Source organism: Neoarius graeffei, chromosome 2, assembly GCF_027579695.1.
Source record: "Neoarius graeffei isolate fNeoGra1 chromosome 2, fNeoGra1.pri, whole genome shotgun sequence".
Lineage (NCBI taxonomy): Eukaryota > Metazoa > Chordata > Actinopteri > Siluriformes > Ariidae > Neoarius > Neoarius graeffei.
The window spans coordinates 33,968,247-34,037,496 of NC_083570.1; the positions used below are offsets into that span (position 1 = coordinate 33,968,247).

Sequence of the window (69,250 nt, forward strand, 5' to 3'; positions counted from 1 at the left end):
CATACAGGCGTGCTTCTGTATTGGAAATCACAAAATGGGCTCAGGAATATTTCCAGAGAACATTATCTGTGAACACAATTCACCGTGCCATCCGCCGTTGCCAGCTAAAACTCTATAGTTCAAAGAAGAAGCCGTATCTAAACATGATCCAGAAGCGCAGACGTTTTCTCTGGGCCAAGGCTCATTTAAAATGGACTGTGGCAAAGTGGAAAACTGTTCTGTGGTCAGACGAATCAAAATTTGAAGTTCTTTATGGAAATCAGGGACGCCGTGTCATTCGGACTAAAGAGGAGAAGGACGACCCAAGTTGTTATCAGTACTCAGTTCAGAAGCCTGCATCTCTGATGGTATGGGGTTGCATTAGTGCGTGTGGCATGGGCAGCTTACACATCTGGAAAGACACCTTCAATGCTGAAAGGTATATCCAGGTTCTAGAGCAACGTATGCTCCCATCCAGACGACGTCTCTTTCAGGGAAGACCTTGCATTTTCCAACATGACAATGCCAAACCACATACTGCATCAATTACAGCATCATGGCTGCGTAGAAGAAGGGTCTGGGTACTGAACTGGCCAGCCTGCAGTCCAGATCTTTCACCCATAGAAAACATTTGGCGCATCATAAAACGGAAGATACGACAAAAAAGACCTAAGACAGTTGAGCAACTAGAATCCTACATTAGACAAGAATGGGTTAACATTCCTATCCCTAAACTTGAGCAACTTGTCTCCTCAGTCCACAGATGTTTACAGACTGTTGTAAAGAGAAAAGGGGATGTCTCACAGTGGTAAACATGGCCTTGTCCCAACTTTTTTGAGATGTGTTGTCATGAAATTCGTAAACATTGTATTAGTTTCCACTGTTATGCTGATGACACACAGTTGTATGTCTCTGCAAAACCTGATGAGAGACACCAGCTTAATAGAATTGAGGAATGTGTTAAGGACATTAGACACTGGATGCTTATTAATTTCCTTCTGCTTAACTCTGACAAGACTGAAGTACTTGTACTAGGACCACATACAGCTAGAAGTAAGTTTTCTGATTACACAGTAACTCTGGATGGCCTTTCTGTTTCTTCACGTGCAGCAGTAAAAGACCTTGGAGTGATTATTGACCCCAGTCTTTCATTCGAAACTCACACTGATAACATCACCCAGATAGCTTTCTTTCATCTCAGAAATATTGCAAAGATAAGAAATTTAATGTCATTGCATGATGCAGAAAAATTAGTCCATGCTTTCATTACCTCCAGGTTGGATTATTGTAATGCCTTACTGTCTGGATGTTCCAATAAGTGCATAAACAAGCTCCAGTTAGTTCAAAATGCAGCAGCAAGAGTCCTTACTAGAACTAGAAAATATGACCACATCACGCCTGTCTTATCCACACTGCATTGGCTCCCAATCAAATTTCGTATTGATTATAAAATACTACTATTGACCTTTAAAGCACTAAATGGTCTTGCACCACAGTACCTGAGTGAACTTCCTCCTCTATGACCCGCCACGCCTACTTAGATCAAAAGGTGCAGGCTATCTGCTGGTACCTCGTATAGTGAAGGCTACATCAGGGGGCAGAGCCTTTTCTTACAAAGACCCACTGTTATGGAACAGCCTTCCAAGTAATGTTCGGGAATCAGACACAGTCTCAGCATTTAAGTCTAGGCTGAAAACATATCTGCTTAGTCAAGCCTTTTGTTAATGGTGTTTATGAGGTAAAGGAGTAGATCTGGAGGGTCCTCAGACATAGAGTGTTTTAGTAAACTGGGATGTATGGATGCTGTCAGTCCCCACTCGCTTGCTCACTCGAGTTTGTTGATGGTGTAGTGGCTGGCTGCTTTATGTCGCGGGGCTCCCTCATGCCTGTGTTACCTTCTGGCTCTCTCCTTTTAGTTATGCTGTCATAGTTAGTTGCCGGAGTCCCTGCTTGTACTCGGTGCAATATGTATACTGTTCCTACTTATTCAGGTGACATTGGGCATACCTAACCACCTGTGTTTTCTTTTCCTCCCCCCCACCCCAAATCTGTCCCTCTGAGTTACATGGAGTCAACAGGAAATCTTTTGGTGGAGAGGGTGGAGACCTCGACTGGCTATCGTAGCCTGCAGGGAATCGGCCGTCAGACATTCTGTCGCATGTCCCAGACCTGGTGAAATGTAACTGAATTGCCTTGGCCAGCCCTAAGGGTCCCATCTGCATCTCATCATTGCTGAGGAGTGTGCTCCCATCACCCAATCAAGCATCCAGCCAGAACAGGTCATGATATTTTTTACCATATTAACATGCCATTGTTGTGTGTTATGCCTGATGTAAAGACTCTCGTCTCTGCGAGCCTACCACACAGATTTAATACTTGTCATTTTTAGGGCATACCTAACAACGTGTTTTCTTTCTCTCTCTCCCCCCCCCCAATCTGTCCCTCTGAGTTACATGTTGATCCTGGGATTGAGATGCTGGCCTCTTCTGCCCCTCGGACCTGCTTGATCCATCCTGGTGCCCTGTGTCTGGTCGGAGTTTTATCGCACCGCTCCTGTGAAGGACGGCCCCATGAGGACAGTTGAGGGTTATACCTGTTAAAACTGTTAATATTATAGTCAGGCTGTCTGTTGTTGCCCAAATGAGGATGGGTTCCCTTTTGAGTCTGGTTCCTCTCAAGGTTTCTTCCTCATGTCGTCTGAGGGAGTTTTTCCTTGCCACCGTCGCCACAGGCTTGCTCATTGGGGATAGATTAGGGATAAAATTAGCTCATGTTTTAAGTTGTTCAAATTCTGTAAAGCTGCTTTGCGACAATGTTTATTGTTAAAAGTGCTATACAAATAAACTTGATTTGATTTGATGAAATTTAAAATCACCTAATTTTTCTCTTTAAATGATACATTTTCTCAGTTTAAACATTTGATATGTCATCTATGTTCTATTCTGAACAAAATATGGAATTTTGAAACTTCCACATCATTGCATTCTGTTTTTATTTACAATTTGTACTTTGTCCCAACTTTTTTGGAATCGGGGTTGTATGTGCAATTAATTTTATTTTATTCCTTATTTAAGTACAGTGTTTTATTTTCCTATCTTTAAACACAGTGTTACTGTTCAAAGTACTGTGTGTAATGTTACAATGGCCAACAATATTAAATATACTTGTTAAATAAAACCTCCGCCTTGTTTTTAATGAATACTTAGGCCTACTACGCTACTGTATTTTAATGTTGATCATTATGGTGGTACTTGGAGAGCCAAGTATTTTCTGAGGTGGTACTTGGTGAAAAAAGTTTGAGAACCACTGATTTAGGATAACTTAATGTTTTTTGTGCCAACTTGCTTTTCCTAGTTAATTGGAATGATTATTTCAATTTATTTCATCATCACAATTTGAATGCACTGAACTTGCTAAATAAAGTAAGGTCAACATAAAATACTCATCTGTGTCGACTTAAAAGAGCAAGTCAGCACAACTATTTGGCCCGGAGTTGAGTTTACTCAAAATCCTTTGGCAGCAGGTTGCGTTACATTTTTAAGTTGGCTTGACTAATATTTTTTTACAGTGTACTAGTAAGAATGAAATTCGATACATTTTCGACCTGCGTGCAAAGCTCCACTCCTTCATGCACTTAACCCAGGAGAATTTAAGGCAGGCACAAGATAATCAAGTCCAGCTGTATGACAGGGGCATGCACCTTAGGGAGTTCACTCCGGGAGACAAAGGACTCGTGTTATTGCCCACATTGAGCTCCAAATTAGTTGCCAAGTTGCAAGGGCCCTTCGAAGTCACACGGCGAATCGGGGACGTCGACCATGAGGTGAGGTGACCAGATGGGGCGGGGCTCGGCAAATATACCGCCTCAACGTATTAAAATGGTGGAACGAGGGGGTCCCTGTGGCATTGGCGTCAGTAGTTCTGGAGGGCAGAGCTGGGGCCGGAAGTAAAAATGACAAAAACAACTCAAACCACTCCGGTCCCTTGTGGAGAGAACATCTCACCAACCCAACTAACAGAGGTTGCCAAGTTGCAAGAGGAATTTTCTGACATGTTCTCACGCCTTCCTAGCTGCACCCACCTCATAGAACACCACACTGAAACACCCCCAGGGGTGGTGGTGCTTAGCCACCCTTACCGCTTACCCAAACACGAAAAAAAAAGGGTGGTTCGGGATGAACTCAAGGCCATGCTTGACATGGGTATAATCGAGGAGTCACACAGTGACTGGAGCAGCCCGGTGGTCTTGATACCCAAGACCAGTGGGTCGGTCCGGTTTTGTGTGGACTGCAGGAAAGTCAACGTGGTGTCTAAATTCGACGCATACCCAATGCCTCACATTGATGAGTTGCTCAATTGGTTAGGTGCTGCTCACTTTTATTCGACACTGAACTTAACGAAGGGATATTGGCAGATCCCCTTGACTCCTCCATCTTGAGAGAAAATGGCCTTTTCCACACCGTTTGGATTACATCAGTTTGCCACGCTTCCTTTTGGGTTATTTGGGGCTCCTGCTACATTCCAGCAGCTCCTGGAAAAGATCCTCCATCCCCACGCTGCCTATGCGGCAGTATACCTTAATGACATTATCATGTATAGCAATGATTGGCCACGGCACCTTGAACACCTTAGGCCAATCCTGGAGTTGCTGAGGTGTACGGGTCTCACAGCTAACCCAAAAAAGTGGTCAACTGGGCAGGTGGAAGTATGGTATCTGGGTTTCCACTAGGGTCATGGGCAGGTACATCCCCAAACTGACTAGACTGCAGCGATTGTGGCCTACCCAAGGCCCAAGACCAAAAAGCGGGTGAGACATTTTCTGGGGCTGGCTGGCTACTATCATAGGTTCATGCCTAATTATTCGGACATCACCAGCCCATTGACTGATCTCACTAAAAAGGGAGCACCAGATCTGGTTCAATGGACGGAGCAGTGCCAACAGGCTTGCACCAAGGTAAATGCTGCACTGTGTGGGGGGCCACTTTTACACTCCCGACTTCTCTCTCCCCTTTATTTTGCAGACGGATGCACCAGACAGAGGGCTGGGGGCCGTTTTGTCCCAGGAGGTGGAGGGCGAGGAAAGTCCCATACTGTACATTGGCCACAAGCTCTCAATACGTGAGAGTAAGTACAGCACCATCGAAAAGGATTGCCTGGCCATCAAGTGGGCCGTCCTCACCCTCTGATACTACCTGCTGGGGCACCCTTTCACCCTCTGTTTGGACCACGTGCCCCTCCAGTGGCTCCACCGCATGAAGAAGAAACCTTTATTTGTCACATGCACACTTCAAGCACAGTGAGATTCATCCTTTGCATTTAACCCATCTGAAGCAGTGAACACACACACACACACACACACACACAGTGCAGTGGGCAGCCACACTACAGCACCTGGGGAGCAGTTAGGGTTTAAGTACCTTGCTCAAGGGCACTTCAGCCCAAGGCTGCCCCACATTACCCTAACTGCATGTCTTTGAACTGTGAGGGAAACCGGAGCACCCAGAGGAAACCCACACTGACACGGGGAAAACATGCAAACTTCACATAGAAAGGCCCCTGCCGGCCGGTGGGCTCGAACCCAGAAACTTCTTGCTGTGAGACGACAGTGCTAACCACTACACTACTGTACCGCCTAGAAGGATGCCAATGCGTGGATCACCCGTTGGTATCTCGCCCTCCAGCCATTTAAATTCAAGGTGGTCCACAGGCCAGGGGTGCAGATGGTAGTGGTGGACTTCCTGTCCCGTCAGGGGGGATCAGGGAAGGCGAGTGGCAAAGTCAGTGCACCTGTTGTCAATTAATGTTGTGTTTGTGTGTTTTGCAGTGAAGACCGAAGGTAGAAAAGGTGGGAGAGAGCGATGAGAGGGGGCTCTCATGAAGAGAGCACGTGTGTGTGTGTGTGTGTGTGTGTGTGTGTGTGTGTGTGTGTGTGTGTGTGAAAACACACCAAGTGAAGCTGAAAAGCAAAAAAATTAATAAAATAATGTTGTGTGAATATCATCTCCTGCCTGGCGTGCTTCAGTACTCCACCCACATCAGGGACTTATTACACGGGGTTGTACCATATTACACAACAGTCAACAACTGGATTGTCACCTCCCAGACTATTTCAAGGGAGGAAATTACAGTCAACATTAGATCTAGTTCACCTGGACCTGTGACAAAAAGGTGGGAAAAAAAGTAGCACAAAAAAAAAAACATCATGGCAAACATGAAACAAACAGCATTGTTTAATGAGAGCAGTAAACTGATTGACACAAAGATTGCAGGACCACCTTTGTTGCCTTCTGAATCATCAGAGGCTATCACTGTCAGTGAGGCTTAGTCCATAGAAAGATACTAAGAGAAAGAGACTCAAGGCACACCCAAAGGGTTACCAGATAGGGTGAAACTTGAAAGACGATCATAAAGAACTTTTTATGGACCCAAGATATTTTAAGGACTTTGTACAATAAGAAAAAAAAAAAACGAGTCTGAGGCATGCATGTTTTGTTCATTGTTGTTATTATAAGAAAAACTAATGAAACTCTGGTACACACTGCCATATAGCCATATTAACCTTTTTAAGTCAGGATGCTGAAATCCTAAGGGTTCGGGCAAGAATGTAATATACTGATGGTTATCAGTATTTCTGTGTACTAGCAAGGCCACTAGATAGCGCTGTTGTGTATTCCCGTTTGAGTACATAGAAGGAAATTTCTCTGCGAGTTGGTCAACCAGACTGCAGAGGAGTTGTGTGTTCGGTAATGCCTGTATGACCGTAAAGATTCAAGTATTCAAGTAAATTCACATTTAGATGATTGTGTTCACACCCAGGTACTTGTAAACTTGTGCACAAAATTTTACATATTGACGTTGTAATCACAAAGTCACATAGGTTCTAGTCAATATGTACAGTGGTGCTTGAAAGTTTGTGAACCCTTTAGAATTTTCTATATTTCTGCACAAATATGATCTAAAACATCATCAGATTTTCACACAAGTCCTAAAAGTAGATAAAGAGAACCCAGTTAAACAAATGAGACAAAAATATTATACTTGGTCAATTATTTATTGAGGAAAAGGATCCAATATTACATATCTGTGAGTGGCAAAAGTATGTGAACCTCTAGGATTAGCAGTTAATTTGAAGGTGAAATTAGAGTCAAGTGTTTTCAATCAATGGGATGACAATCAGGTGTGAGTGGGCACCCTGTTTTATTTAAAGAACAGGGATCTATCAAAGTCTGATCTTCACAACACATGTTTGTGGAAGTGTATCATGGCACGAACAAAGGAGATTTCTGAGGACCTCAGAAAAAGCGTTGTTGATGCGCATCAGGCTGGAAAAGGTTACAAAACCGTCTCTAAAGAGTTTGGACTCCACCAATCCACAGTCAGACAGATTGTGTACAAATGGAGGAAATTCAAGACCATTGTTACCCTCCCCAGGAGTGGTCGACCAACAAAGGTCACTCCAAGAGCAATGCATGTAATAGTCAGTGAGGCCACAAAGGACCCCAGGGTAACTTCTAAGCAACTGAAGGCCTCTCTCACATTGGCTAATGTTAATGTTCATGAGTCCACCATCAGGAGAACACTGAACAACAATGGTGTGCATAGCAGGGTTGCAAGTAGAAAGCCACTGCTCTCCAAAAAGAACATTGCTGCTCATCTGCAGTTTGCTAAAGATCACGTGGACAAGCCAGAAGGCTATTGGAAAATGTTTTGTGGACGGATGAGACCAAAATAGAACTTTTTGGTTTAAATGTGAAGCGTTATGTTTGGAGAAAGGAAAACACTGCATTCCAGCATTAGAACCTTATCCCATCTGTCAAACATGGTGGTGGTAGTATCATGGTTTGGGCCTGTTTTGCTGCATCTGGGCCAGGATGGCTTGCCATCACTGATGGAACAATGAATTCTGAATTATACCAGCGAATTCTAAAGGAAAATGTCAGGACATCTGTCCATGAACTGAATCTCAAGAGAAGGTGGGTCATGTAGCAAGACAACGACCCTAAGCACACAAGTCATTCTATCAAAGAATGGTTAAAGAAGAATAAAGTTAATGTTTTGGAATGGCCAAGTCAAAGTCCTGACCTTAATCCAATGGAAATGTTGTAGAAGGACCTAAAGCGAGCAGTTCATGTGAGGAAACCCACCAACATCCCAGAGTTGAAGCTGTTCTGTATGGAGGAATGGGCTAAAATTCCTCCAAGCCGGTGTGCAGGACTGATCAACAGTTACCGCAAACGTTTAGTTGCAGTTACTGCTGCACAAGGGGGTCACACCAGATACTGAAACAAAGGTTCACATACTTTTGCCACTCACAGATATGTAATATTGGATCATTTTCCTCAATAAATAAATGACCAAGTATAATATTTTTGTCTCATTTGTTTAACTGGGTTCTCTTTATCTACTTTTAGGACTTGTGTGAAAATCTGATTATGTCTTAGGTCATATTTATGCAGAAATATAGAAAATTCTAAAGGGTTCACAAACTTTCAAGCACCACTGTAAATGAACTATTTCAATTGCCTCAGATTAATGTAATCTAATCAACCAAACCAAAGACAAAATTTATACAAGACATTTAAAGCATATCAGTGTGACTTCCAGCCATTACTCCTATTAAATATAACACCAACCTAAATCATATCAACAATGAGAATGCTGGTGTGATAAACAGTCACCAGCACAGCCTATGGTGAACTGTACCAAGGAACTCTGTATGTAGTCTAATTTAGTTAAAAGCAATGAAAAAGTGGTCAGATTTTTTTTTTTTACTAGCATAATGGTATCCTTAGTAGAATATAAGGATACTCAACATATTCATAAAACATACATATGCACAGACTTATGATAGTAGTAGAGTACAGCTGTGCAAAGATCTGCAATACAAAACAGTTGAAGGTTGTTGGCTGACTTGAAGAACAGGAAATAGCTGTGTTAGCTGTTTCCTTTTCTGATGTCAGATACAAGAGAATGAATTCTCTCTGACACAGCCACCTGTGAAAGACAAAAACACAGATTTATAACCCCAATTCCAAAAAGTTGGGACACTGTGTAAAATGTAAATAAAAACAATGCAATTATTTGCAAATCCTTTTCAACTTATATTCAATTGAATACAATACAAAGACAAGCTACTGTACATGTATATGCATATATAAAAAATGTATTCTTTACAAAACTTATTTTTCTATAGCAGCATCCTATGTTTGCCATGCAAGGTATTAAAAATGCAAGTTTTTGCCTGCTCTGAATAATTGTAAGCATAATTCTATACAGCGTAGTAGCACCACCGAGTTAATTATAAGTCATTATAAAATTACAATACCAGTGAGAAGAATATGGGCAATCGTGTAATAATTAACTGCATGTAATAACAAGTAAACAAAAAGTGTTCAAAGAATAGAACAATGATTATCATGCAACAAGCACAGTTCAGGCATAGCACATAACAGCACATTTTAGTCTTTGGTTTTACTGAAAAAGTCTAACTTTTGTTTGCTGAAATCTCGTGTGGGCCTGTAGTCAGATAAAATTAAGTATCTTTCATAGATGCGTAATGTTTGCCACAGAAGTTTTGTTGCATTCAAACCATCTTAACACATTTTCAAGTTCCACATCTTCTGAGTCTGACACTGTTGAGCTCTTGAATGCAGCTGCATAAAGTTACATTTAAATTCTGGGAGCCATGAGCTGACTGTGTTAGAATGGTTTTCATGTAATATCGAGCCGTATTATAATGGTGCTGCACTGTATTTACAAAATACTATAAAGTTTGTCATTTTGAACATTAAATATCTTGTTTTTGTATTGTATTAATTTGAACATAGGTTGAAAAGGATTTGCAAATCATTGTATTCTTTTTTTTTAATTTACGTTTTACACAGTGCCCTAACTTTTCTGGAATCAGGGTAGTAATAAAGAATACTTTTGGTATTAATTTTTGGGGTATATTAAACATTCACCAGGTAAGACTCTGGCTTCTCCAGTTTTTTGTGATGGGCATACAAGGACTGAATGGAGGTCTGTGCATGTACTCGACTCTCATATGCATTGCTCAGGGGAAGCATAATCTGGAAATACAGCATAAAAGAACATTCAGGTCAGAATTTTTTGTCAGATATTTTTCCTTTAGACACATTATGATACATTGGTGTAATTTTGGAAAGTGTTCAAATTCAGTGGAAAAGTCTGGCTTTGCAAAATCCACATTTCTGGATGCTTTAGAATCTGATAAATGAATGGAAAAAGGATCAACAAAGGCAAGATTTAAGTATCTACAAATTCAATATCTATGCTATGAGTCTTCATTAGCCACTTATGCTGCCATAAGTTGAGCCTCTTAATATATATAGACAAACATCAAAACTTGCCGTTTTATTTCAGCAACTCATAATAATAATATCTCACAGCTAATAACCAAACATATCAGGCACCCAAAACAGTAAAAACTACATATGTCCCAGAGGCAGAGTTGGTCCTGACTGCTTGTAACTGTGCTTGCAATCTAGTGGGCAAAGCAGAAGAAAGCTGAACACCAAAGAGGAAGATAGAGTCAATAGATGCACAGTGACATTATCAGACTGTGCCTTAACCTTCCTATAAGGAAGTCTGCCCTCTAGCTTCACATTGAGACACTGGCCTCTCTACGCATGCCTTCATGTTCTCTGCCTTCACCAGCTGCAAATATCATTCCCCCCTTTCACCCTATCAACTTATTATTAAGGTATTTAATTAGTGATAAAGATAGGACAGACCATAAAACAGAGCCTACACACAAAAACATGAGATAAATTTATGAAAGTGAACAATTTTATAAAAGGTCTTCAGAATAGAAACATTCACGTGAACCAAGACTGGAAGGGGTGGAGATTACCTCTCCATGGGAGAAGACATCTAAACGTAGGCTTATCACATGGGCAGGTATGACTGCCTGGACAGTGTTATCCAGGCCTAAAGGGTGACAGTTCAAGGGCTCTCCCACCTTTGGGGCAGGCTCCTCTGATAGGCATATGAGATCCATTTGAGGATGACCTGTGAGTGGTGAAATCAAGATGTGGAGAAAGTTGAGGAAAGGTGAGGGAGTAACTAGAGGACATCAACAATACTATTCTGGTGAGGCAACATCTCAGTTGACAGCAGAAGTCTAGATCTTAGACCCCATTCTATTTTACACATTTTTAAGAACTTGCTTAATAATAATAAATGGTAAAAACATTTAGGTATCTCCTTTTCTCTGAATCAAAAATCAGCTGTCTTTTTAAATGCTAAATATTGGATGATAAATGGATGAAACAAATCGGAGTGCAAATTCCCACAAATTGGGTTCATTTGGGTTAAAAGGGAAATAATGTAGCAAAAAGAGGTTGAAGATAAGATAAGATAAGATAAGATAAGATAAGATAAGATAAGATAAGATAAGAAGACCTTTATTGTCCCACATTGGGGAAATTTCCTGACCTTCAGTGTCCAGCAGTCTGTAGATTGCCTTTCTGCCTGGCAGCGTGCTTTTCTCTGGGTCCTCACTCAGCTTCATCGTAGGCCGACCTCTAACCTCTACCAACTAATAAGCGAAAATTGCATCAATTCCTCAGACTGTATCTAAATGCATTTACAAGTATGCTCTAGAAATCTTCATCTTAAATCTTCTACCTTGTATACACAACCAAGTGAGGGTTGACGTGTGCATGTAACAAGGTGAGTTCCAACTCCGACTACATCAATCTCATTATCCTGAAAAAGTGGGAGGAAAAAAATTACTAAAAGGTAGCATATGATGTAATTCTTGGCTATAGTGAAATGTTTCTATTATTATGGAATGTCTTACTCTCTTGTTGAGTTCAGAAAGACTTTTTTCAGACACACTGTTTGTACCAACAATGATGAGTGACTCAAATGCAGGAACTGAGAAGCTAGTGGGAGACAGATAAAGTTGTTTAGAGCACCATTTAGAGTACCAGAGGTCTTTAAACAACTATAATATCTGTAAAAGGCAAAACACCTACTGCTTGCTACACTGTTTGAAAACATTACAGACTTCCAAAGATTGCATACAGAGATCTCCACTATCCAGCCTAACACCCAGAGGTTGATATTGTAGCTCACAGAGCGCCAAGGCAACAGCACAGAAACAGGGCAAGCCACTGCTGCAATAAAAAAGACGTGGACATTTCACATTCTTTTTTCCAACACAGTGCATGACACACAAAAAATGGATAAACTTGGTTTTTTTTGTTTGTTTGTTTTGAGAAACAGGACATTGTGTTACCTGTTGACGCTGTAGCTGTCAATCACAGGGAGGAAGTTGCAAGGATAAGCAATGGCATAGGACAAGAAAGCAGCAAGCTCTCCCTCACGTACCTGCTGTGGCTTAGCTCCGAGTAACTCACATACACGTCCTAACCAGTCCTTTACCAGAGGGACAAGCTCAATGGGATCACCACCTCTCAAGGGCACCAGAGTCTGCAGTGAGATTGTTGTTTTAATTGGTTTGATACTTCCAGTTACATACACAATACAGTAATTAATGTGTATTCATGATCTTAGCCTTTGTTCTTTCTATCAGCCTAAGTGAAGGGTTGTAAAGTTTGGTTTTAAATGATACAATCCACTAAAACTTCTTTGAAAGGTGCGTCAAATAAAGCCAAACTACTCTATTGATTTTAAATTTTAAAACTGTCCTTTTGAGATACGGTGCTCAGCGTAAACGAGTACACCCCTTTTGAAAAGTAACATTTTAAACAATATCTCAATGAACACAAACAATTTCCAAAATGTTGACAAGACAAAGTTTAATATATAACGTGAAAGTAAGGTTAATAATATAACTTAGATGACACATTTTTCAGTTTTACTCAAATTAGGGTGGTGCAAAAATGAGTACACCCCACAACAAAAACTACTACATCTAGTACTTTGTATGGCCTCCATGATTTTTAATGACAGCACCAAGTCTTCTAGTAGAGCCTCCTATTTTCCGTTTCAAAAAACATTAAATTCCGTTTCAGAGAATGGCTAATTCTGTTTCAATTCCGTTTCAGACAATTTATTTCAGTTATATGCTCAAATGACAACTAAATTGGCATTTTTAGATTTTCAACATATATAATTCAGAATCAGAATTCTTAAGTACATGTAATAAATGCATGAAATGTTATGTTTCAGGTAACTGGTGTTGGGAGGCATCTGCATGTTTGTTGTCCTTGTGCATCTATCCCTGTAATCCTGCTTTACTGGCCTGCTGTAGTACAACTTCATATAAAGCTTTAAACTTTCTGTACACAGTCTACACTAAATTTCACTTCACTGAAAATGTGTTTCTTTCATTTATTTAAGACTGTAGTTAATTAGTGCTGTTAACTTGATTGTTGACTGGCTCCTGCTATTTTCTTTAAAACTTTATATTGTATATTAATACTTTTATGGTTATTCTTACTCTTTATACATGTACATTTAAATAAAAACAATCTCAGTTATCATTTTATCCATGTTTTTCAAACTTTTATTCGTTGTTATGCTTACAATGTTTTCAGTGCAACGACAGGTCTAACATAAAGTGTGTGACAGTGTCCATTTAATATATACTTTAAATGATTCAAGTTATTTAACAGTTAACTCTATTATTAGTTTAATTTACATTTTGCCTGTAAATTATTAATTTAATAATGCACAAGTCTTCAAACTCTTTATATAGAAAATCATTCTTTGGAACATAACTTCTTATTTAAGAACATAAACCATTAAATCATGAAAATAATCAGTTGCTATTATATAATGTTAAACTGAAAAGCCTTGGTGCAAACTACTAATGGAAATCTGACTGTTCAAAATCTGCCTTCAAGATCACCATTATGATATAGCATTAGGAGTCCCTTTGTGCTTGAAAATATTCCGTGGCCACGCATTAATAACGCATGGGAACAAGATCCTATTCCGTGGCCACGACTTGTTTAATGTGTGGGAACGAGATGATGATTATTAGGTGGCCACGAATTAATAACGCGTGGCCACGAGAAGTGTTAGTCATTTCATCACTGAGACTGTTGACTTTCTGGCATCAGTAGCTTCAGCCGCAAATATGGTCAAGTTTGATCTGATTTCGTTTTATTTTAATCTAGGAATGAATTATAATGATATCTTTAAATCATTTGCAGTTAGACATGGAGTAATTCTGAGCAAGAGACACTTAATTCGGCTGCTCAAAAAGCACGGGCTCAAACGTAGACAATATGCTGACCTTGGGGATGTTATAGATTTCATCATACAGGATAAATCCTGTATTTATTGCACAATTGACGGCCGCTCAAAAACTGGACATCATCCCATCAGGCTGGAACTTGAATCATCTCGTGGCCACACGTTATTAATTCATGGCCACCCAATAATCATCTCGTTCCCACGCATTAAGCAAGTCGTGGCCACGGAATAGGATTTCGTTCCCACGCGTTATTAACTCGTGGCCATGGAATATTTTTTTTCACCCATGTCACCAGAGGGGCTCCATAGATTCCGTTTCTGAGCACTAATTCCGTTTCTGACCCCAATTTCCGTGATTTCCGTCCGTTTTCCGCGATCGCGGAAAATCGGAGGCCCTATTCTAGGCATGGAATGAACAAGTTGGTGACATTTTGCAACATCAATCTTTTTCCACTCTTCAACAATGACCTCTTTTAGTGACTGGATGCTGGATGGAGAGTGATGCTCAACTTGTCTCTTCAGAATTCCCCATAGGTGTTCAATTAGGTTCAGATTAGGAGACATACTTGGCCACTGAATCACTTTCACCCTGTTCTTCTTCAGAAATCCAACAGTGGCCTTAGATGTGTGTTTAGTCATGTTGGAAAAGTGCACAATGACCAAGGGCACGGAGTGATGGTAGCATCTTCTCTTTCAGTATAGAGCAATACATCCATGAATTCATGATGCCATCAATGAAAAGCAGCTCCCCGACACCAGCAGCACTCGTGCAGCCCCACATAAAGACACTGCCAGCACCATGTTTCACTGTAGGCACCATACATTTTTCTTTGTATTCCTCACCTTTGTGATGCCATACAGTTTTAAAGCCATCAGTTCCGAAAACATTTATCTTGGTCTCATCACTCCAGAGTATAGAGTCCCAGTAGTCTTCATCTTTGTCAGCATGGGCCCTGGCAAAATCTAGGAAGGCTTTTTTGTTCCTGGGCTTTAGGAGAGGCTTCTTTCGTGGACAGCATCCATGCATGCCATTCCTCTGCAGTGTACGCCATATTGTGTCACGGGAAATAGTCACCCCAGTTTGGCTTTCTACTTCTTTAGATAACTGCAGTGAACTTGCATGCCAATTTTCTTCAACCCTTCTCATCAGAAGACACTCCTGTCAAGGTGTTAACTTCCGCGGACTACCTGGATGTCTGTGAAATGGTTGCAGTTCCATCTTTCTTAAATTTTTGTACCACTTTTGCTACAGTATTCTGACTGATAAGTAAAGCTTTGCTTTTCTTCTTGTAGCCTTCACCTTTGTGGTGTAAATAAATTATTTTCTTTGGGGAATTCTGAAGAGACAAGTTGAGCATCACTCTCCATCCAGCATCCAGTCACTAAAAGAGGTCATTGTTGACGAATGGAAAAAAGATTGATGTTGCAAAATGTCGCCAACTTGTTCGTTCCATGCCTAGAAGACTTGGTGCTGTCATTAAAAATCATGGAGGCCATACTAAGTACTAGATGTAGTAGTTTTTGTTGTGGGGTGTACTCATTTTTGCACCACCCTAATTTGAGTAAAACTGAAAAAATGTGTAATCTAAGTTATATTATTAACCTTACTTTCACATTATAAGTTAAACAGATGTTATATTAAACTCTAAATTACAGTTCCGAAAACATTTATCTTGGTCTCATCACTCCAGAGTATAGAGTCCCAGTAGTCTTCATCTTTGTCAGCATGGGCACACCTTGGGCAAGTGTCAGCACATCCTAGCCTCCCTTGGCCGGGGATACGGCCCTCGTGCATCCATCGGATCTGTTCTGTCAATTCGGCAGCTTTTCTGGTAACAGGCAGTTCTGTCTGTCAACTCGGCGGCAGTTATGGCACCTAGCAGTTCTGTTTGTCAACTCGACTACAGTTTCTGGTAAAAATGCAACGAGTACTCCCTACGACCGTGTCAGCATTGCTGTCCCGTCGACTCACGGGGACTACCCGCCAAGGGACACTATCTTGTGCCGTTTAGTGTCGTCATTTTTAGGCACAGCCTTACAATTAATGAGATGAGTCTTCATAGAGCTTTAGATAATGCTACTGCGTTCGAGGTAACCGACGCCCCACAATCTATGGCGGTGGTGGAAAATATGCGAAGTCCATACAGTAATGATGATAATGATAATGTTATGTCTTTAGAAGGAAACAGACTCGTCTAAAAAAGGCAAGCAACTCAACTTAGCGGCATGGAACGTCCGGACTACTAATGACAGCGATAAAGCCATCAGACCAGAACGTGCTACAGCGATCATTAGTAAAGAACTGGAGAAAGCAGGCATAGATATATGTGCATTGAGCGACGTCAGGCGTCCAGGCTTTGGCAGCATAAGAGAGAGAAGCCATACCATCTTTTGGAGCGGGGGAGAGGACAGGACATCTGGTGTTGGTTTTGCCATCTCCAACAAATTAGGTCATATAAATCCAGTTTCTGTAAATGACAGGCTGATGACCGCTCGGGTCCCACTTGAGAATGACGATCACCTTACTTTAATCAGTGTCTATGGGCCCACCATGCAAAGATCACCATTTGAAAAGGAATGTTTTTACGAAAAGCTCGGGGAATGTATAACGAAAGCTAAAGGTGATAGTATAATAGTTCTCGGCGACTTTAACGCTCGTGTCGGAAAAGATTGGCAGTCTTGGCCCTTTGTCATCAGAAAGCATGGCGTAGGGAAAATGAACTCTAACGGATTGATGCTGCTCGAATTTTGTACCCGTTTCCAGCTCAAAGTCATGGGTACTATGTTCCAACTAAAGAACCACCTTAAGAACACTTGGCAACATATGCGATCTAAACACTGGCACCAGATAGACCATGTGCTAGCAGATAAGAAAGCCTCACAGTTAGTCAGTGTCACAAAGGTTAATCCCAAAGCCGATTGTTTCACAGACCACAAACTCCTCACATGCAAATGTCGAATACTAGCCAGGAAAAGGGGGAAGACCACAAAACCATCTCCGAAAGTAGACAGCACAATGAATGACGACAGAAAGTGTAGGCTGGAGAGTTTTCTAGAAGAGCAACTTCCGTCGATTCAGGCAGGTTGCTGGGAAGATCTGAAAAAGGTGCTTCAGAACGCTACTAAGCATACCTTTAACAAGGAAACTCGAAGGAGTCAGGACTGGTTTGATGATAATGATGAAAAGATTCAAAGTCTGCTCAGGGACAAGAAGTTAAGTGGTGATAAGATGGCTCTTAGGGAGGAGATCAGAAGGATTAAAAACAACTGGTTTCGACAGAAGGCTGACGAAGCAGAAATGTATGCACGGGAGAACAATGTCAGAGAGTTCTATGGAACGATCAACGCTGTGTACGGCCCCAAACCAAAACACCTCCACTCAGTGAGAGCAAAGAATGGCGTTCTTCTCTCATCTCCAGAAGACATCAAGGAGAGGTGGGTCGAGCATTTCGAAGAGCTCTTAAACCAACCCACACATGTTGATTGGAGTATACTTGATGAGTTGGAACAGCGTCCAATTATGGAAGATCTAGATGACCCAATTAAAATGGAAGAAGTAAAGACAGCTATCACAAACACCAAACTCAAGAAGAGTCCCGGTCCAGATGGTATACTACCGGAAGTCATAGTCTATGGTGGAAGTATTCTAGCATCTTTTTTACTTACCATCTTTAACCTGTTCTGGTTATCAGCAAAGTTACCATCAGACCTAATTGACGCCATCATCTGTATCCTCTTCAAGAAGAGTGACCGTAGTGACTGTGGCAACTACCGCAGAATATCTTTGCTTAGTGTTGTAGGCAAAATATTTGCCAATATCGTACTTCAACGTCTCAAACGCCTAGCAGAGTTAGTGTATCCCGAATCTCAATCAGGCTATAGAGATGGCAGAAGCACGATTGATGGCATCTTCACCCTACGCCAGATGATGGAAAAGTTCAGAGAACAGCAGCAAAACCTGCACATTGCCTTCACTGACTTCACCAAAGCTTTCGATTGTGTAAACCGAGAGCTGCTCTTCAAAATCCTGCGAAAGCTCGGATGTACATCCAATTTCGTCCAAGTTATCAGGACGCTTTACTCTGAGGTACATGCTAGGCTACTTATTGATGGTGAGCTAACTAAGCCAATCGACTATAACAGTGGAGTTAAACAAGGGTGTAAGCTTGCCCCTACCCTATTTGGTATTTATGCAGCCATTATGCTCTACCTAGCTTTTAAGGATATAGATCCAAGTCACTGCATCAAGGTGCGTTTTAGGTATGACGGCGACATCTTCGACCTCAGGCATTTGAAATCAAAGACCAAGACATTAACCAAATACATACAAGAAGCTCAGTACGCCGATGATATTGCCATATTCGCCAATGAGGGTCCAGCGCTTCAGTGTCTATTATCAGCCTACAACACACTGTCATTGAGGATGGGTCTCAGAATTAACATCAAGAAAACAGAAACCATGAGTGTTGGGGAACAACTGGATTTCTTTATTGATGGACAAAAGCTGAAGAGGGTGGACCGTTTTAAATACCTAGGAAGTTTTGTGACCAAGGATTGCAAACTTGATGATGAGATAACATCACGGATTCAGGCCGCGTCGTGTGCGATGGGTAGGCTGAGGGACAGGGTCTTTGACTACAGAGGTCTGACAGTTGAGACGAAACTCAAGGTATACAACCAGTGCATCACGCCCCTTATGTTGTATGGAAGTGAGATGTGGACTCTGTACCGTCATCACATCAGGTTTCTCAGAACAACCCAGCAGCGGCACCTGAGATCAGTTCTCAAGATCCGGTGGGATGACTTCGTCACGAATGACGAAGTACTAGGTCGAGCCAACGCCACAGATATTGAGATTACACTGATCAGAAACAGACTGCGGTGGCTGGGGCACGTTGCACGCATGCCAGATGACCGCCCTGCAAAGATTCTCCTGTATAGAGTGTTAAATGAAGGAGTAAGAAAAGTTGGGCACCCTCTTCTTAGATATAAAGACACCCTAAAGGATGTTCTGAAATGGGGGGGCGCTCTCGAGTCATGGAAAGACGTTATCCAGGACCGCCGCGGTTGGCGTCACCTTATTTCTGAAATCTGCAAGAAGGTTGAAATGTTAAGGAGGCAAAAGAACTTGGAACGCAGGATGAAGCGCCATGAGCTCAGAGGGACTCTTTGACTCTTTTTTGTTTATTGCCCGCATCGGGATTAAGGCGTATATATATTAAACTCTAGCCACTTTATCCTGTTCTACAGGGTCGCAGGCAAGCTGGAGCCTATCCCAGCTGACTATGGGCGAAAGGCGGGGTACACCCTGGACAAGTCGCCAGGTCATCACAGGGCTGACACATAGACACAGACAACCATTCACACTCACATTCACACCTACGGTCAATTTAGAGTCACCAGTTAACCTAACTTGCATGTCTTTGGACTGTGGGGGAAACTGGAGCACCCGGAGGAAACCCACGCGGACACGGGGAGAACATGCAAACTCCGCACAGAAAGGCCCTCGCCGGCCACGGGGCTCAAACCCGGACCTTCTTGCTGTGAGGCGACAGCGCTAACCACTACACCACCGTGCCGCCCCCATTCTTCATCTGATTAAAAATACTGGAAACTTGTGACTGACAGGTGTTTCTTGTTGCTCAGGTGTGCCCTGTTAGTTTAAAAAATTAATAGCTCTGAATGTCTACTCTTGGTTTGAGCCCTGGTTTTCGCCTGTCAACACTGCATTTGTTGTTAAAAAGGATAAACTAACATGAAGACCAGAGAGTCATCTATGGGTGAAAAGCAAGCCATTTTGAAGATAAGAAAAGAGGGAAAATCAGAGCCATTGCACAAGCATTTTGCATAGCCAGTACAAGAATTTGGAATGTCCTGAAAAAGAAAGGAACCACTTGTGTACTAACAACCAGACAACAAGCAGATTGGCCAAGGAAAACAGCAGCAATTGATGAAACACCGTTAGAGCTATGAAGACCCCCCCAAAAAAAATAAAATAAATAAATAAATACCAACCTCCCAAGGGTGAAGGTTTCACAATCCAACATTTGAAGAAGACTTCAAAAGCAGAAATGTAGAGATTATACCACAAGATGCAACCACTCATCAGCAGTAAAAATTGGAAGGCCAGCTTAGAATTCACAGACAAATACAGAGATGAGCCACAAAAGTTCTGGAACCAAGATTAACCTCTATCAAAATGATGGAAAGGCCAAAGTGAGAAAGAAAGGCTCTGCCAAATCATCACCCAAAACAAACAAGCTCATCAGTCAAGCACAGTGGAGGTAGTGTCATGGCTTGGGCATGCATGACTATGTCTGTAACAGGCTCACTAATATTTAAAGATGATGGAACTCATGATGATAGCAGCAGAATTAACTCAGAAGTCTACAGAAACATTTTATTTGCCAGTTTACAGAGAAATTCATCCAGTCTAATTAGGAAGAACTTTATCATACAGTAAGACGAAAACACAGTGCCAACACAACAACCTCTTTTTCCCCTTTTTCATGGGAATTAATGATATATAAAGATTAGATAGATTAGATGAGATAAAACTTTATTGATCCCTTTGGGCAGGTTCCCTCAGGGAAATTAAGATTCCAGCAGCATCAAGAATAAGATATGGGGAAGGGGGGGAAGGAGGAAAAAAAAGGGGGGCGGCAGCAGGAGAGATATTGCACTTTATATTGCACATTATATTGCACATTGTCCGGTATTGGTATTGTTAGGCTAGGCTACTGCTCCTTCCCATCCTCTGTCCTCCTTTTACCCCTCCTCCCCCCCAGAGAAGAGTTGTACAGTCTGATGACGTGAGGGACAAAGGAGTTTTTGAGTCTGTTCGTCCTGCACTTGGGAAGGAGCATTCTGTCACTGAACAGGCTCCTCTGGTTGCTGATGATGGTGTGCAGAGGGTGACTGGCATCATCCATGATGTTCAATAGTTTGTCCATAGACCTCTTCTCTGCCACCATCACCAGAGAGTCCAGCTTCATGCCGACCACAGAGCCGGTCCGCCTGATCAGTTTGTCCAGCCTGGATGTGTCCTTCTTGGATGTGCTGCCCCCCCAGCACACCACGGTGTAAAACAGGACACTGGCGACCACAGACTGATAGAACATCCACAGGAGTTTCCTGCAGATGTTAAAGGACCACAGCCTCCTAAGGAAGTATAGCTTGCTCTGTCCCTTCCTGTATAAGTGTTTAGTGTTGCAAGTCCAGTCCAGCTTGCTGTCCAGCCACAGCCCGAGGTACTTGTAGGAATCCACAGCCTCCACCTCGACTCCCAAGATCAGAATTGGTCATGACCTTGGTCTGGACCTCCCAAAGTCAATGACCAGCTCCTTGGTCTTTGAGGTGTTGAGCTGCAGATGGTTCCTGTTGCACCACACAGCAAAGTCCCTCACCAGGCTCCTACACTCCTCCTCTCTGTCGTCACTGATACACCCAACGATGGCTGTGTCATCGGCAAACTTCTGAATGTGACACAGCTCCGAGTTGTAGCAGAAGTCCGTGGTGTACAGGGTGAAGAGAAGAGGGGCCAGCACCGTGCCCTGGGGTGCTCCGGTGCTGCTAATCACAGTGTAAGACGTGATGTCCTTCAGCCTGACGTACTGCGGCCTGTCAGTGAGGTAGCTGGAGATCCAGGTGACCAGGCAGGGGTCCACTCGCATCCTGTTCAGTTTGTCCTGAAGCAATAGGGGCTGGATGGTGTTGAAGGCACTCGAGAAGTCCAAGAAGAGGATCCTCACTGTGCCATTTCCCTTATCCAGATGCGAGTGGGCCCGGTGTAGCAGGTAGAGGATGGCGTCTTCCATACCGACACCTGCCCAGTATGCAAACTGCAGACAGTCCTGGGTATGTTGTATCTGGGGTCTGAGGAGGCTGAGGAAGAGCCGCTTCAACGTCTTCATCAGATGTGAAGTGAGTGCCACCGGTCGGAAGTCGTTCAGCTCACTGGGCCAATACTTTTTGGGAACTGGAATGATACATGATGTCTTCCAGAGGTTGGGCACTCTCCCCAGCTGCAGGCTAAGGTTGAAGATGCTTTGGAGTGGTTCACCCAGTTCAGCAGCACAGGTCTTCATTAGTCGGGGACACATCTTGTCCGGGCCTGCTGCTTTCCTGGGGTGAAGCTTCCTCAGTTGACCTCTGACCTGGTCTGCAGTAATGCATGGAGGAGTCTGTGTTGAGGTGGGGGAGGAGGGGGCTGCTGTGATGACTGGGGGGAGGTGTGTTGAGGAAAGAAGGAGAGATGGCTGCAGTGAGGGAGAGGGTGGGGGGGACGTGGGCTGGTTGAACTGATTGAAAAAGTCATTCAACTCATTCACCCTCTCCACTGTCCCCTCAATGACTCTGGTCTTTGTATTGTGACCTGTGATGGTTTTCACACCTTCCCAGACCTCCCTCATGCTGATCTCCTTCAGCTTCTGCTCCACCTTTCTCCTGTAGCTGTCCTTAGCTTCCCTCACACAGCGTTTTACCTCTTGCTGTGCTGCTTTCATTGCCTCCCTATCCCTGCTCCTGAAGGCGGCCTTCTTCCTGTTGAGGACAGCTTTGACTTCTTGTGTTACCCATGGCTTGTTATTAGGGTAACACCATACAGTCTTAGCGGGGGAGACCACATCTGCACAGAAGTTAAGGTAATCCGTCAGACAGTGTGTCAGCCCCTCCATGTCCTCACAGTGTGGGCTAAGCAGCACATCCCAGTCCGTGATGTGGAGAATCAGCTGGGAGCAGAGATGGCAGGAAGTGACGCAGGGGGTGAGGTGGAGATGGGGGGAGAGGACGCGGGAGAATCGAACAGCGAGGACGGCTGGCAAGTAAAAGGAAAAGAAAATAGAAGGCAAGACAGAAATAAAAGAAAGAAATATAATTCGGAGGATTTTTGGGATTCTGATGTGGATAGTGTTATCAGTGTGGCTGCGAGTAAAGTGGAAGAGTTTAAGGTAAAGCTTCAGTTTGATTCTCCCGGTTCTGTCAACCCATTGAAGTTGTCTAAAGCCCTGTATGATAGTGTAGGAGAGATGAATGTCAAACCCCTTAGAGATGGTAATTTACTGATTATAAGCAAGGACTTTCAGCAGCGAGAACATGTGATTAAGTTAACTTCTTTAGGTGGAAAGAAAGTGAAATGTTCTCCCTGGGAAAGAAAGCGAACAGTGCAAGGAGTAATTACAGGGATACCAACTGATATGTCAACTGACGACTTGCTAAGTAATGTGACAGGGGCTAATGTTGTTAAGGCCAGAAGACTGCTTTATAATAAAGATGGGGCTAAGCACGACAGTCTGTCTGTACTATTACAATTCAATGAGCAGGTGCTACCATACCGAGTTAAGGTTGGGTACTTAAGTTACCCAGTGAGACTGTACATCCCACCACCATTAAGGTGCTACAAATGTCAAAAGTTTGGGCATGTTGCAGTGGTATGCAGCGATGTGACAAGTGTGGGGGCGAGGATCACGACTACGGCAAATGCCGTGAGGGCACAAAAGCCAAGTGTTGCAATTGTGGGGGTGAGCATAGCACAGCGTATAAAGGATGTGAGGCTCACAAACGAGCAGCTCAGGTACAGAGGGTTAAAGTGGAGGAGAAGCTCACATACGCTGAGGCTACCAAAAGAGTTAATAGATCTGTGCAGAAAGACAACACTGTGGTACAACAGCAGCCGATAAGAAGAGTGGTTGAACAGGGCCCAAGTCGTAATTATTATAACGCAAAGGAACGATGTGCAACTGATATGATAAACGTGGGAGTAGACAAAGTAAAGTTTGTGGCCTTTCTTGCCTATGTAATTAATTGCTCAGCCAAATCTGAAAGTAGAACAGAGAGAATTGAAATCATCATAAGGGCAGCAGAGAAATACCTTAATATGGGGAAAATATCTTTAGAATTGATAGTTGAAACACTTAATGCGGGGATTCCAGACACTCAGACATCAAGTACTAATTCTTAATGGTCTTTATGATTTTGCAATGGAATGCCCGTAGCCTTTGCTCCAATGGGCAAGAGTAAAAGAGTTTTGTGGATGAAATGACTGAGAAACCACATGTTATTTGTGTACAAGAAACCTGGCTCAAACCACAGCTAGATTTCATTATGTATGGATATGTTGCTATTCGAAGAGACAGGGAAGGGGGTATGGGAGGTGGTGTAGTAACTTTTATTCAACAAGGACTGGGATATAGGGTAGTGAGTACATGCAAAGAATTAGAGGCAATAGTAGTGGAGGTATGGATAGGTAACAGCAATGTATGGATAGTTAATTTTTATAATCCCTGTAGGAAGCTAAGTAAAGAGACCTTTAATAACATTATTGGTGAGGTACCTAATCAGATGGTGTGGTGTGGGGATTTCAATGCCCATAGTACTCTTTGGGGTAGTACACTCACAGATTATAATGGTTGTGTGGTTGAAGAATTCTTAGAGGAAATGGATTTGGTGTGCCTGAATGATGGAAGGGGTACCAGGATAGATGTGGGAAGAGGGGTGGAGTTGTCAATTGACCTTACTCTGGTTTCAGAGAAAATAGCCGGTGTTACTACATGGGAGGTGCTTGACAATACCACGATAGGTAGCGATCACTACCCAATATGCTGTGAAATTGGAGTAGAGCCAGTTCAACTGGAGGAAGTGGGCTTTCCTAGATGGAAGTTAAAGGATGCTAACTGGACAGCTTATAGTATGTTTTGTAGTGTTAGGCTGCAAGCAATAAAATCAGATAGCTTTAATAGTGTGGATGATTTTAATTCAAAAATAACTTAAGTCTTGCATTCTACTGCAGTAGAGATAATTGGAAAAGGGAGTGGTGTAGGACGACGTAAGATGGTTCCTTGGTGGTCAGAAGACTGTAAGACGGCTATACAGGCAAGGAACAAAGCTTTTAGGAAGGTGAAAGCTACATTCTGTTTTAATGACATGGTGGCATATAAAAAGGCTCAAGCACATGTCAGAAGGGTTATAAGACAAGCTAAGCGACAACAGTGGCAGCAATTTTGTAATGAAATAGGGAGGGAAACTCAAATTTCTGATGTTTGGGGTATGATTAGGAGGATGGGTGGTATTAGAAGGGAGCTTACTCTACCAGCTATAAGATACAATAACAAAGTTATGATTAGCAACAAGGACAAGGCAGAAGCATTGGCAAGAACATTTGTAAGAGTTCATAGCTCTGTAAACCTGACTCCAGAAGCTAGAGCAGCAAGAAGTGACATGTTAAGACAGCACCCTAATATACATGATAGAAAGAGAGATTTTAATGAAGCAGTGGATGTCCCATTTTCCCTGTTTGAACTTAAAAGAGCCTTGGCTGGGGTTAGAGCTACATCCCCTGGTAAGGATGAGATATGTTATAAGATGGTGGAATGTTTAACCCCTGAGGCGCAGGAAATAATTTTGCAGCTTTACAATAAAATATGGGAGGCAGGGTCAATACCATTGGCTTGGAAGCACTCAGTTATCATACCCATTGGGAAACCAGGGGAAGATAAGTGTGAGGCAACTAGTTACCGACCTATTGCCTTAACCTCAAATATGTGTAAAATTATGGAGCGTATGGTTACCAGCAGACTAACATATGTACTGGAAAGTAGAAATTTATTCTCATGCCATCAGAGTGGTTTTAGGAAAGGGAGGACCACCATGGATCCAGTTGTGTGTTTGGAAAATGAAGTCATGAAGGCTCAGGCAAATAAGGAACAAGTGAATGCAGTATTCTTTGATGTAGAGAAGGCATATGATATGCTGTGGAAAGATGGTCTTCTCATCAAGTTAGAGTCCATAGGTATAGGAGGAAGAATGTATAATTGGGTGATGGATTTCTTGAGAGAAAGGAGTATAGAAGTAAGGGTTGGGTCATCTCACTCTAATATTTACTCTATAGAAAATGGAACTCCGCAAGGTAGTGTTTGCAGTCCTATTCTTTTTAATATTATGATCAATGATATCTTTTCAGGGGTGGATGCTAGTCTTGGTAGATCATTGTATGCAGATGATGGGGCCTTATGGGCGAGGGGCCGTAATGCAGGAGCTGTACAGGCAAAACTACAGGCAGCAGTTTGTACTGTGGAGGAGTGGGGAAATAAATGGGGTTTTCATTTTTTTGTTGATAAAACTCAAGTAATTTGTTTTTCTAAAAAGCGAGTTAACCCGAAGGTACAGATTACTCTTTATGGGCAGTCAATTAAGCAAGTGTTAAGTATTAGATTCCTAGGAGTGTGGATGGATCATAAATTAACATATGGAGAACATATCCAAAGGGTCACAACTAAATGCAAAAAGGCTATTAATGTGATGAGATGTCTTGTAGGGAGCAGTTGGGGTGCGAGTATGGGTGCCCTTAGGTATATCTATACTGCTCTAATCAGGTCAGCCTTAGACTATGCTTGCATTGCATATGGGTCAGCAGCAAAGTCTCATCTTCAGAAACTTAATAGAGTTCAGTCACAGGCTTTACGGCTATGCTGTGGGGCCTTTAAGACATCACCAGTTCCAGCATTGCAGGTGGAGGTTGGTGAAATGCCACTCTCACTGCGGAGTCTACAATTAAGCTTGAATTACTGGGTCACACTACAGTTACCCCTTTTCCACCAAATCAGTTCCAGGGCTGGTTCGGGGCCAGTGCTGGTGCTGGTTCACAACTCGTTCAACTTGCGAGCCAGCTGAGAACCAGTTTGCTTTTCCATCGCTCGCGGTGCTAAGCGGAGCCACGTCATTACGTTGCTGTATACGTCATTATGTCACTGTATACGTCAATTACGTCGCTGTATACGGAAGTTATGGCGCTACGTTTACATAAACCTTGGCGCGAATATCAAAGCAAAAACAACACGAAAGAAGCAGCAGCGGCAACAACAACAATAATAATAATGGAAGACTTCGCGTTTGTACAGCTGCGGCTTCTCGTCGCTTAAAAATGGCGATCTTTCACGGTCTTGTTATTGTTGTTGGTCTTAACAACTCCGCCCCCCCGCTGACGTAAGCGGTTCTTTCCTCTGGCCCAGCAGAGAGTTGGTGCTAGCCTGGAACCGTTTTTTCTGGCCCCAGAGCCAGTTCTTTGTCAGTGGAAACAGAAAACCCGGTTCCAAACTAAGCACTGGCCCCGAACCAGCCCTGGAACTGCTTTGGTGGAAAAGGGGCAAGGGACATACACAGGATCATCCATCTAAGGCTGTTCTGAACAAATGCTGGGAACATGGGCGTAAACATTTTAACAGTTTTGGATGGGTAGAAGATGATGAAGCTGAGAAATTAGACTTGACTAAGCTGTCTTATAGTCACACAGTAACATTGTCAGCTACTCCCCCTTGGTTTTTTCCTATGCCTATAGTGGACCTTGAGATAGCCAAATTGTCAAAACAAAGTAGGGAGCATGGTGGGCTGAGCAATATGGTACAACACTATTTGAACACCAAGTACAGTGATATGGTTCAGGTATATACTGATGGGTCAAAGGACCCAGACACGGGAAGGACAGGAGCAGCAGTATATGTACCAGGTTTTGACACCTCACTCAAGCAAAGAACACCAGACAACTTGGCAATTTACTCAGTGGAGCTTTTAGCTATTGTAATAGCACTTATATGGACTGAGGACTTTAAACCAAATAAGTTTGTTATATGCTCAGATTCTATGGCAGCGTTGGTCAGTATCATGAATTTTAAGTCTTCTTGCAGACCTGACCTGATTTATGAAATTTTTCAGTGCTTGTACAGACTGTCTCATAAGGGTATACGCGTGTGTTTTCTTTGGGTCCCAGCACATGCAGAAGTAGAAGGCAATGAAGCGGCTGACTCTCTGGCCAAAAAAGCCCTTAAGATGGATCTAGGTAACCTAGTGGTGCCCTTAAGCAGAGATGAAGTAAAAAGCCTAATCAAAACAAAAGTATGCAAATTGTGGCAAGAACAGTGGAATGCAAACACAAAGGGGAGGTTCTTTTACAAGATCCAGCCGCAGGTCCCAACAAGAAGACGGGATAGTTGGGACTGAAGAAGGGAAACTGTTATCACAAGGCTTAGAATAGGTCATACTGGTCTTAACCACTCCCTTAGCATTATAGGGAAACATACCACTGGACAGTGCCCATCGTGCAACTGTTTAGAAAATGTAGAACATGTTTTATTAGAATGCTCAGCATATCATTGTGAGAGGGAAATCCTGCTGCAAAATGTCAAAGCAATAGGGTTGACAAGGTTGACACTGGAAGGTTTACTGTCATACTCTGATAGACCATCAGCATGGGCCCACCTTATACGATTCCTGAAGTCTACCCAGCTATTTGAAAGAATTTAAGTTTATCTTTTCCCTTTCTCACTTCTGTCTTTTCTTTTTACTTTTATTTTGTTTATTTCCTTTATTTTCTTTAACCCCCCTATTAATGCGCAAATCCCCATCAATGCTCCGTACCCATAGCTGAATGTTTACTGTGTTACGCATCTGCAACAGTTGGTGGCGGTAATGCTCCATGTTGGTAGCCAACCGCCAATAAATTTCAAAGAAGAAGAAGAAGAAGAAAAACAGTCTGTGATGTCATAACAGTCCCTGAGGGCATTTTCCATTTCAGGGGACCACCTCCTGATGGAGCTAGTTGTTGCAGGCTGCCTTTGAACCAGGGGGGTGTACTTTGGCTGTAGAAGAACCAGGTTGTGGTCAGACTTCCCTAGTGGGGGGAGGGGTGTGACTCTGTATGCATCCCTCACATTAGCATACAGCAAGTCAATTGTCCTGTTGTTCCTTGTTGGACAATCCACAGCCTGGTAAAAAGAAGCCAAAGTAGAGTCGCATGATTAAAGTCCCCAGAAATTATCATAAATGCCTCAGGGTGCTGTGTCTGCAGCCTTGCTGTGACAGAGTGAATCCTCTCACATGCAGCAGCTGTGTCTGCCCTCGGAGGGATGTAAACACAGATGGTGATCACGTGACTGAACTCCCTTGGCAGATAATATGGCTGCAGGCTAACGGCTAGCAGCTCCAAGTCCGGGCAACATTAAACTGTCTATGGAGATATGTCCCGGGTTACACCAGCAGTTGTACACATAAATGATGAGTCCCCCACCTTTGCTTTTCCCGCATGTGTTAGTGTCTCTGTTGGCTCTCACAGCAGTGAATCCCCGCAGGTCCACGTTAGCATCCGGTACAAGGTGTGTTAGCCATGTCTCCGTAAAGATAAATAAGCTGCTCTCCCGGTAAATCCGCTGGTTGTTCAGAGCAGAAAGCTCGTCGACTTTATTCGGCAGCGAGTTCACATTCCCCATGATAACGGAGGGAATGAATGGTTTGTAGTGCCGCCGGTTGTCCGCTAGCCTAGCCTTTAGCTTAGCTCCAGCCTTGCAGCCCCTGGGTTTCCTCCTCAGCTCCGCCAGGATGGGGTGGCATATCCTGGCTCGTCCCATCGTTTTCAGGGCCAGCAGCTCCTCTCTTGAATAAGTGAGAAAACTGGCTCCTGGTTGCATGTTAAAGTTAAAGGTTATATTGAATGATGTAGAATGCTCAAATGAAAGAAGACAACATGGTTACTGATCCCAAAGAGCTGTCAGAAAATGTTATTTCATACGGCTCATCATAATCATATGCTGAGGTATTTAGGTCAGCACAAAGCACTGATCTGTCTCATAGCCCCTTTATATTGGTTGAACGTTCACAATAGTGTTCACCAGTGGTGTGCGATATGTCATGAATGTCAGCTGGTGAATCCGGTGGCCACACAAAAAGCACCATTGTGCCACCTTTCATTAATCAAGATCTCCATCATAAGAATTGGTCTGGATCATGTCATGCCATTGGAAAGGACTTCAGAAGGGCACCACATTTTGTTTGTCATGGTGGATTACGCAAAGTGATACCCAGAAGCTGCTCCTTAGCAACATCTCAGCACACAATGTTGCAGAGGCACTCTTCAAAATTATCTCCTGGGTTGGGATCCTCATAGAGATCCTGACTGATCAGGGCAGCACATTAATGTCATGTAAACTTCACAAACTATTCAACCTCTTCTGAATTAAATTGATTCATACCAGTGATTACCATCCTCAGATGGATGATCTGGTTGTGTGGTTTAATTAAACCCTGAAAAATATGATTCAGAAATTTGTGCATGAGGTTGCTTGAAATTGGGATAAGTGGTTTGAACCCCTATTATTCACAGTACGAGAGGTCCCACAAGCCTCCATGAAGTTCTTCCCATCTGAATTACTATATCAGTACAAGCCTGGCTGCATCTTAGACATCATCAGAGAAAATTGGGAGGAGGGAACTTTAGACAGCAAGACTGAAAAATCAGTACATTTTTGATCGGAGAACAAAACTCCACACGTTGGGGCAAGTAACACAAGAGAATTTGGTACAGGTGCAAGAATGCTCCGGCTGTATAATGGGGTGTTCAACAACACGAGTTTTCACAGGGAATTAAAGAGCTCATATTATTACCACATCGAGCTACAACTTAGTCACAAAGTGGCAAGGGACCTTCAAGGTCATGTTTAGGATGTTGACTATGAGGTAATGCAAACAGATAGAGGCATGGTCCAGCAGCTATATCACCTCAGTCTCTTCAAACCATTGAAACAGATGGTCCCCATGTCTTTGGCAAGGGGTTACAAAGATGGAGGAGTTAGGAGCAGAAGTGAATCTAAAATGTGCAGCTCAATATACAATGCAATAATTTGCAAATCATGGAAACCCTATATTTCATTGAAAATAGTATAAAAACAACATATCAAATGTTGAAACTGAGAAATTTTATTGTTTTTTGAAAAACATTTGCTCATGTTGAATTTGATGTCAGCAACATGTTTCAAAAATGTCGGGACAGGGGCATGTTTACCACTGTGTTGCATCACCTCTACTTTTAACAACATTATGTAAATGTTTGGGAACTGAGGAGACCAATTACTGTAGTATTGAATAAGAAATGTTATCCCATTCTTGCCTCATATACAATTTCAGTTATACAACAGTTCAGGGTCTCCTTTGTCGTATTTTGCGCTTCATAATGCACCAAATGTTTCAAATGGGAGACAGAGCTGGACTTCAGGCAGGCCAGTTTAGCACCCGGACTCCTTTCTACAGAGCCATGCAGTTTTAATATGCGCAGAAAGCAGTTTGGCATTGTCTTGCTGAAAGAAGGAAGGCCTTCCCTGAAAAAGATTTTGTCTGGATGGCAGCATATTGCTCAAACGTGTATATATCATTCAGCATTAATGATGCCTTCCCAGATGTACAAGCTACCCATGTTGTGTGCATTAATGCACCCTCACACCATCACAGATACTGGCTTTTGAACTGTGCACTGATAACGAGCCAGATGTTCCCTCTTCTCTTTAGCCTGGAGGATGTGGTGTCCAGGATTTCTAAAAAGAATTTCTACTTTTGATTCGTCAGACCTCGGGACAATTTTCCACTTCACCTCAGTCCATCGTAAAAGAGCTCAGTGCCAGAGAAGAGGATGGTGCTCCTGGATACTGTTTATATATGATTTTAATTTACATTTGGGGATGCAGTAATTAACTGTTTTCACAGACTGGGTTTTCTGAAGTGTTCCTGAACTCATACAGTGATTTTCACTCCAGACACGTGTCTGCTTTTAGTGCAGTGTCACCTGAAGGCCAATTTATGCTGACAACCCAGTCCTCGCAGATAGCGTCGCAGACAGTGTCTGCGTAGCCCCCCCACCTTCGCAGACGCTCTGCGCACACCTCCCAAAAATTGTGACCACCGCAGAAGCCTCGCAGACAGCGTCGCAGACAAGAGGGCTCTGATTGGTCCACTCTACATCCGCTGTACACGCACTTCCACTTCCCTACTTTCCCGGTTTGTTTTGTTTTCACGACCGGCATTTTTAAAAACACGAGCGAAGATGGAGCAGCATGAAGAGCGGTTGATTGAGGAAGTACGTACATCTATACGACTCCAGTTCTAGTCATTATAAAAAAAAAAGTTCTAGTCATTATAAGTAACCGGAGGATAAACACTCCACTAACCACACCCACCAACTACTCCTAGCGACTTCGTGCCCCCTTGCATTGTGCCGGTGAACAACATCGTGTACGCCTATTACTCCCCGCTCAACGATAAATTACAACTGTCTGCGAAAAGCTATCTGCGAAAGCTTTGTCACAAGAGCATGCAGAGGCCTTGAGGGCTTGAAGATCACAGGCATCCAATGTTAGTTTTCAGCCTTGTCTCTTGCATATAGAGATTTCTCCAGATTCTCTGAATCTTTTAATGATGTTATGTACCACAGATGATGTGATCCCCAAATTCTTTTTAATTTTACATTGAGAAATGTTAATCTTAAACTGTTGCACTGTTTGCCCATGCAGTCTTTCACAGAGCGGTGAACTCCTCCCCATCTATAAATTGACTGTAGGTCTGAATATGAGTGAATATGAGAGACAGATGTGTCTCTATGTGTCAACCCTGCGATGATCTGGCGACTTGTCCAGGGTGTACCCCGCCTCTCACCCATAGTCAGCTGGGATAGGCTCCAACTTGCCCGTAACCCTGCACAGGATAAGCAGTTACGAATAATGGATGGATAGAGAATATAGAGGACTTTCACTGATTTCGCAGATTTTTGTTTATCACACAGCGTCCACCATATCGCTAGGCAAACAAAGAAACAGCCGCAATAGTTAATAATGAAAATTGAGACGACTGCAGTCAGTGCAATTTCTCTGAAACCATTAAAATTTTATTTTATGGGCGGCACGGTGGTGTAGTGGTTAGCGCTGTCGCCTCACAGCAAGAAGGTCCTGGGTTCGAGCCCCAGGGCCGGCGAGGGCCTTTCTGTGTGGAGTTTGCATGTTCTCCCCGTGTCCGCGTGGGTTTCCTCCGGGTGCTCCGGTTTCCCCCACAGTCCAAAGACATGCAGGTTAGGTTAACTGGTGACTCTAAATTGACCGTAGGTGTGAATGTGAGTGTGAATGGTTGTCTGTGTCTATGTGTCAGCCCTGTGATGACCTGGCGACTTGTCCAGGGTGTACCCCGCCTTTCGCCCGTAGTCAGCTGGGATAGGCTCCAGCTTGCCTGCGACCCTGTAGAACAGGATAAAGCGGCTAGAGATAATGAGATGAGATGTGATTTTATTTTATACCAGCAGATCGTGTTACATCAAAAAGCTGAAACATGCAGGCATCACAGATCCATATAATTTACCCACAATGTATTTATTTATTATTTATTCTGTACTCTGCTCTGTGTGTGCGTGTGTGTGTGTGTGTGTGTGTGTGTGCATGTATTCACCACTTCAAATGAATTAAATGCAGAGGAGGAATTTCGCTGTGCTTGAGTTTGCATGTGATAAAAATAAAAAATAAAGGTGGTTTCTTCTTCTTAATTTACCCGCAAATGTATTTATTCCACTTGAAAAGTCTACGGCAAACCAGCTACCAGATTTGGGACACTAATGCCGCTTTTCCACTACAAACGCGGCTGAGCCGTGCCGTGCTGAGTTGGGCTGAGTCGAGCTGAGCGGGGCTGTTGGAGTTGCATTTCGACTACAACCGCGCTGGCTGGAAGTGGGTGGACACATTGGGTGGAGTTAGCGAAAGTGGGTGGACGTCACGTGATGTCGTTAAGCAGCGCAAACAGTGACATCAGTGAGCTTTTAAGCGGTAGTCTCACGACCCGAATAGTAAACAATAAACATGGAGGACATGGAGTCGTTAGTGTTGCTGGTCTTGGTTCTGTGGCTTGTTGTCACTGACAACGCGAACAGATACTGGCAAGAGTGTATAGATGAGGCGAGGCACATAAGGCTTCAGAAATTCTCGTAATTCGTAATTCTTCTTCTTCCGGGTTTGCGGTGTTTACAGATCCCAGCGTGCTCGCGGGGCGTGTGTGGGCATGTGAGGACACTCCTCCTCACCAATCAGTGCACAGGGGAGTGTCTGCTCACGCCCCCAGCCTCACTCGGCTCGCTTTGGCTCGCTTCAGCCCCACTCCAAAACGGTGCGAGTTTTAGGGGCTAAGCAGGGCTGAAGCGAGCTGAGTCGTGCTGTTTTTTGGTAGTCGAAACGCGAGCCGTGTCGGGCTGAAGTGAGCTGAAGCGAGCTGAAGTGAGCTGAAAAAGGGTAGTGGAAAAGGGCCATAAGACATCCTGAACTATATATTATTTGGACTTCAAAATACACTGGAGATGCTAAAGGCAGACAAAAGTACAGATATCTACCGATATTTTGAGACAGGTTTTGTACATGCTAGAATGTTATGGGAAATTCCCGATAAAGAAAAATACCTTATTATGACAAAGGTAAGCTCAAACATGGGCTTCTAATAGTAATAACCAAGCCAAAGCCTAGATCTAGCATATTTTATGGTGTTTAGCATCATCTACATTATCAGTACATAACAAATATGCTGCTAGTCTAGTCAAGCATTAGGTCTAATAAAATAAATTGCATCCAAAGCCCAGATTCAGATATATATTTTAATGCTGCACAGAGCTTTCACACTAACTTGATATTAAATGTTATCCACGCACATGGGAATGCTTTGTTGGCATCACACTTAAAGTGCTAGTCTTATGAAAATGACATCACCCCTTGAAATTATGCCTTATAAAACTAGACATGTTAAATAGTTTACTGTCTAAATTGTATTTATGAGCCCGGGAAAATGTTCTATTTAGCTGGTAAAGTTTGGCTCTTTGAGTCCACCATTACATGAATGCATTCCTGGTAAGTTACTGTTAATTTAAAGGAAGCAATGTCATATGCACAACGCTTGAAAGTTCGCAGCATTTCTGGCTTCATCTGCTTTGCAAAGTGTAGCACATTTTGAACATTTTTTTTTTTTTTAATTCCACAACAAAACTAAAACCAAAGCACGCCATAAGAGGTGTGTCATTCAAAGCTGTTCAAGTGTAGCTGATAAAAAAGTGGAATTTTGATCCATTATACAGGGCTTTACATTAGCACCCGCCCACCCGCCAAATGTGGGTAAAATCCGGCTTTGGCGGGTAATAACTTTAGTCTCACTGGCCACTTTGGCGGGTGGTTTATTCTGTGGTATGACAATATATTTTAATTGTAGTTTTCTCTGAAGGCATCTGATATAATAAACACATGACAATGCAATATTACGCGCCTACAACTCCCATGAGCACGTGCATAAACATTCTGACAACATGTTAGAATTGTTTAGAATGTTCGTTAACGTCTCAGATAAAATCAGTAATACGGTAACCTGCGGTTAATGAACGAAGCGACAAAGTTGCTGACGACTGACAAGCGCACTATGTGGCGGCATATAGCTGGAGTTTCAAACCCTGCTGCTCAGGGAAAAAGGGGCAGAGATGAGCAGGGCTGGAGCAGCATTTTAAAATCACCGAGGTCCGTGATGCGCAAAGCGTGCGCCGAAAAATTTTTGACATATTTAAATGAGAGGGGTGAATTACACATCACACAAGAGATCTATTCCTGAAATTACTTTTAATGGTGTTTGAACTGAATATCATCAGTTTTGAAAATAAAATCATGTATGTGGCAAAAGTAAGAATAATTTAAACTTGTTTAATGGTTTGATCTGGCCCAAGCAATGAGGACAAAAGACACCCTAATCAGGCAGCCTATGGAACTAAGATACATTCACAATCTGGCATCCGTTACATCTATACAAAAAAAAAATTCTGGGAAAAAAATCAGTCTACACCACCATGTTTTACCATGGAAACCCCATGTCTCTTGCACTGCGTTCCTCCCCCGAGTCATTCGCTTTTGTGTTCTTGGTCTCGCTTTTGTGTTCTTTGCGCTCATTCGCTTTTGTGTTCTTGGTCTCAGAGCCGCGTGCACCAAACAGACACAGAAGACAGAATCAACATTTAACATCATTAACAATGCACTTTTTATGGAGACGTTTTCTCATCTCATCTCATTATCTCTAGCCGCTTTATCCTGTTCTACAGGGTCGCAGGCAAGCTGGAGCCTATCCCAGCTGACTACGGGCGAAAGGCGGGGTACACCCTGGACAAGTCACCAGGTCATCACAGGGCTGACGCATAGACACAGACAACCATTCACACTCACACCTACGGTCAATTTAGAGTCACCAGTTAACCTAACCTGCATGTCTTTGGATTGTGGGGGAAATCGGAGCACCCAGAGGAAACCCACGCGGACATGGGAGAGCATGCAAACTCTGCACAGAAAGGCCCTCGCTGGCCACGGGGCTCGAACCCGGACCTTCTTGCTGTGAGGCGACAGCGCTAACCACTACACCACCGTGCCGCCCTGGAGACGTTTTAATGTTCTTTATTTTTTTTTATCCAGTTGAATATTTAGCATACAAATGTATTTTCAGCTCTTAAAAATGACCGACGTCCGGACCGTGGGGGCCTCACAGCTGGCTGTGGCCATGGAGATGAACAAGACGCTAATAGGAAGATAAGACAGTTCAATGACAAATGGAAGTTCGGGCGAGATTGGCTAGTTCATAGCAAAACCGAAAATACCATGTACTGTGAAGACTGTAGAAAGTATGGCAAAGACAGGCACCAGCAATTTTAAACTCGAAACTATAAAGGGCCACAAAATGTCAAATGCACACATCGGCACTATAACATCAAAACAGGCGAAGACGGCTGGTTCACTACAGGACAGCATTGCTTTCAAGTCCCTGGCTGTCATGAAGTCAGCTGAGCTGGAGAGGATGGAGCTGCTGTTTAGAAACGTTCATGCAATTGGAAAGAAGTTGATCTCGCCCCAGCTATCAACTTATGACCTGCTGGAAGCCTCAGGTCACGAAGGCCATTTTTCATAGACCATTCAGACTCATCTGATGATGAACGTAATGAGGACATTTAATGTCTCTCTCTACACATGTTCACACACACACACTATTAATAGATAATACATAATATACATAATAATACTTGATAATACACATAATACTTGCATATCAAAACATGAAATGTTTTTCAATGATAAATGTTTTGAATTGGACTTTTAATATTAGAATCAGTTCAGTTGTACTGAATGTTAATTTTCATATTATATGATATTTCATATTTTAAGGGGCTTGAATTTGAGTTCAATAAACAGAATACTCTGTTTAAATTTTTGTCTGAATTGGTTGCATGTTTTCATATAGGGGGCTACCTTAACAGCACTGAATACATGAGTGCTATTGTAGAGATACATTATACGCTGCCATTCATAATTAAATCTAGATCTTCCGAACTTTAACGTATCATGGTGAATAAAAAACTTCGATTTCCTGGCAACAAAATTGTGGCTAGTGAAAAGGCTGAATGGCTAGTGACTCGGGAAAACCACTAGCCACAGTGGCCGGTGAGCAAAAAAGTTAACGTAAAGCCCTGATTATAGCCCAAAGTTGGCAGGACACTTATGGCCCTTTTCCACTACCCTTTTTCAGCTCACTTCAGCTCGCTTCAGCTCACTTCAGCTCGACACGGCTCGCGTTTCGACTACCTCAGAACAGCACAACTCAGCTCGCTTCAGCCTTACTCAGCACCCAAAACTCGCACGGTTTTGGAGTAGGGCTGAAGCAAGCCAAACCGAGCCGAGTGGGGCTAGGGGCGTGAGGAGACACTCCCCTGTGCACTGATTGGTGAGGAGGAGTGTCCTCACATGCCCACACACGCCCCGCGAGCACGCTGGGATCTGTAAACACCGCAAACCCGGAAGAAGAAGAATTACGAATTACGAGAATTTCTGAAGCCTTATGCACCTCACCTCATCTATACGCTCTTGCCAGTATCTGTTGGCGTTGTTGGTGACAACAAGCCACAGCACCAAGACCAGCAATACTAACGACTCCATGTCCTCCATGTTTATTGTTTACTATCCGGGTCGTGAGACTACCGCTTAAAAGGTCACTGATGTCACTGCTTGCGCCGCCTAACGACATCACGTGACGTCCACCCACTTTCACTAACTCCACCCAGTGTGTCCACCCACTTCCAGCCAGCACGGTTCAGCGCGGTTGTAGTCGAAATGCAACTCCAACAGCCCCACTCAGCTCGACTCAGCCCAACTCAGCACGGCACGGCTCAGCCCAACTCAGCCGCGTTGGTAGTGGAAAAGCGGCATTACAGAATGAATAGGTTCGATTTGTATGGACAAAGAGAGGTAACTTCAAGCCGACAGGACAGTTTGGTGTCTGCTTCATACATTTTGAAAAAAATAAATTTGTGAGGCAGATTCACGTAGAAAGATTTGAACGACGTCTGGTACATGGGCAGTTCCTATGATCTGGGAACAGAAGTCAGAAGCACAATCCCAAAGAGCTCACTGCACAGTAAATGTCAAGCCTGTATTTAGCCTGTTGCTTGAATTTATTAGTTGTCCTTAGTCTTTTATCCTTTTCACTGATAGCAGTTCTGAAGTTTTATACAAGGCTAAATAATGGCAGTAATTAGGCACTTTCACTTTTAGTGCTGGAGCCGGCAGGAGTGGGTGGTGCGTTGTGCCATATGCATTGTGCACAGCAAGCATGCAGAAGCCAGGAATTTGTTAGGATTCACCTCTAAAACTAAGTTGCTCATAAAACTACAACCTCTTCCAGTTCTAACAGTACTAATTAGGATCATGTAGACCCTTTCTATTTTGTGCTATTGTGTGTGTGTGTGTGTGGGGGGGGGGGGGGTCAGTGCACAATTACCGTTATTTATTTTTTACTAAAATCACCTTATCTCTGCAACCATAAAAGATTTTTTCAAAATTTCAAAACCTATGATCTTCTTCCTGTCACACCTGCGCACAGTGGCGCGCATACCAAGAGGACTCTCACATGCGTGCCGTTAACTATGCACACCTGCACAAGATAAAGGCGTAATCAGTGCACCTTTATAAAGACTCTGAAAACACACGCTCACTGCAAAGTATTGCACTACATTACGTACACATAACCGAGCCTTATCTCCTGTTTTCCTGATTTTTTTTTTTGTGCATGCTTCTGTCTTTGCTTGCGCTAATCTGTTTGTGCCTCGCGCGACCTTTCGCTTGTTTACCGTTTTTTATCTCTGCTTGTTGATTTGGATTATTTGCTTGTGGTCACCTTTATAAATAAAACCATCTTCTGCACATACATTCATCTCCAACCCTTCCCTGACACTTATGGTGTCCCTTTATAGAGAGCTGATTTTAAGGTAAATTGAACCGGTTTGAAATTTTAAGGTTAAGGTAAAGTCTCTAAAATAATAATGGAATCGGTGTGAAGGAAAAGGCCTTTGCAAGATTAATTTATAATCACTCTGTAATAAACTTCCCTGTGTATTTCTGTATCTTGTTGTTGCCTTTTTGTCCACTGAAACACGTGTGACGTTATATTTCATCTAAAAACATGATTTCAATATCAAATGAATGGACACGCTGTCCTGTTATCTCTCTCAACTAACTCATCATTTTTGTTCTGTATTTATAGGCTCTGATTATCTCACAACATGAGCAAAATGTAAGATCATGGGCTTTGGAATTTTGAAAAAAATATTTTATGGTTGCAGAGATACGGTGATTTTAGTAAAAATAAATAACTAATTACGTGCTGACCCCCCCAACACACACACACACACACACACACACACACACACACACACACACACACACACACACACCTCTACTTAACATTATAGCACAAAATAGAAAGGGTCTACATGGTCCTAATTGGTACTGTTAGAACCAGAAAAGGTTGTAGTTTTATGAGCAACTTAGTTTTGGAGGTGAACCCTAACAAATTCCTGGCTGTTGCGCGCTCACTGCACACAATGCATATGGCACAATGCGCCACCAGTGACAATTACAAAGAGAAACTGCTTTGTCATAACTGTGAAAGTTGAACACTGAATCAGTAAAAAAAAAAAATGAATAAGCAAACTATGATTTGTACCATGTATTAACTTCCTGGGTTCCAGAAAACCGCTTGAGCAGTTGTTGCTCGTCTTCACGAGCGACTTGGCTTACGTATTCGTTTGCCTATTTCTCCGTGGCTATAGGTTCTAAATCATCCTCAGACAACCAACCAAAGATTGAGGATGAATTTGAAGAGCTTTCATCGTCTTTTTCAAAAGAATCAGTATCAAGAGCGCCCGCCGTTGCAAAGAATAGTATAGAGTCTGTGTGGACACAAAAGAAGGCAGTGGTGCATATGATGTCATACATGCATCACACACGAATCACAGTGATCTAATAATGGCGGACAAGCTTTTCGTGATTTTTGGAACAGAATTTAGACGCAAAAAATATATGTCGAACTAATTTTTTATTTATCGGTGAACTTTACAACCTTTTTGAGCATATCACACACAGAAAACCCATGATTTTATGATGTATTTTTTGTCAGACTAGCACTTTAACTGCAGCTCGCCATTTTTCTCGTCTTTTTGGTTTTGCCGGGAAGCGGTGAAAAGTTAAACCAGGCATAGCTCTACATCTGTTATTACATCCAAAAGCACTACAGGTCTCTGGCATTGTTCTTTCAGATGTAAGTTCTACAAGTTTATCTGTAGATGTTTACTGAATTTGGCTTACAATCACTTGCGTACACTTGTGCCGGTCGTTGGCAAGCACAAAACTCACCTGGCAACATGGCACATAAACAAATCCACAGTTGCGATAACATCATGTGAAAGTGACCACGATGTTGTGACCTTTTCATTCTGTCTTCTTTTGCTTTGTTTGTTAAACAACATAATCTAACAGATTTGCCAAGGCAATCGGGAAAAATTCTGCAAGTAGAAGCCCTGCATCCCAGGACACATTAAAATCCTGAACATGCTTTTTTTTTTTTGGCATTTTTGTGTGTAAAAATGCACGATTTCTGTATTAATGTGATCTCTGGAGAAAGGACCTGTACCTTATGGGGGAATTTTGTTGACAAGTGTTCTGCATTTAAGTGAGCAGTGGCTAGGATAAAAGGGGGAGAGACAAGAACCACAAGAGAGAGCTGAGCAGCACAGAGCCCTGTGTGTGGATATATGTATTGGGGCTATATGCATTTGGTGTAAACCTCAGAAGGTAGTGTTAAAGTCATTGAAAAGCAAAAGAAAATTTAAAAGGAAAATAAGAGCACGTTTTTGAGTTGTCCCAAGCCTGTCCTCATTTCCTGTTGACCATGAGGAAGTGTCACACATCTATAACAAAATTTCAACTAAAAAAGGGTGCCTAAAACTTTTGCACAGTGTGGTGGTGGTGTTTTTCGATTAGCAAAAAAAAAAAGTTTGGGAACCACTGCTTTAAAGCAATTTACTCAAGCTGTTGATGTTGTTGGCTTTGTCTCAAAATCAACCTCTTCCATGTTAATGTTTTTCCATGTTATGACGCACCTGTGGACACACCTCCTCAAGAGAGGAGAAGGATGTGACATAGGAATGTGCAATGGTGCCTGCCACTGGAATTCCAAAGAGACGCCCAGCCAGAGCATTACTTGTTAAGTCAAAACCTAAGTCCAGAAAGAAAAATGGAACGTGCATTTGCTTTCTCAATTGCATACAAAAATAGATTTTATGAAATGGTACACTATATAGCCAAAATTTCATGGACACCTGACCATCACACCCATATGGAAAAATGGAAAGTGGAAAAATGGAAAGTGAAAGTGTTTATCAAACTGTTTTCACAAGACTGAAAACATACAATTGTATAGAATGTCTTTGTATGCTTAATTTTTAAGCTTTACCATCACTGAAACTAATGGGCCCAAACCTGTTCCAGCATAAAAATGCCCTGTGGACAAAGCAAGGTTCATGAAGACATGGTTTGTCAAGGTTGGTGTGAAAGACCTCAGTACCGGACTTTACTAACGCTATTGTGGCTGAATGGGCAAAAATTCCTATAGCCATGTTCCAAGATCTAGTGGGAAGATTTCCCAAAGGACTCCCAGGAGGCTGGTATAGTAACAAAGGGGGGACCAACTTTGTAATGGGATATTTAACAAGCACATATGGGCATGATGGTCAGGTATTCACATACTTTTGGCCGTATAGTGCAATTTGCCTTATTAATAATGTAGCTGTTGCCCTTGTAAATTCTTGTTTGTCATTGTTGGATGCTCTTTCTCTCTTTGGAGATGACAATGACATAGTGATAAGATAAGATAGTGATGTCTGATTTTATAGGTATTGCTTTATTGCAGTTAATGAATGGTAAATCAAAATACACTCACGAGTCACTTTAACAGAAACACCTGTACCGGCTCATTTATGCAGTTATCCAATCAGCTAATCATGTGGCAGCAGTATAATGTATACAATCATGCAGATACAGGTCAATATCTTCAATTAAAGTTAACATCAAACATCAGAATGGGGTAAAAATGTGATTTCATGTGACTTTAACCATGGCATAGTTGCTCTTCTGGAATTTTCAAACATAGCAATCTCTACAGTTTATACAGAATGCTGCAATAACTAAATGAATGAATGAATGAATGAATGAATGAATGAGATCCTGTGTACAGAGGGTCTGGAGACTGAAGCACCTTGTTGGTTGGACTATTGTAATACCTTACTGTCTGGATGTTCCAATAAGTGCATAAACAAGCTCCAGTTAGTTCAAAATGCAGCAGCAAGAGTCCTTACTAGAGGTAAAATGTATACTGTTCTTACTCATCAGGTGACATTGGGCATACCTAACAACCTGTGTTTTCTCTCTCTCTCCGGTCCCCCCCCCAGTGGGGAGTTCCCCAAGTACTACATACCTTCAATGCCTATTTTCTGTTTGCATTCACACTACCAATAGGGACACTGAAGTGACATAAGTCGGCTTGCTAGCGTGATGTTAGAAGGAAATGTGAGCAAAGATTTTTATATTTCGCTTAGAAACATAAAAATTGTGCTGTTTCCTCCATCACATATATGTTCAATAAACCCAGGACTTCACTGTCAGTCCATTTGTCTGTGGTTTTTTTTTTTTTTCATTTTTAATGGTAATGTTAGGAACTGTTGTTTATGTGACTAACGTTTTACACAGATTTTTAAAAATGGCAGTTGTCAGTGCTGGTGTGTGACCAATCACTGGACATCATTCCTCTCGTGCTGGGAGAGTACCTACCATGATGTAAGAGCTAAAACAATCCCTCAAAATTGCATGCTAAAAACAATGATCATTCTCAGTTTCTGCAGTTTGGGCACACAAAAAAGGAGGTATGAGGTACTCCAACAATTCCAACATTTCAAAGAACTATGAAAAAGGTCCATCCTGAAAGCACCTCATAATAGCCTCAGATTCCTGTGCTTGGCTGACAGGAGTGGAACTGAATGTGGTCTTCTGCTGTTGTAGCCCATCCCAAGCTTCAATGTTTTGTGCATGCTGAGATGCTTTTCTGCTCAACATGGTTGTAAAATCATTTGAGTTACCTTTGTGGCAGCTTGAACCAAAATGGCCATTTTCCTCTGACCTCTGTTATCAACAAGGCATTTGCACTCACAAAACTGTCACTCACAATGTTTTTTTGTTTATCGTATCATTCTGTGTAAACTGTTGTGAGACTGCTGTGTGTGAAATTCAAAGGAGATCAGCAGTTTCTGAAATACTTGAACAATTTTCTTTGCATTGCACTGTTGTCACATGAGTGGCTGATTAGATAAGTCCATGAATGTACATTCTTCCATCCATTATCTATAACACTTATCCATCAGGGTCGCGGGGGACGCTCGAGCCAATCCCAGTTGACTTCAAGCAGGTTTCCAATCTATTGCAGGGCTAACATGGAGACAAACAACCATTCACACTCACATTCACACTTATTGGCAATTTAGAGTAGCCAGTTGACCAAATCCATATATCTTTGAACTGTGGGAGGAAACCGGAGTGCCTGGAGGAAACCCAGCCAGTCACAGAGAGAACATGCAAACTCCACACAGACAGGTCCCAGTCAACCAGAACCTTCTTGCTGTGAGGCGACAGTGATAACCACTTGAGCAGGTGTAGAGGTGTTCCAAGTAAAGTGGACTGTGAGTGTATATTAGGCAGTGAACACATGTCTCTTAATTTCAAATTCACTAAATTTATAGCTCACCGTTTAGTTATTCATCTTAAAGCATATTATTTAGTAACTACTGTGGATTAGTGTAAAAAGAAAATCTTCTATGAGTGTACTATAGTATAAGTATCTGTGTGTGTATATACCTCCAATATATGTATAGCGAGAAGCAGTCAGGCCTCCATCAGGTCCCTGAGCTCTCCTCAGACCCATCTCCATAAGTCGCTGCCTGGGGCCTGCAGCAAGACGAAACCGTGCAGCATTTGTGCACACCAGACTGAGAGTGCACAAAGATGTGGAGAGACAGTGAGTATTGATATAAACAACAAAAATTGGTTTTATGATAGCCAAGCATATACAAACATATGCTGATTAAACACTAATTAGTTTTATGAAAGCCAAACATATGCTAACTAAACACTAGCCTGCATTATCGTTTTGCTATAATACAGGTGCATCTCAAAAAATTACAATATCATGAAAGAGTTTAATATTTTCCATCAGTTATTTAAGAAAGTGAAAATGTAATATATTATAGACTCATTACACATAAACTAAAATGTTTCAAGCATTTTTCTATTTAAATTTTTTTATAATTAAGGCCAACATTGCAAAAAAGAACATATCAAAATATTAGAATATTTAATTAAACTTTGAGTAACCTAACTCTAACCTAACTCACAACTGCTCTCCAGGCGCTGTAGCATAGCTGTCCACTGCTCTGGGTGCTCATTGTGTGCTCATTGCTCACTTGTGTGTGCTCACTGCTTCAGATGGGTTAAATGCAGAGGTTAAATTTCACTGTGTGCCTAAGTTTGTGCTTGAGTGGACGTGTAACAATAAAGGCTTCTTGACTTGGCTTCTTCTTCTTCTAAATTACTATTCAAACAGTATAAATACCATGTATCTCTCAGTCTAGTTCAGTACCCACAACCACAATCATGGGGAAGACTGCTGACTTGACAGTTGTCCAGAAGATGACCACCGACACCCTCCACAAAGAGGGTAAGCCACAGAAAGGTCACTGCTGAAAAGGCAAGCTGGAAAAGATGCACAAGCAACAGGAATGACTGCAGCCTTGAAAGGATTGTCAAGAGAAGTCGATTCAAGAACTTGGGAGAGCTTCACAAGGAGTGGACTGAGGCTGGTATCAGTGCATCAAGAGCCACCATGCACAGATATCTTCAGGAAAGGGTCTACAACTGTCACATTCCTAATATCAAGCCACTCTTGAACCAGAAACAACATCAAAAGCGTCTTACCTGGGCTAAGGAGAGAAAGAACTGGACTGTTGCTCAGTGGTCCAAGGTCCTCTTTTCAGATGAAAATAAGTTTTGCATTTTATTTGGAAATGAAGGTCCAACAGTCTGGAGCAAGAGTGGAGAGGCACAGAATCCAATGTGTTTGAAATCCAGTGTGAAGCTTCCCCAGGCTGTGATGATTTGGGGTGCCATGTCAAACTACTGGTGCTGGTCCACTATGTTTTATCAAGTCCAAAGTCAACGCAGCTGTTTATCAGGAGATTTTAGAGCACTTCATGCTTTCATCTGCTGACAAGCTTTATGGAGATGTCTATTTCCTTTTCCAGCAGGACTTATCACTTCCCCACAGTGCCAAAACTACGACCAAATGATTTGCTGACCATGATATTACTGTGCTTGATTGGCCAGCCAACTCACCTGACTTGAATCCCATAGAGTGTCTATGGGCTATTGTCAAGAAGAAGATGAGAAACACCCGACCCAAAAATACAGACGAGCTGAAGGCTGCTATCAATGCAACGTGAGCTTCAAGAACACCTCAGCAGTGCCACAGGCTGATCACCTCCATACTACGTCACACTGATGCAGTAATTCATTGTAAAGGAACCCCAATCAAGTATTGAGTGTATAAATTAACATACTTTTCAGAAGTTGGACATTTCTGTACTGTAAATCCTTTTTGATTGATCTTAAGAAATATTCTAATAATTTGAGATACTGGATTTCTGATTTTCATGAGTTATAAGCCATAATCCTCAAAATTAAAACAAAAAAGGCTCGAAATATTTTCACTTTCTGTGTAATGAATATAAAATATATAAAAGTTTCCTTGTTAAATTAAATCATGAAAAAAGAACTTTTTCACAATATTCTAATTTTTTAGATGCACTTTTAAAGCCATTTGGGAATAATATGAATAAATTCAAGGTAAAAGAAAAATGTATGTTTATACTTTCATTTTTACAATAGCATTTAATTGTAAATAATGTTTGATTTATTTTAATATTACTTAACTCTAAAATTATTTGCAGTGTTTAACTTTTAAATCTTACTTTACTTTCTTACATGTACATATCTATCCATTTTATCACTTATTTTAATATGTGATAACATGCATGTCAAGCACTTTGGGCTTCGGTTATAAATACAGTAAAAAAAAAAAAAAGGATCTATTAGTAACTAAAACTATGACTAGTATTGTTGGTGTCAACAACAACAATAATACCTGGCATAGTTCACCAGACAGAGAAGGCTGGTTTCCAGCAGCTGAACAACAGCCAGTGGGCCAGACACCTCCAAAAAAGGAACCTACATAATCACATATAACAGGTCACCATTACTTTCTCACTCTTTTACAATCAGATGTTAAACAGAATGGGTGCAAGTTCTGCATGTACCCTGGCAAAAATGACAGTGCCCTCAGCTACTGCACTAACGGACACAGCAGAGGAGTCTAACCCTTTCAGGTAGGTGAAGAACTCAGGGTGTGTGTCTGAGGGTAGCACGGAGCGCAAGTACTCCACATCTGTAGAACACATAAATTTTAACACATGTAATGGTCAATTTCTGATTTATATATTGTAACAAGAGTTTTCGGTGGGTGGAGCACAGAAGCACGGCAGGCCAGAACTGAGTTCTCAACAGACTCTTTATTATAGCTTTTCAGCTTAAACTACTTCCATACACACGCACACACACAAATATCCAGGTTGGGGAGAAGCTCCCTTCCTCCACTCTCCCTCTCCTCTAATAGGGTGCGGTCACTGGGGAAGACACACAAACACAGGTTAATTCCCGTCAGGTGCAGTGATTCCGCCACTTACCTTCCCCGACTCCGCCCTTCATTCACAGACCGACGCTTGACCACGCCCCCGCTGCCACATACCCCCAACCGCCCGACTCAGGCCGGGCAGCCGTCCGGCCTGCAGCCGGCTCCCCCCCCCCCCCCCCCCCTTGACGGGAGAGGAAGTCCGCCATAACCACCTGTGCCCCCGGCCTGTGTCGAACTTAAACGGCTGGAGTGCCAGATACCAACGGGTGATCCGCGCATTGGCATCCTTCATGTGGTGGAGCCACTGCAGGGGCGTGTGGTCCGACCAGAAGGTGAAAGGGCGCCCCAGCAGATAGTAGCGGAGGGCGAGGACCGCCCACTTGATGGCGAGGCATTCCTTCTCTATGGTGCTGTACCTGCCTTCGCGCACAGACAGCTTGCGGCTGATGTACAGCACTGGATGGTCCTCCCCCTGCACCTCCTGGGACAGAACACAGCGGTCTCAAAAGTAGCCGGTCACCGGCGGCAAATCGCCGGCTATGGCTTGTTATGCCGCTGGCTATTGTCAGTCGAGTCACAAAATTTAATATTAAATATTTCTGACAGCAAAAAAAGTTGTGAACGTAAATTACATCCACTATGTCATGTATGTCCGTTGCCGCGTCAACTGTGTTTACATCCTCGACATGAGTGCAGCCATTACTGCCGCCTGTGTTGCCAGATTGTGTTTACATCCTCGACATGAGTGCAGTCATTACTGCCGCCTGTGTTGCCAGATTGGGAGGTTTCCCGCCCAATTTGTGCGGTTTTAAGTGCATTTTGGCGGGTTTTGAACATATTTTGGGCTGTAAAACGTCAGCAGTATCTGGCAACATATTTTTTTACTTAATACAAGAAATTAATGGATGCCAACGTTTTTGCCAAAATGGTATTTTATTTTCCATTGTTTAGGCAGCTTCAGCATCATACTGTGAAATTCTGTTCAAATTGTTTTTTTTTCTTCTATGAAGCCTGAGCCATTTATTTTATTAGTTTATAATTATTGTTTAATTTAGTCTTCAGGAGAGACTGCCTGCACACAGTACTAGTATTAATAGGTTTTTTTTTCTTACATGAAAGCTGAGGCATTTATATTATATTTTAAGGTAACTTCATGTTGTGCTGTGAGGTTCTATGCACTTTAACTTTTGAACCAACAGGAGCATTTGGATAAGTAAAGCCTATTTTTCTGCATTTTTGTAGTCCTGGTAATCTTTTATATTGGTAAAGTTGTTTATAGGACCATTTCTCAGTGTCTGTTTTTTTAATCAATAGTTTTTCAGTAATAACTTAATATTTAACATATCACTCAATTTTAAACAACCCCCGCGCCTCCCCCATGGCTTGCCCCCATAGTCTCCAAAATTTCTGTGGGAAACACTGGCATGCGTAACAACGCTAATCAAGCTTAAGCTAGACGACCCGCCTCAAATACCTGTCCCGGGTAAATGTTATCCCAATTTTAGATGGCCTGTTCCAAACCATCCCGCCCCATGAAAAATTCGTACTTGCATATATATATATATATATATATATATATATATATATATATATATATCCCTGCACGCTTTGCATGCATTATGTCTGCCGCTGGCAGACATTTTACCATTTTGCACCCTGCTGTAAATTATTTGTACCCTGCTATTCTCCCAAACTTTGAAGCCCTTGAGAACAGCCCCCAGCCCTCTGTCCGATGAGTCCGTCTGTAAAACAAAGGGGAGAGAAAAGTCAGGGGAGTGTAACAGTGGCCCCCCACACAGTTCAGCCTTTACCTTAGAGAAAGCCCACTGGCATTGCTCCGTCCACTGGACCGGATCTGGAGCCCCCTTTTTAGTGAGATCAGTCAGCGGGCTGGTGACGTCCGAATAATTAGGTATAAACCTACGATAGTAGCCAGCCAGCCCCAGGAACTGTCTCACCCCCTTTTTGGTCTTGGGCCTCGGGCAGGCCGCAATCGCTGCTGTCTTATTGATTTGGGGACGCACCTGCCCATTGCCCAAGTGGAAGCCCAGATACCGTACTTCCACCTGCCCAACCGCACACTTCTTCGGGTTGGCTGTGAGCCCCACTCACCTCAGCGACCCCAGGACGGCCCTCAGGTGTTTTAGGTGCCGCGGCCAGTCATTACTATAAATAATAATGTCATCTAGGTATGCGGCCACATAGGTGGCGTGGGGGCGGAGGACCCTATCCATAAGCCGCTGGAACGTAGCGGGCGCCCCAAACAGCCCAAACAGAAGTGTGACAAACTGGTGTAAGCCAAACGGTGTGGAAAAGGCCGTTTTCTCTTGGGATAGTGGAGTCAAGGGGATCTGCCAATATCCCTTTGTCAAATCCAGTGTCGAATAAAAACGAGCCGTGCCTAGACGATCGAGCAACTCGTCAATACGAGGCATTGGGTACGCGTCAAATTTAGACACCGTGTTGACTTTTCTATAGTCCACACAGAACCAGACCGACCCGTCGGCCTTGGGAACCAAGACCACCGGACTGATCCAGTCACTGTGGGACTCCTCGACGATGCCCATTTCGAGCATGGCCTCGAGTTCTTCCCGAACCACCTTTTTCTTGTGTTCGGGCAGTCTGTAAGGGCGGCTGCGCACTACCACCCCCAGGGGCGTCTCAATGTGGTGTTCTATGAGGTGGGTGCGGCCGGGCAGGGGCGAGAACACGTCAGAAAATTCTGTTTGCAACTGGGCGACCTCCGCGAGTTGGGTCAGGGAGAGGTGGGCTCCACAGGGGACCGGAGCGGTGGGTGATGCCGATGTTCCCTTTTGAACCTCCGGCCCCAGCTCCGCCTTCTCTGGAACCACCGACACCAGCGCCACGGGGATCTCCTCGCTCCATCGTTTTAACAGTTTGAGGTGGTATACCTGTAACGCCCCACCCCTGTCCGTTTGCCTCACCTCATAGTCGACGTCCCCGACTCGCCGTGTGACCTCAAAGGGTCCTTGCCACCTGGCGATTAATTTAGAGCTCGACGTGGACAACAATACAAATACTTTGTCTCCCGGTGTGAATTCCCTAAGGCGCGTGCCCCTGTTGTACAGGTGGACTTGACGTTCTTGAGCCTGCCGCAAATTCTCCTGGGTTAGGTGTGTGAGTGTGTGGAGTTTTGCGCGCAGGTCAATAACGTACTGAATTTCATTTTTGTTCGGGGAAGGTCCCTCCTCTCAATTTTCCCACAGCACATCTAGGATGCCACGCGGCTTACGCCCATATAATAATTCGAATGGGGAGAACCCGCTGCTGCTCTGGAGTGCGACCCACGCACTGGAGGACGGCCCTGCGGAGGTCCGCGTAGACCAGCCGGCTGTCGGCGGGCAGCTGTAGCGCGGCCAGCTGCGCCTCGCCCGTGAGCAGGGGGAGGAGGCACGCCGTGCGCTGTTCCATCGGCCAACCCCACGCCTCTGCTGCCTGCTCAAAGAGAGCGAGGAAGGCCTCGGGGTCGTCGTGCGAGCCCATCTTCGCTAGGGTGAGGTGGGGAGGGCCTGCGGCAGTGGAGGTGGTGGACCCCGCTGACGCGAGTAGGTGCCGGAACGCCTGGCGATCTTCCTGCTGCGCCAGCACCAGGGCCTTGAACTTTTGTTCCTGTTCCTTCCGGAGGGCGACCAGCGCCTGGTGCTGGCTCTGTTGGGGCGTGGCGAGGGCATGGATCAGGTCCTTGAAGGGGGAGGACTCCATGGGGCTGTTCTCTCCTGCACTCCGTTCCCGGGTTTCGGCACCACTGTAACAAGAGTTCTAGGTGGGTGGAGCACAGAAGCACGGCAGGCCAGAACTGAGTTCTCAACAGACTCTTTATTATAGCTTTTCAGCTTAAACTATTCCCATACACACACACGCACACAAATATCCAGGTTGGGGAGAAGCTCCCTTCCTCCACTCTCCCTCTCCTCTTATAGGGCACGGTCACTGGGGAAGACAGACAAACACAGGTTAATTCCCGTCAGGTGCAGTGATTACGCCACTTACCTTCCCCGACTCCGCCCTCTATTCACATATATACCTAATATGCCAGATTGTTGGCCTGCCTCTGAATAAACTAGCTATTGTCTAAACTATAAATCTGCAATTACTAAATATTGACGAATGGGAGTATTGATTTTACTTGCACATACAGTGGTGCTTGAAAGTTTGTGAACCCTTTCGAATTTTCTATATTTCTACATAAATATGACCTAAAACATCATCAGATTTTCACACAAGTCCTAAAAGTAGATAAAGAGAACCCAGTTCAACAAATGAGACAAAAATATTATACTTGGTCATTTATTTATTGAGGAAAATGATCCAATATTACATATCTGTGAGTGGCAAAAGTATGTGAACCTTTGCTTTCAGTATCTGGTGTGACCCCCTTGTGCAGCAACAACTGCAGGTAAACATTTCCGGTAACTGCTGATCAGTCCTGCACACTGGCTTGCAGGAATTTTAGCCCATTCCTCCATACAGAACAGCTTCAACTCTGGGATGTTGGTGGGTTTCCTCACATGAACTGCTCGCTTCAGGTCCTTCCACAACATTTCAATTGGATTAAGGTCAGGACTTTGACTTGGCCATTCCAAAACATTTAACTTTATTCTTCTTTAACCATTCTTTGCTAGAACGACTTGTGTGCTTCGTGTCATTGTTTTGTTGCATGACCCACCTTCTCTTGAGATTCAGTTCATGGACAGATGTCCTGACATTTTCCATTAGAATTCGCTGGTATAATTCAGAATTCATTGTTCCATCAATGATAGCAATCCGTCCTGGCCCAGATGCAGCAAAATAGGCCCAAACCATGATACTACCACCACCATGTTTCTCAGATGGGATAAGGTTCATATGCTGGAATGCAGTGTTTTCCTTTCTCCAAACATAATGCTTCTCCTTTAAACCAAAAAGTTGTATTTTGGTCTCATCTGTCCACAAAGCATTTTTCCAATAGCCTTCTGGCTTGTCCACATGATCTTTAGCAAACTGCAGACGAGCAGCAATGATCTTTTTGGAGAGCAGTGACTTTCTCCTTGCAACCCTGCCATGTACACCATTGTTGTTCAGTGTTCTTCTGATGGTGGACTTATGAACATTAACATTAGCCAATGTGAGAGAGGCCTTCAGTTGCTTAGAAGTTACCCGGGGGTCCTTTGTGACCTCGCCAACTATTACACACCTTGCTTGTGGAGTGATCTTTGTTGGTCGACCACTCCTGGGGAGGGTAACAATGGTCTTGAATTTCCTCCATTTGTACACAGTCTGTTTGGCTGTGAATTGGTGGAATCCAAACTCTTTAGAGATGGTTTTGTAACCTTTTCCAGCCTGATGAGCATCAACAATGCTTTTTCTGCGGTCCTCAGAAATCCCCTTTGTTGGTGCCATGATACACTTCCACAAACATGTGTTGTGAAGATCAGACTTTGATAGATCCCTGTTCTTTAAATAAAACAGGGTGCCCACTCACACCTAATTGTCATCCCATTGATTGAAAACACCTGACTCTAATTTCACCTTCAAATTAACTGCTAATCCTAGAGGTTCACATACTTTTGCCACTCACAGAAATGTAATATTGGATCATTTTCCTCAATAAATAAATGACCAAGTATAATATTTTTGTCTCATTTGTTGAACTGGGTTCTCTTTATCTACTTTTAGGACTTGTGTGAAAATCTGATGATGTTTTCAGTCATATTTATGCAGAAATATAGAAAATTCTAAAGGGTTCACAAACTTTCAAGCACCACTGTATATGAATCTAGCAGGTCATCATTCATTTCATGTCATCATTCTGCTGCTTGCCAATGGCGAGCAAATTTGAGTGCCACATCGTTGGCCTCTGTCAGTTCCCGGCTTAGAGTGCATGTGTCATGCAGCATGCCATAGCTCAGGAGATGTTCCATTATCTGGTGGCCCTGTCTGCACTCACAATCTGCCATATCTTTGGTGTATTCCCACTTCACCATATTAGATTTACATCTCCCCATGTGTGCCCATGGTCTGTTGAGACTGCATCATGTTATCCAAGGTTGGTTGGAACCAGGAAGAAGTTTCTCTGAGGGACCGATAGGTATATGACTGTCCTCTGGAGAGTTCTCGAGTCTCTCTTCCCAGAGTTTAACCCTTTGGGATGATGCACTGCAGTCCAGGCATTGGACAGAAGACAGAATGCTTCTGCATGATTTCAAATGCTGGGGTGGCAAGGGATGGTCATCAAGGGGGTGTCTTTCATCTGCCAATTGCCTAAGTCAGGGATGGATTCAGACCAATCCAACCGATGCATGCGCAACGGTCAGAAATATTTGTGCACCATTGGCATTGGTCAAGGGGTGTTTGTTTACTTTACCGCTAGCTGGCTACATGGGCTATAGCCACGCTCAACCCAAAGACCAATGGTTCAGGATCCAACCACCCATGGTAAGCGGTGATACTTATCTGACCTAATTACCTGTATTCTCACAATGCTTTGTATTCTTCGTGTGCAAGTGATGTCACGCTTGACGTCCCAACCCGGAATTTTGCCATGTTGAATGATAAACAACAACCAGCAACCAGCACGTCACATGTGAGCTGCTGCAACGCTTCATGATTTTCTTTTGATTTCTTTGCCTTTGAAGAAAGACAATGCCTACTTTGTGTGCAGGATATAACTGCGGTAATAATGCTACACGTGACAAAGAGAAACGGTCCTTTAGCATTCCCAAATTAATTAAAAACAGCGACAAAACAAATGAAGAACTGTCCAGAGAATGCCATGCGCTGTGGTTCAAAAACAAATCGTAAGGACTTAACTGAAGAAAAAGCCAATTACACCTGGGTGTGTGGTGATCACTTTATATCTGGTAAGCATTCACTGCTAATTAAAGCTATGTTTTCTGATGACTAAATTGAACTTTTGAGCTTTAGCGCGAACACTCTGCTTCTTACTCTGCAGGAGCACCAGCAAACCTACGTGATAAAACAAATCCAGATTGGGCACCAACACTCAAATTAGGACACGATAAGATCAAGAAAAAACCCATCTCGCAGTATCAAGAAGCAACAGGATAAATGAAAGATCTGCCAAAAAGCCAGATTAGAAGCAGTGCAAACCTTAGGGAGTTTGGATAGACAAGGAGAACAATGTGGGTCAACTTTGCCAGGTGAGATATTTGCGATACTGTTCTAGTCACCCAGTAATTTCGTTTTTCTTTAGCACTTTTTGTTTAAAGACGTACCAGAATCAAATGAAACTGTGCCTGAAACCCTCCCGGCAGAGACGCACACTAAAAGTGGTTGCCAGACGGAAATCACAGGGTTACAAATATCTCAAATGGAGCAGTGCAATAGAGATATGACTTGTGAATTAGTGGAACTTAAGAAAAAATATTGGAAGCTAATTTAACTTGATAAGATTGCCAAAGTATAATGTGCCTTGTGTAATTTATCTCCATCAATTGTTCCTTTTGATTAGACTGATTTTACTTTGTCTATGAAAAGAAGATAGAATTAGCAGAAAACAGTACTACTTGTTTAGTGAGGATTTTATTGCATGCTTTTAGACTGTGTTTATACTCTTTGTCAAAGATCGTTATTGTTTGAAATGTAAAGGTTTGTTGGGTTAATAATAAAAAAACAAGAATAATAAGAATATCAAAATATGTTAATAAAATATACTATTTATGTACATGTGCTTGCATTCTGGATTTGTATATCATCCAACATGGTGGCAGGTGCATACATCACACTGTTTTTGTCACATAGTTACACACAAAGAATAGCGTGACCTAAGAATTTGTGTACATATGTTCCTGGTAGATCCTGTAGAATAATGAAGTAGTTGTGCCAAGCCTTTTGTAGATTTTCTTATTTCTGTGGTAAAAACACTCGTGTTAGTCACCAGCTTTAGTCCAGTTTGTCAGTATTTTTTTTAATTGTTTATTTTTTTCTAACAGAAAACTTTTACAATTCATATGAACTTGTTACATTGTTATTAAATGTGATTTATGTGTGCAATACAAAAACAATACTCAAACATTATGATATTAATAAATGAAGCATTGTTGTACATGGTGTGTTGACTTAATAATGTATATTAGCATATCTTAAAAACAAAAATTCATAGCGATCTGGTAAAATTGGTGAAAATATTTCTGCAAATGTGCATCTGTCAGATTCTTGAGCTGGATCTGTCCCTGTAAGTCATATCTAGCAGGTAATAAGACACTACTTAATCCTAAAATGTCTTTACTGGGACAGACAGGTGAACATTTGCAAAGGATGAAAATTTTATACGACTGGTTTCCCCCAACAGCATTTTCTGTAAGCTATGGTACACCATAGGCTCCCTGTCAGAGTGTGGTAAGGGTTGTTTTACAATCAGGGTACACAAGCTAAAAATCACATTTAACACTTATTATCTTCAATATCAAAAGGCTTGACTAAATAAACTTGGTTGTTTATTGTAGCCCTGTGATAGCTCTATTTATCATGGAAAAAAAATTTGGTGATAACGTTATTTTTGGTGAATGTATGGCAATATATGTCATATTTAGCAAAAAAATATTTGACCTTTAGTCAAATATTCATTCATAAATTCGAATTAACAAATCCACAACTCTGGACTGTGAGTCGGCTCAGTTGTTGGAAAAAGTCTTGGATGCGTTAGAAAACTTCAGCAGTGTTTCAAAGGTAAGAATGTGTGTGTGTGTGTGTGTGTAAGGGGGTGACATCTAAAATGGAAACTCATGTTGCCTGTATAAGTGTAGTCTACGGTCTTAGTGAGTGAATGGGTTTATAAACGCGTCTGTTACGCAACATTTCAGCAGCCACAGCTGAAACTCTCTTTAATCATCTGTCGCAAACCAAACACAAATAAAATACTACACCACTAACCTTCATCTGTGAAACGAAAGTCGCGCAGAAACTGCAAACAGTCGTTCAGTCCTGCAAAAAGCGAGAACCCGCCTTCGAATGGATTATCCCGGAAAAAGAGCTCGAACACGGCGTGTTCATTGTGTCTGCCCGCTCTCCAGTAGGCGTATGCCATAGTGAACTGATACAAATCCGTGAGCAGTGGCGGCACTCTCTGGCACACAGAGGGTTCCAGGCTGGCACGTATATCACTCGCCACTGTCGCCATGTTCGCTTGACGAAATCCTTACTGACTTCAGGGCAGTAACTTATTCCACGCCTACGACCGGAAGCCGACTCCACGCGAGCACGGGGACGCTTTGCGCTCTGCCTTTACGTATAATGTGTTCTAACTCCATTCCTGCAGCTCCGGCCGACGCGGGACAGAGTGTTTCCCTTCAGTGTGTGTGTGTATATATATATAAGAGATAAAACTAAATTATTTTTTTTCTTATATTCATGCCACATGCCACTTAGTGTTCTTATTCCTGGAAAACTTGACACAGTTACTAAGGTCGGCTATTTTGAAATAGTTTGTGGGTTGACAACACACCACACCCTTATGAATGACATTTCAGTAATAAAAAATAGAGCGGCGGCTACAATTATCGACCGTCCATAATTATCAACACCTTTTCAGATTTACCAATTTAAAAAAAAAATTACAAAGCTGAGTTTCAGTTACAACAGTTATTATTGGTTATTAATCAACTGGAAGACCCCGCCTCGCCCTTTGATCTTGTCGTCTGATGACACAGCTCGTTACCTGAGATATTTTTTGTTTGTTTGTTTGTTTGTTTTTGCACGATCAGCAATTTGAGGAAAACCCGGGCGTTATCATCGCAGGTAAGCATGGTAGAAAGATCATGAACATGTTTTTACTTATCAAATTCACCGATATTTCATGATATCCTTGTCAGAGCCTACTTTGTTTCTTGCGCTTTCATTTGACAGTCATCATTTTGTATCTAAACGCGCGTTTGAGAAATCATGCGAGGTGTCAATAATAGTGATCACTTTCACGGTGTCCACCATTATCGACACCCTGTGGAATTACATTTTCAACTGTTATGTATCGATCTTTGTGTAACATTGTTGAAGTAATTGAAGTACTTTAAAAAATAAAAGTGCTGTGATTTATAAAAAAAAATTTCTGATTCATAACAGAATGGAATGCTTATAGAGTATTTGGAATCCTATTGCAATAAATAGATTTAGAGCAGAATTAAATTCTGAGCAGATAAAAAAATTACATGCTTGAAATATTCAGATTTTTCTATTCCATTCAGAATTTTTTTTCAGTTTGTTGTAAATATTTACCACATATTACAATATCAGTCAACATTTTATATTTTGGTTCGAGGAATGACATGCAACCTTTGACCCAGATTTTCATGTGGTTATAATGTCAATTGGGGCGGCATGGTGGTGTAGTGGTTAGCGCTGTCGCCTCACAGCAAGAAGGTCCGGGTTTGAGCCCCGTGGCTGGCAAGGGCCTTTCTGTGCGGAGTTTGCATGTTCTCCCTGTGTCCGCGTGGGTTTCCTCCGGGTGCTCCGGTTTCCCCCACAGTCCAAAGACATGCAGGTTAGGTTAACTGGTGACTCTAAATTGACCGTAGGTGTGAATGTGAGTGTGAATGGTTGTCTGTGTCTATGTGTCGGCCCTGTGATGACCTGGCGACTTGTCCAGGGTGTACCCCACCTTTCGCCCGTAGTCAGCTGGGATAGGCTCCAGCTTGCCTGCGACCCTGTAGAACAGGATAAAGCGACTAGAGATAATGAGATGAGATGATAATGTCAATTGCCTGTTGACATTTATTGGTAAACTACAAAACTAGAAATTAATATAAACAACAAATGATGAACAAAAAGTAATCTATGAAAATACTTAGAAAGTGGGTAGAAAGTGGAACAAAAAGATTTGACACAGGTTAAACATTATCAGTTAATTTGTTTACAAACATTAGAATTACTTCCTCATTTATGTAAGCACTGACATCTTTATATAAAAGATATTTTGTACTAAATATAAGTCTATGTAGAACAAACTTTTAAGAAAAATTATGTTTTGTTAACTTAATAACACATATTGATTTTTTTAATGAATAATCATCTGGTTGTTGACAATTGTGGAACAGCATCAATAACTGTGTATCAAGCAGATGGGGGTTTGAACCCAGGTCATGAGATGGTGTAAGATGCCCTGAGCCACCACAATAGATGGGCCCTAATTTCAGAGATGCACAATCACAAGAAAGTAGCTGCAGAACTTTACTTTAGATTTGGCAGATTCCAAAATAATGCACGTCTTGCACCAAACAGGTCCCATCCCAGACGAGATTCCAAAAATTGAGAGCAGAAAAAGGAACGCTAATAAACTAAGGCACAGTGTCAAAAAAATAGCAGTCAAAAGGTCTCAAACTCAAGGCTAACACACTCGGGAGCACAGCAGACTGTGGAACTCAGCAAGGAGCACAAGGCTAGGCACACAATATAGCTGACTTGCAACTATGTGATCAAAATGTGCTACATCATGAGCAACTGCCATGATGGTGGACACACAGCCATTGAAACAGACCAAACTGTGAATCATTTTTCATTGCTTTCACACAAAATGCATTCAAGTGCATTTTCCAAAATCCATCAACTCTTTTCTTTTTCATACCCCAGGGTTCTAACTAGGTCTTTTCAGCATATTGGGCCGATATGCAATGTTTTCTTACAACTATGCCCACAATAATGCCGACACGCCTGTAAAAGTTGCCACGACACTAATTCTTCATGTGCAAGTAACATCACGCTTGATATCCCAACCCAGAAGCCCACCATGTTTTGGATGATAAACAACAACCAGGAACCAGCACTTCACATGTGAGCTGCTGGAACACTTCGTGATTTTCTTTTGATTTCTTTTTCTTTGAAGAAAAAGCCTACTTTGTGTGTGGGATATAATTGCAGTAATAATGCTACTCGTGACAAAGAGAAACAGTTCTTCAGAATTCTAAAAATAATTAAAAACAGCAACAAAACAGATGAAGAACTGTCCAGAGAATGCCATGCGCTGTGGTTCAAAAACAACTTGTAAGGACTTAACCGAGGAAAAAGCCAATTACACCCACATGGTGGCCACTTTATATCTGGTTCATTGCTAATTAAAGCTATTTTTTCTGCTGATTAAATTGAACTTTGGGCTTTAACACAAACACACTGCTTCTCACTTTGCAGGAGCACTGGCAAACCTATGCAATAAAACAAATCCAGATTGGGCACCAACACTCAAATTAGGACACGATAAGATCAAGATGAAAACTTATCTCACAGTATCAAGAAGCAACAGGCTAAATGAAAGATCTGCCAAGAAAGCCAGATTAGAAGCAGCACAAACCTTAGTGAGTTTGGATAGACAAAAGGTGAGAGATTAGTGATGCCGTTCCAGTCACCCAGTAATTTCAATTTACTTGTGCACTTTTTGTTTTACAGACATACCAGAGTCAAATGAGATTGTGCCTGAAACCCTCCCAGCAGAGACACACACTAAAAGTGGTTGCCAGACGGAAATCACAGGGTTACAAATCTCTCAAATGGAGAAGTGCAATAGAGATATGACTTGTGAATTGGTGGAACTTAAGAAAAATATTGGAAGCTGATTTAACTTGATAAGATTGTCAGAGTATGCTGTGCCTTGTGTAATTTATCTCCAGTGATTGTTCCTTTTAATTAGACTGATTTTACTTTGTCTATGAAAAAGAAATAGAATTAGCCTAATAGTAGTACTTGCTTCGTGAGGTTTTTATTGCATGCTTTTAGACTGTTTGCACTCTATTTTGTCAAAGATCTTTATTGTTTGAAATGTAAAGGTTTGTTGGGTTAATAATATAAAAACAAGAATAATTAGAATATCAAAATATGTTAATAAAATATACTACTTATGTACATGTCCTTGCATTCTGGATTTGTATATCATCCAACATGGCGGCAAGTGCATACGTCACACTGTATTTGTCATGTGGTTGAAATCAATCTTGAAAATGTGGTCTTTTGTTTAATTTTCTCTTGTTATCCACACGCACTGCCATTCTACATTCGGACATACACCACTCTCTGTCCATGTAAGCGCAAAGCACATCGCTGCCTGAGTAGTTCTGTGTGGAAATTGTCACTGATCATGCTCTCCTTTCTCATGCTGTGTTCGAGGTAAAGTGCCATCCATGTTAAGAGGTGCTTACGCGCCATGCAGGCAATATGTGCTGGTCCCCAAGTTAGATATGGATAGTCATGTATTGTAATTGAATGGCTGAAGCTGAAAATAAAGCTGACACTTGGTGACCATCAACTGGTTATTTTATTATTATTCCATAAATATGCCACCAATATAGTTGAATATTAATTATAATAAGTCTTCAATCAAAAACAATCACAGCAACTTTTGGAAAAAAAAAACTCTCATTAATATTACCAAAAAAGAGAAGCGTGACTTTCAGGGAGGCCTGCAAATGCCAGGAAATGCACTAGAATGCATCTTCGAGCATGTAGAACCCATGAGCTTTCAGGGTCCTAAGGAGGCCCCCGAACCCCTGGCCATGATGACTGGTGCCATTATGCTGATATTTTGGTCTAGTTAGAACCCTGATATTCTACAATCTGCAAAACCCTATTTTATTTACAGCACATTTTTCAGATGTAGACACACTGTTTTCAATACTGTTAAAAACACATTCAAAGCAAAATGATGACAAATTTCATGCATTTCTGCAGTAATCATATTGAAATATATGGAAAATCTTGGCAGAATATTTACAATGAAATGAAATAATAATCATTATAAACACAGCTGATTGCAGTGTCAGCTGAAAGCCTAACAAGATGTCCTGTTTTTAGTCTTGTTATCAAACAGGTAAAAGAGAATGGCTTCAGAATGATTTTGTTTGGAGATATGGATTGTGTTGTTGGGGCAAGAAGATTGGCAGGGACAGGAAGAATGCATGGAAGACAAAGGAGAGGAAACCCAAGAGCTATGGTCTCTGATAAGCTAAGGGCCAAAATTACTGTATTACTGTATTAAGAGAGGCTGGTTTAAGGGTGCAACCAACCTGCAGCATTCAACAGTTACATTAATAGTACGAATTTTCCAGCAAAGCAACAAGTGAGATGGGCATCCTTCAATGACTATTGAACTACCTATTACAGTACAATACAGCATGTTTACATTTTTACATGTACTGACGTTTTGAAATATATTGATTGTTTTTATAGTAGGATCCAAAGGTTGCCTCCCACAGGAGGGAGACTCAGAATATTTTCAGATGCGCAGGAAATTAGCAATGTTGACATGGTATTTGGCAACAATGCGATAAAACTGCTGGAAATTCTGGACAGAATCCTAGAGAAACATAAAATAAGGATGAAGCAGTTGTTTACCTTTTGAGAGAAATAGTAAACGTATGAAAATACTCCAGTATCAGTATGTCCAGTTAAGATATCTGTTCAATAATCAAATAGGATGCATACAAAGCTATGCATAGTGTAAAGTACCATAAAACTGTGGACTTACTGCATTTTAGAGAGGAATGCACCATTGGCTTCATAGAGCTCTGGCTTGCACTGTGGCGGGTGGCAGGTGAGTGTGAGGTGGCTGGGATGAGAATCAGCACCTTGAAGTCTGAGGCCATGGTTCCAAGCCTCATGTCTTTGCCTCATCCCCAAGCATAGGAGTTCAAGTATCCCAAGATCTTGTTCATGAACAAGAGAAGAATGGAACGAGAGCTTGACAGACCGATCAGTGCAGCTTCTACAGTGATGTGGTTGTGGTGAATAGAGAGCTGAGGTGAAATATCTATTAACTGGTTGATCTATGTTCCTACCATCACATATGGCCACGAGCTGTGTGTAGTGACCAAGAACAGAATCACAGATACAAGTGGCAGAAATGAGCTTTCTCTGAAGGGTGTCTGGGCTCCACCTTTAGAGACAGAGTGAGGAGCTTTGACATTCAGGAGGGACTCAGAGCAGAGCGATTGGTCCTCCACATCAAAAGGAACCAGGTGAGGTGGTTTGGGCATCTGTCTAGGACATGTTAACACATCTATAACTCAGTTATTTATATATAAAAAACATACAGAGTGGCACGGTGGTGTAGTGGTTAGCACTGTTGCCTCAGAGTAAGAAGGTTCTGGGTTCATACCCAGTGGCTGCCGGGAGCCTTTCTGTTTGCATGTTCTCCCTGTGTGTGGGGGGGTTTCTCCCCACAGTTCAAAGACATGCGATTAGGTTAACATGGGGCGGCCTTGGGCTGAAGTGCCCTTGAGCACGGCAACTAGCCCCCAGCTGCTCCCTGGGTGCTGTAGCATAGCTACCCACTGCTCTGGGTATGTGTGTGTGCCCATTGCTCACTTGTGTGTGTACGTTTGTGTGTTTATTGCTTCAGATGGGTTAAATGCAGAGGACAAATTTTACTGTGCTTGAGTGTCCATGTGACAAATAAAGGCTTCTTCTTATAGGTATAATAATAATAATAATAATAATAATAATAATAATAATAATAATAATAATAATAAATCCTAACTTTGCTTTTACTTGACCTCACACCTGTGAACATTCTACTATTCCAGCTAGAGATATTTTATTATATTTATATTTTTCTATTGATGCTGCCACTGCTTGCTTGTCCTTTACCAGATAAACGAATCAGGAAATTAATATAGAAAAACACCTTAATGAATTTAGCTCAACCAACTAAGCCCACAAAAATACAAAAGCACATATTTAGGTATGGAGTGAAGTTAGGTCTGATGCAGCTATACTAGGAGGGCAGTAAGTGCAGATCAAATGAAATATGCTTATACATTTTTTTAAATTTATTTTAGGCCCATTACTAATGTGACTGAATCCGCATATAAGCTACTGTATTTAATCTGTTCTACACATTTACACTTTGAACAGTAGAAGGTGAGCAAGTATTCTGGGCTGAGTATAGCAAAGTTAAGATAACTTTGATGGAAGAAAGAGTTTTCACTGTGCTTTATCATTTAACAGTGATCTTTGTATTGCAATACTTGTCAGAAACTGAGCCCTGGGTATCATTTTAATTTTAGCAGGGGACTGTTATTTCTGCGGAACGGGAGCCTCCCAGATAGATGTTTTAGCCTGAACCAATGAAATAAATCCATTTTTTTTGAAGAATAGTTTGACTGTCTTTTTTTTTTAACTGAGGTACATGCTGGGAGAAGGAATACCATACAGTGGGATCTTGAGGGGGAGTCTGAGAGCACTAGTGAAAATGCTTGTATTTTACATTCCTTTCTAATTTCTCATTCTCATCTCATTATCTCTAGCCGCTTTATCCTGTTCTACAGGGTCGCAGGCAAGCTGGAGCGTATCCCAGCTGACTACGGGCGAGAGGCGGGGTACACCCTGGACAAGTCGCCAGGTCATCACAGGGCTGACACATAGACACAGACAACCATTCACACTCACATTCACACCTACGGTCAATTTAGAGTCACCAGAGAAACCAAAATAGTTCATGTTTTGTCTGGTCAACTTAATTTCATTTATTAATATACATCCATTCCTGTATTTCAGGCCTGCAACACATTTCAGTTGCAAAAAGTTGGGTTGGGGCAATTTAGGGCTAGTAATGAGGTAAAACATTTAAATAATGATGTGATTTGGAACAGGTGATTTTTCAACAGGTGATTGTAATCATGATTTGGTATAAAATCAGTATCCAGGACAAAATTAAATTGTTCAGACAAACATTAAATATCTTGCATTCATACCATCCCAACTTTTTTCTGATTTGGGGTTGTAAAAAATTCAAAACCCTTATTTTTAGTTCCAAATTTAAATGGAATGAAATCCCATATTTTCAAAATGGTCTCAGAATTTTGGACCCCACTGTCAGTATGCAGTGGTTTAATATTATTATTCACTAACCCTAGCTAATAACAGAGCTTAGTTACTAAAATACAATGTTACAATCATATATCTACACATCCTAGGAATATCATGAGGAAATACACATTCAGACACTTTTGTTTTTGTTATTAAATATATATCTAGTGAATATAACCACTTCAAATTTGCACACACAAATTTTGACTTTGTACATAGAAATATGAACAGAAAGTACATATTCATAAGCAAAAAGAAAAAATGTGTTTAAAACTAAAGTGAAAGGAAAAAGGATTCAGACACTACAAATAACTTAGGTTCAAGATATAAATTCTGCAGAAAAAAGATTGTCATGCAAATCGCATCTTTTGTCATGATAAAAGATGTTGCCATTGGTGTGGAAGAATTTACACAACAAGTAACAATCATGATGAAGGTGAAGGAGTTTCCTAAAGTTCTCAGAGACAACATTATTAAACAAAATTCAAATGGAAAAAGCTACAGAACCATAGCAATGGCATAAAACATCATTATCAGTAAAATTGGTTCAATAATATGGAGGGGAAAGTTCACAACTAATCATCCCTGGAATGGTGAGCCACACAAGATTTCACAAGGCACTCTCAGACTACTGATTTAAAAAATGATGAGAGAAGCCAACAAAATACACCCTGATATCGTACTTAAAATGGGAGCTGGAGAGTATCCATGCACATTATGTACAGGTAACACAGAGATAGAAGAAAAATATCTGAATGATGATAAAAATTAGGAAAAAAATTTATATTTGAATGATGTTTATGTATGCTTTTTTTTTTAGAGTGAGAGAAAAAGTAGGCAATAGGGGAGGGAAAAGGGAGGTAACAGGCTTATGATACAGTTCTTTTGATGCCAAATTATGTTTTCATCACCTGAGGGCACTGTAGAGTCTAAAATGTGCTTCCTATTAAGTCCTGGAAGGAGAAGGTCATATTGCTCACACAGCACGTGTGAACTACCTTTACACTCTGTGTAAATAATCTTGATTATATTTGGTGGGGTGAGCACATTTGGGTAGGTATTGGTTTAAGATTTTGCAGCGACCTGCCTTTAGCTTTCTTACCCATCATACAGTGTCTTGCAAAAGTATTCATCCCCTTTATGTCTGTCCTGTTTTGTCACATTACAAGCTGGAATTAAAATGGATTTTGAGGGGTTAGTAGTCTGGCTAACGCGACTTCAAAGCTCTGCGAGCATTTGGTCTGGCAAAGATATTAAGCCCAACCTTTTCCCAAAGTGCGTGGTTGACCCGCCTCCCTGAAATGCCTCAGTTTGCTACTGGTCGAAGCCAGAAAAGGCTGTGACGAAGCTTAAACCAATCACATCACTCTTTCCTCTGACGTATGTGACGTGACGGGGCTAACTGATAGATTAAACTCTTACCGAAGCCGGTCGGGAGCAAGGCGAAAACGTCCTTCCTTTCAATAAATACCTCCAGGGCTGCTCTTTGCTCCGTTTTCAATGAGAACTTGCTCCATGTTCGTAATGTTTCTAGTGAATGAAGCGCTTCCGGCATAGATTCTGTAAACAATCTATGGCTTCCGGTCGCAGTTCTACTACGTCAGTGCCTTGAACACGCCTCTACCCAGGGTCGTTGGAGATGCTCAAAGTTGATTGGCTCCCGATTTTTCGGGAGCTTGGAAGAGCTGTAGATAGCTTGCCTGGCCAGACTAAGCTCGCAACAGGCCCTCGTGTTGCGTCACGCTTAGGATGGGTGGGCCCAGGCTAGGGGGTTAGCACCATTTGATTTACACAACATTCGTACAACTTTGAAGGTGAAAACTGTTGTTTTATTGTGACACAAACAATAATTAAGATGAAGAAACAGAAATCTGGAGTGTGCATAGGCATTCACCCTTTCGTATGAAACCCCTAAATAACAGCTGGTCCAACCAATTCACTTCATAAGTCACATATTTAGTTGATTAAGCTCCACCTGTGTACAATCAAATGATCTGTCACTTAATGTCTGTATAAATCAACCTGTTCTGGAAGGACCTTGGCTCTGCAACACCACTAAGCAAGCAACATGACAACCAAGGAGCACTACAAACAGGTCAGAGACAAAGTTGTGAAGAAGTGTAGATCAGGGTTGGGTGATAAAAAAAATCCCAAACTTTGAATATCCCAGGGAGCACCATTAAATCCATTATAGCAAAATGGAAAGAATATGGCACCACTACAAACCTGACAAGATAAGGCCGCCCACCAAAACTCACAGACCAGGCAAGCAGGGCATTAATTTGAGATGCAACAACGACACCAAAGATAACACTGAAGGAGCTCCAAAGCTCCACAGCGGAGATGGGAGTATCTGTCCATAGGACCAATTTAAGCTGTACACTCCACATAGTGGGGCTTTATGGAAGAGTGGCCAGAAAAGTCATTGCTTTAGAAAACACATTTGGAGTTTGCCCAACAGCATGTGGCAGACTCCCCAAACACACAGAAGAAGATTCTCTGGTCAAATGAGACTGAAATTGATCTTTTTGGCCATCATGGAAAATGCCATGTGTGGTGCAAACCCAACACCCTGAGAAGACCATTACTATAGTGAAGCATGGTGGTGGCAGCATCAGGCTGTGGGGATATTTTTCATCTGCAGGGACAGGAAAGCTGGTCAGGACTGAAGGAAAGATGGATGGCACCAAATACAGGGCAGTTCTGGAGGAAAACCTGTTTGAGTCAGCCAGTGGTTTGAGACTGGGACAAAGGTTCACATTCCCACCAGACAATGACCCTAAACATACTGCTAAAGCTACACTGGAGTGGTTTAAAGAGAAACATTTAAATGTCTTGGAATGGCCTCGTCAAAGCCCAGACCTCAATCCAATTAAGAATCTGTGGCAAAACTTGACGATTGCTGTACACCAACGCAACCCATCTAACGTGAAGCAGTTGAAGTAGTTTTGCCTTGAGGAATGGGAAAAAATCCCAGTGGCTATGTGTTAAGCTAATAGAGACATACCCCAAGAGACTTGCAGCTGTAATTGCAGCAAAAGGTGGCTCTACAAAGTATTGACTTGGGGGTGAATATCTATGCACACTCCATATGTCTGTTTTTTTTATCTTAATTATTGTTTGTGTCAGAATAAAACAACAATTTTCACCTTTAAAGTCGTAGACATGTTGTGTAAATCAAATGGTGCTAACCCTCCAAAAATCCATTTTAATGTGACAAAACAGGACAAACACAAAGGAGGATGAATACTTTTGCAAGACACTGTATGTACGAACTACAAGTCATATTTTAACACATGAGAACCTTTAAAATATTCCAGTGCATAAATAGACAGCCCCCAGCAGTAGAGCTTAGACTGTGATTTGGCCTAAGGTAAAAATACACAAGTGAGAGGATGACTATCTCAACAGCTGCTATGACGCTCATTGATGACATCACTCTGCATGTATACCTCTGCTAGCACAAGGTCACTTGGTATGCGTCACTGAAAGCCTGTGGCATGCTTATGTAATTACAGTTCCTTAAACACACCGAGTTTTTATTTGCTGAGCATGATTTCATTCAGACAGTGTTTCAAGCTTTGTCTCACTGGGGCTGTGCATACATTAAATAGTATCATTGTAGTACAATTAGATGTCTGTAAAGCTGCTTTGTGACAATGTCCATTATTGAAAGCACACTACAAAGAAAATTGAATTGAATATCAGGCCTACTAGAAGGAGCCATGCATTGTTTAAAAAAATGCCGCATCATCAAACTTCTGTCACCTCTGACAAAACAATAAACAAGACAGCTAAGATGACACAGGAACTTGCTTTACATTGATTCCTGAATTTTCAGTAAACAGTAAACAAATATTTTCTAAGAGTGTTTCTGAATGTTCTAATAAAAAAGCAAATGTGTTCAGTAGTACATAAATTAACACTAGATGATAATTCATCCAGATGCCAATTGGTTTTTGAAATCAAACACCTTGTCTTATATACTGAGAGCATACAGTACAAAAAAATTTTTTGTCCAGTGTTGAATTCACACATAGCGTTAATTTATATGGGGACTGTATTCTTTTAGCTATTTCTGTTTCTTTTAAATACTTGATAAGTTTTGGAGTTTTACTTTTGAGTAGTTTTTATTTCATCCTTGGTTGGTTCAGCAACACACTCTGCCATTTTGTTTTTCTCTACTCATGGTATATGAGCCAATAGCCTAGTACAGTAGCCAATCAGAGCACACGATTGCTCATATCCAGTGAATGTCGATAGAATAATAATCAAATACACCATGCACTGAGTGGCTCTGTTTGAAATTATGGATTCTTTGAGGTGACTGGCATAGTACAATTTTCTGAGGGGCCTCTTATCAGTCATATGGAAAGTCGAAAGATACACTTAGAAGATGGCTCTAGACACTTACAGTTTTACTACAATGGTTTAGGAGTACAGTTACATGATAACTTTAGGACTGCAGTGGTCATAAATGGTTTTGCACTCAAGTTTATCTACAGTTGATAACTTTAACAAAATAGACTTAATGCTGGGTGGCACGGTGGTTAGCACTGTCACCTTGCAGCAAGAAGGTCCTGGGTTTGAGCCCAGCGGCTGATGAGGGCCTTTCTATGTGGAGTTTGCATGTTCTCCCCGTGTCTGCATGAGTTTCTTCTGGGTGCTCTGGTTTCCCCCACAGTCCAAAGACATGCAGGTTAGGCTAATTGGTGGCTCTAAATTGACCATATGTGTGAATGTGAGTGTAAATGGTTGTTTGTCTCTATGTGTTAGCCCTGCAATGGCCTGGCGACTTGTCCAGGGTGTACCCCGCCTCTTATGTACCCATAGTCAGCTGCGATAGGCTCCAGCTTGCCTGTGACCCTGTACAGGATAAGCGGCTACAGATAATGGATGGACTTAATGCTTAAACTATAAGGAAGTTCCTGGTTACACAATTGTACTTTGACTATAAAGGACACAGTTATAGAAGCAAGTTATTTATAATCATGCTATCAGTTATCACCCAGATGACTCTGGTTCCTTTCAAGGTTTTGTCCTCTTGTTATCTGATGGAGTTTTCCTTGCCACCATCGCCACAGGCTTGCTCACTGGGGATAAATAAATTGATTAGGGACAAAATTAGTTCATAGCGGGTTCCATACTTAAAGGTCTCCTTGCATCGTTTTTTCATTAATTGTGCGGTGGTCTCTAGTATGAATGAATGCCCTGTGAGCCGGTTTTGGTGAAAAAAATGCTGTGGTTCTCCTGTTTCAGGCTGTTCTAGTTTGGTGGAGGAGTGGGTGGCAGGAGAACGACAGGA

At 42.1% G+C, this 69,250-nt stretch overlaps 1 protein-coding gene and 1 long non-coding RNA gene across 3 annotated transcripts; one reads left to right on the plus strand and one right to left on the minus strand.

Moving 5' to 3' along the window:
- Positions 1 to 8,459: 8,459 nt before the first annotated feature.
- Positions 8,460 to 56,370, minus strand: naprt (nicotinate phosphoribosyltransferase). 2 transcript variants are annotated; one of them, XM_060914114.1, is made up of 13 exons: positions 56,035 to 56,370; positions 46,769 to 46,896; positions 46,597 to 46,679; positions 44,256 to 44,386; positions 41,465 to 41,568; positions 12,245 to 12,438; positions 11,982 to 12,122; positions 11,804 to 11,888; positions 11,629 to 11,709; positions 11,437 to 11,539; positions 10,853 to 11,010; positions 9,942 to 10,049; positions 8,460 to 8,973 (listed from the first exon to the last, which is right to left on the minus strand). In XM_060914114.1, the coding sequence occupies exons 1-13, from the start codon at positions 56,279 to 56,281 to the stop codon at positions 8,914 to 8,916; spliced, it is 1,623 nt and encodes a 540-aa protein (XP_060770097.1). In that variant the 5' UTR covers positions 56,282 to 56,370; the 3' UTR covers positions 8,460 to 8,913. The 2 variants fall into 2 exon arrangements, with proteins under 2 accessions (XP_060770097.1, XP_060770096.1); XM_060914113.1 differs by having other exon boundaries at positions 41,453 to 41,568; positions 56,035 to 56,367.
- LOC132881547 (uncharacterized) lies at positions 56,076 to 60,385 on the plus strand. The gene is made up of 2 exons (XR_009654058.1): positions 56,076 to 56,898; positions 59,533 to 60,385. It is a non-coding gene; the product is annotated as an uncharacterized LOC132881547 (long non-coding RNA).
- Positions 60,386 to 69,250: the final 8,865 nt, after the last annotated feature.

What these genes read in the sequence shown, in the direction of transcription:
- naprt (XM_060914113.1), bottom strand. Translation starts at nt 56,281, where the DNA reads ATGGCGACAGTGGCGAGTGATATACGTGCCAGCCTGGAACCCTCTGTG. An exon ending in CTTTCGTTTCACAGATGAAG is followed by an intron (nt 46,897 to 56,034) that starts GTTAGTGGTGTA and finishes TGTGTTCTACAG; the next exon opens with ATGTGGAGTACTTGCGCTCC. An exon ending in TTGAGGAGGTGTGTCCACAG is followed by an intron (nt 12,439 to 41,452) that starts GTGCGTCATAAC and finishes ATCTCACTGCAG; the next exon opens with ACTCTGGTGCCCTTGAGAGG.